General features: G+C 37.6%; 1 long non-coding RNA gene and 1 other non-coding gene across 2 annotated transcripts; both read left to right on the plus strand.

Annotated features, from left to right (window-relative positions):
- The first annotated feature begins 3,313 nt into the window (after nt 1-3,313).
- LOC140886834 (uncharacterized) lies at nt 3,314-10,757 on the plus strand. Its single transcript, XR_012151707.1, has 3 exons — nt 3,314-3,404; nt 3,517-3,624; nt 10,664-10,757. It is a non-coding gene; the product is annotated as an uncharacterized lncRNA (long non-coding RNA).
- LOC140894227 (small nucleolar RNA R71) lies at nt 4,903-5,008 on the plus strand. The gene has a single exon (XR_012153771.1). It is a non-coding gene; the product is annotated as a small nucleolar RNA R71 (small nucleolar RNA).
- Nucleotides 10,758-72,089: the final 61,332 nt, after the last annotated feature.

Consider the following 72,089-nt stretch of genomic DNA (forward strand, 5'->3'; position numbering starts at 1 on the left):
CATGCTTGATTTGTGAGAGTTTTGTTTCAGAGAATCTGATTTTTTGAATGTTCCATTTCAGATAGACTGATGAGTTTGAGTTAAGACAGGAGACAAAATAACGTGGGTTGAATTGATTTGGGAGAGTGGAAAACGATCCATCAACGTTGTGCTTTGATTTCGTCAATTAATCTTGAACACTACGATGAATCGATTATCGTTAAAAGAAAATATGAAACAAAACAGTCCTATATTTAAGAAAATCTAAGAAGGCCAAACATGAGAATTGAACCGTAAAAACTCTTGGCAGAAATACTCTTTGATGATGATTTGGGTGAGAGACAGATAACAAAAATATCAATCAATGTTTGTCTATATTTTGAGAGTGAAGAAAGAGAGTCTGAAACCATAAAAAAACGTGTAAAGAAAGGTATGAAGTGGGACGGTTTTTTACTCTCGTTGTGAGAATAGGAGGCAGATTTTGATTTTTTTTTCTCACACGGAATACATTTATTTCTCAGTAAAAAAAATAAGAAATTAATGAAAAATTAGAAAAAGTCATACCAATGCACCAATAAGTTAATATTAGGCCCACATCTTTAACATAATAGTAACAGATAGTAAGACACAATAAGAGATAATTTGGTGACTTTGTCTCAAGTTTCTTTTGATAAACTTATTTCATTATTAAAAAACAATTTAATAAAAAATACACATTTTGTTTATGTGTATAAGTTATTTTTCTTATATATTTTATGTATAAAAAATATGTAGGTATTAATATTATTAATAAGAAATTTTAAAAATAATAAGTAAATAAAAAAAATTTAAATATCGAATAATATTAATTTTAACCGTGAAATTTAATTTTAAACCATATATAAATATAACCCAAACACCACAATAAAATACTGTCCTTGAATTTCAATTTTAATTTTAATGATCCGAATGTAATTTCGGATCTCATTTTTTAAAGATCCGTTGGATAACCCATATAAAAAAAATCTTTACGACCTTGAGAGCGAAATTGGTTTAAAAGCGCAAAAAAGAAGTCAGTTCCTACTCCCTACTGCGCCAGACTCATCGACACCGACAAACCCTTTGCCGTCGATTACGAGTTGAAAAATAGAACACCGATCGAGTCTCTGCCGTTCTAATTTAAGGTTAGTTTGCGTTGTTCTTCACTTTTGTTCTAAAAAAATCTGTTTTATTTATTAGGTTTTAATAATCGAAAACGATTCTATAGGAAATCATTAGTTCCTCTTTCGTCACAAGCTCGGGTTTGATTGGTTGTTCCAAAATTAGTGTTTTATGATTGATGAATATATTACAAAACGCAGTTTTGAAAACCTTACAAGTCATATGTTCTGTACAGGAATTGTTTCATAATTTATGTAAATAAAAGTGGTTAATTATCTGTTCTTGATATTGGTTAGTCAGTATAGCCTGGATTATTTTCCTCACAATTTCTAATTTTTTTAAAAACATACATGAAATATGCACATAAACTGGTTATTTACTTCATAAATTATGACGTTTCACTTCATAATAGGTCATTGTTTCTATATACTTCACTTCGTCCACCTATTATTTATTAAGACACTCGTTAGTATTACAAATATGCCTACATGCTGAACCTTGGTGCTCATCGTTGTATTTCATTTGTTCCACTTAGTATTGATCTGTTAAATTCTGTGTTGTTAGTTAATAATAACAATATTTGTAGTCATGGATCTTAATAATTGTATTTCATTTGTTCCCTCAAAAATTCAAATTTTCTCGTGGACAAGTGTCCTTGGTAAGTTGCCGACTTCGGAGTTGTTGAAAAGAAGATGGCCCTCGTGTGCTTTGAATCCGAATTGGTGTGTTTTATGCCGGAGTGGGGGGGAAGCTCAAGATCACATGCTCATACACTGCTCTTTCACGTATGGATTGTGGTCAAGAGCGTTGGTGGAGTTGAGGCTAATGTGGGTAACACCTCGACCTACGAAGGACCTATATGCTACTGATTTGGCTCGACTGTTGGGTAAGAAGGGGAGAAAATTTTGGTCATTGGTGGTTCATGGTATTACTTGGTCGGTGTGGTTGGAGAGAAATGAAAGAATCTTCGAGGATAAAGAACAAACGGCGGAAGTGTGTTGGGAAAAGATTCAAATACGGATAGCTACGTGGAGTAGAGCGTTTAAAGATTTTCAGAACCTATCAATTTCGGATTTATTAAGGGATTGGTCGTTTATTTTCTGTTCATGTTTTAAGTTTTGATAGGATCTAGCACTACTGGCGGATGTCTTGTCCGCATTTATCTTGTAATTTCTTACATTATGATATAATATATTAAGTTTCTTATCAAAAAAAAATAATTGTATATTTTGACATAATCAATCAATTTATTTTTTTCACTTTTCTAGAAATCAACCTCATATTTCGATGATGAAGGCGATGATGATTAAAAAATGCTGGTTTTCAAATAATTTGGAACAACGAGAAGTTAAAATGCCTGAAATTAAGGACAATGAAGTGTTGATCAAGGTGTGTGCAGTTGGTGTTAATAGAGGTGACATAACTGATGTGGCTACAACTGATGGCGTCTGCCCAGGCCTTGAATGCTTCGGAATAATTGAAGCAGTTGGAAGAAATGTTAATTGTTGGAAAGTTGGAGAAATGGTAATCTCTATCTCCCCCAAGATATGTATTACAGCATTATAAATTATGTTTTTCTCCTAACTTTATTTTTACCCTAATGCTGACTGTTGGAGGAAGCTTTGTTTTTTTTAAAATAATATTATACATATATATATATTTAAACCAAGTACGACAATTTTGTGATGCATCACATAAAATTGTGAATTTCAGGTTTGTGCCATTCTTGAGGGAGGAGGGTATGCTGAACAAGTGGCTGTACCGGCAAACTTTCTTCTTCCGTTGCCTGATGATATTGATTTAGATGATGCTGCAGGCCTACCTTATGCATCATGTTTCTCACTCTTAGCTTTATTCAAATTGCATGGTCTCAATACGATCGAAACTAAAAAGATTTTGGTGAGAACCGAGACTAAAAGTTACTGAACGACGATTTAAACAAGTTATTTTAAAAAGTGATTTTGATTCCATATTTCTGTTTTGCGCGTGTTTATACCTAAATGTCGAAGTAAATGTCAGCCTTATGTTTATAATTTTTCTTGATTTTTGTCATCGAGGTAATATGTTTTGTTAAGTGATGACTTCTAGTTGTTTCGCCATTTGTATTTATTTACAATGTTGACAGTATTTTGTTTATATTTTCTTTGGTTGCAAATTATCAAAGTCATTAACTAATTTAGACTCCTATAACTATAATATTTAGATTCGCGAAGGCACTAGCGGGATTGGTGCGTTGGCAATACAATATGCAAAGTACTTGGGCTTAAAAGTAATTGCCTCCACAGGTGACATTGTTTACCGCATTATAATCTTCAGCCGATTCTCGTTTCTGCAACAATTTATACTGACGTAATTTTCTATATTATTGCATATGCTCACCCTTGATGATATCCTAAGGAAGTAGCGACAAGTTTTCAATTTGTCATCATTATGGTGCTGATTTTTGTGTCGATCACACATCAACAAACTTTGCAAGGGCCGTTATCGAGAAATCTGGGTGCGTTGGTAGGTTGCACCTATCCTTTATCCATTTTTTTTATAGGAAGCGATGTTATATTAGATGATAAACAATTATTAATTGCAAAAGGAGGACCAACAGTCCGCACATTAGACAACTATTTCTCGGTACATGTTAACAAAATATGCAACTCCAATCCCTTAATAAATTTGAAACCATTTTGCGGGTAAGGTTTCACCTATGCTTTATCCTTTTTTTTATAGGAAGTGATATTGTATTAGATTATAAAAAATTATTAATTACATAACAAAAAGAGGACCAGCAGTTCGCACACTAGACAACTATTACTCGAAACATTTTAACAAAATATGTAACTCCAATCCCTTAATAAATCTGAAACCGATAATTCCTTAAACTCAATATGCTTCCTAATCCATATCAAAGAAACCCATAACATAATCTTCTCCCAGCACGGCTCGACCACCTCTTTGCTATATCGTAAAAATTCCTGTTATTTCTCTCCAACCAAACCGACCAACAAGTGCTGTGTACCACCACAGTCCATGAATTGTACCCCTTCTTCCAAGGCCACAACCAATATCATCATTAAATAAGTCCTTTGCCCTCGGAATTGCCCAAACCACAACTTCTCCAATTCTCTAAACCAAAGACGTCTCGTGAAAGGGAGATGAACAAAAATGTGGTCCTGGTTCACCTCATTTTGCCGGAACAATATGCACAAGCTCGGGCAAAAGTACAAGTAGGCCATGGCCATCTCTTTTGAATCATGTCACAGACGGATAGCTTATCATCTATGTAGCACAGGTACTCCAAAATTTTTTTTTTGGAGTATTGGGTATGGGTATGACACACGAATAAGCGTGTCGGATATGGAAAAACCCGTGTCGATATTCAAGTTTGACTGGTCGGGTATGTTTTGGGTACGGCTTGACACGGCCCGGACACGTTTTCCGGGTATGTTTGGACTAAATTGCAAGTAATTAAAAGTTTCAAGGGTTAAATTGAAAAATATAAATTTTTTGAGTACTATTTAATAAATAGAATAAAATTTATTGGGCTTAAAAAAGCCCTAAATTAGCCAATAGCCATTCTTTCTTCTCGTTCCCCATTCTTCTGCTTCTCTTATCGCGATCATCACCACCCTCACTTCTTGAAGTTTTCTGCTCGCCGGTCGCCGCCGTCACATATCGTAGGCCTGAGCGGGATCCTTTGCAAAAATGGTCCCTCCAGCAGCAGAATCCACAGACAATCGAGTAGGTGTGTTCAGACCATTGTAGAACCACTCAATCTGCTCTCAATCTGCAAAATTGTGGTTAGGACAACGTCTAAGTAATTCTTTGTACCTTTCCCATGCTTCATACAACTGCTCAGAATCATGCTGCCGAAAAGTACTAATCTCGATCTTCAGTTGGGTGGACTTGACAGGTGGAAAATATTTTGCAAGAAACTTGACTGCCATGTCTTCCCAAGTAGTTATGCACCCCAACGGCAGAGATTGCAGCCAATTCCTTGCCTGATCCCTGAGAGAAAAAGGAAACAAACGCAGTCTAATTATATGATCAGAAACTCCATTAAATTTTACCGTGTCTGTTATCTCCTTGAATGTCCTCAAGTGTAGGTGAGGATCTGCAGTAGTGCTTCCATTAAATTGGTTCGATTGAACCATGTTGATTAACGCCGGCTTCAGTTCAAAATTGTTGGCGTTAATGGTCCCTCGAGCGATTCCAGAATAGTGAGCCTGGATGGTCGGTTTGAAGTGGTATCTGATTGGCACCACGGGAGGTTGTTGTACTTCTTCTTCAGCCATGTTCCTCAGTTCTTCTCTCCTCGCTCTTCTCAAAGCACGTGCAGTTCGTTCGATCTCCGGATCAAACAGTAGTGAATTTTCGCTTTGAGACCTTCGCATAAACTGCACTTCAAGAAAAATAGAAACAATCAGCAACTAAAAATAAAAATAAAAACTCTAAATTAAAATCTAGACTAATTGTTAACAAGACTAAATTAATTTCAAAAATTACTCCCCGGCAGCGGCGCCAAAAACTTGTTGTGAAAAATTCCTCGCAAGCGTACGAGTGTCAAGTTTTAATATAGTGAATGAATCAAGTATCGTTCCCACGGAGATTAAATTGAAAATATTCAGTACTTGTAATTATAATAGTCCCAATTTTATTTAGAAAATTTAATTTTAGAGGTTTGCAAATAAATAAAATAAAAGATGATTTTATAGCACGCACACAATTTTCAGAGATTAATAATCAGAGGAAAAATGGTTTAGAGGTTTAGATTTTATCTGGTTTCAACAACAATCATTTCTAAATAATTTAGTTTCATGAATTTCTTTCAATTAATAGCCAAGAACACTTAGATTATTCTATTTCCCTCTCTCGAGCATCAAATAGAGTGTATCAACTACAGTTCAATTCCAATATCTCTATTAAGAATTTAATTGCAGTGATCTATTTTAAAACAATGTTCTTCCTAAAACTCCATTAACGCTATATACTCTCTCGAGCTATATAATAATTAACGGTGTTAATTCTATCTGTCCTATTCAAAATCTCATCTGTCGAGTGCCGGATTCCAAATAAATATTACAAATCAATTATTGATCAAATAATTGAAACGACAATCAAAACTAGAAAGAACAATTAATCTAAGGGAATTCAATTCAATAAAATCAAAAACTCATGAAAGTGTCTACACCAGGTTCCATCCGACCTCTAGACTCTAAAAGATTAGTTCATAATAAAATTCAAATAAAACCAATTCATGTTCAAAAATCCAGACATGAATTCAGAATTAAATAAATAAAAGAAGAAATCAAATCCATCGTCGACGCCGTGTCCGGTTGATCGAGCTCCGTCTTCGTTCTTCACGTTAAAGCACAAATTTCTTCCTCCAGAAATCACGATCTGTTCTTCTCTGTGTGAATTGTCCGGCCCTGTGCGTGCGGCTTCCTTTCAATTCTGATTCCAGAATTCCTTTTATATTGTACGCGTCAAAAGGCCCAAATAAGAAAGCCCAAAGAATTTCACGTTTCTTTTCCTTTTCTTTCTTCTCTTCGCAGCTTTTCTTTTCTCTTTTGTTATTTTCTTCACTTTTTCTCCTTTTATTTCACAAATCTTCTTTTTCTTCATCTTTCATCGTCAATTTATAAATTCCCTACAATCACAAATACAACAAAACTCACGCATAAATCTGCTCGAAACAAATATTTAATAATTAAAATCATATATAAATTAAGTGTATAAAATACACTTATCAATAATTCAATACAAATGTAGTTATAGAGTTATACAATATTCGAACTAATAGAACATGCTCCATACAAGAGTTCAACTTCTAACAACAACGAGTCCTCATTTCTATCATATCAACACCTAGCCATGCGATCTCTGACTCGGTCCTGCCCCACCTGTTGCCAAGCACACACACAAAGATAAGACAACAGCCGGATAAACCGGTGAGAATAACTCCCAATATAAGAGACAAACATGCTATATCAAATAACCATCTCAAGTAATGATATAAAAAACTCACACATAATCAAATGAAAGTGCAATGAATGCATTACTTCAAATCTCTAGATTATCAAGCTCAGATAATCAAAATGCATCTCGTCTCTTCTTTTCTTCGGTTGGGATCCCGAGGATAAAATATCACAACGATCACATCGAACTCCCCTTTCGAGGCGGATTATGTATATTTCAATCCTCTAGACTTCGGAGGATTATAGAGAGTTAAATCTTGCAATTGTAGTAATTCGCCTACAAAGCCACTCAACTATAATCCCAAGAACGTCTAATTCAAAATGAAACAATCATTTGGCTCAATATGAATGCATGTGAATTCTAATACATTCAATCAATAAACTCAATTAGTTCACATAAACATGCAAGTATGTGATTTCTCGAGGACACTCGAATCAATCCGGATTCTAGTTAATCGTCCTATTCTTTCCAATATCGTCTTATACCTTCTCGTTGATTCACAGTCTTCAATCGGCTTCGATCTTTAAAACAATCCAAAGCTGCAACCTCGCAACTCCACTGGCTTCAATTCAATCTATAAAAGAAGCCACAAAGATCAATATCGACAATCCAAACTCCAATCAAACACGGTTCGATCAAATCGACGAAACGATATTCAAAACTCAAACTGATGGCATAACGGCTATATTTTGATCAACCGAAAACACAGACAACATAATATCGATCCAATAAACTCATATCAAACATCAATCATCCAATACAACTCAAATCCAACAAATCCAAAACTCAAAATCTCAAAAATCATCAATAAAATCATAACAATTCCGAACGACGTTCTATCTCCGATCCGACAGAGAATAAACACTACCAAGTAGTTCAAGAACAACGTCCCCGATTATCGTTCGATTCTATAAACTTCCAAAAAATCAAACTTCAAAGAAATAAGAGAAACTTAATTCAGAACGGAGCTCTCTCAGCCGTGATCGTTAATATAACTTCAGAAATAATTCCTATCGGACGGATTGAGTCAAAACCGAAGTTTCAGAAGCTTGAAAAGCTTTTCCCACGCCTTCAATGGAGGAACACGGCAAGGAGGAAGAAGATCGAACGATAAAAAAAAGTTAAGTCATGCTTATATATATGTTAAAGTCCAATTTTTCATTTTATCTATTATTATATAGTAAAGATTCTATTATTATATAGTAAAGATTAATACATGAATATTATGTATTATATATGCAATACAATTAATTTTTTATGTTTTTAGTTTTGATATGCTCAAAATAAATAAGACATGTTATATAAATAAAAAATACAATAATTTGAAAAATATAAATAAAATGTTAAACAAAACAAATAAGTATAATAAATAAAAACTCAAAGCACTAATATTTGACATGTATGAAATCGATAGCATAAGAAGACATCCCATTAAAGAGACTCACTGATCATATCAAACATTATCAAGCAATTAAGATAGTGGAAGCCAAAATCTATATACAAAATAAAAAATATTTACTCATACCAAAAATATAGTTTTTAATGTTTATCATTTGCAATCGTTTCACCCCTATAGCTAGATTCATTTTGTGATTTATAAAAAATTTACAAAAGAATAAATTACTGCATCCTCAGCCTTTTTTAGTATCTCAACCTGATAAGTCAATACCTGCATCTATCAAATATTTTTATTTTTTCTTCTCTGTAGTAATATATTACGCAATTAAGCTTTTAGTAAATAAATGACATTCCAGGGTTGAATTTAAATTCAAGCTATATTTTTGTTAAAAAAACTCACACAGTCACACATTATAGTAAACTACACACAAGCTTGTTTGCTGGTGGGCTTGACAGTGGCTTTGCTTGATGCAATTCATACGGTAGTTGCGGCTCTTCGTTTTTCTTCTGACATGCATTGCTTTCGTGGAAGCCAACATCTTAAAAATTCTATATGTGCAAAAATAATTTAATCAACAAACAACCTATCATAAACAATATGGTTCGTGGGTATAAATCATGCATTATGTAAAAAAATTGATGAACTTGATTCTTGAAATATAAAAAACATATGGTACCAGCAATATACATTATAAGGACAATACTCATGTCAAAAATCCGTGACTTATAACTTGTTTATGAACTCTTCCAAAGTGGGGATCATTCGGTTCATCATCATTAAGCCAATCTGCATAGATATTCAGATTTGAAAATTCAGAAACTGTCAATTTTTCACCAATATTTCACAACAATTGTAAAGAAAAACGAAAGAGCAATTAACAAATCAATAAAATTAATCCGAGTGTAATAATGATAATTGGGGGGAGGGGAAAAGAAGACACCAAAACAACAGAAGCACCGGGCGCGTATATATTCTTGCCTTATAGTTACCGGAGGGGAGACTTGCGATCGATCTTCTTTGTTTTGTGGACTTTCAGAATTGAACTATTAGATTATTTTATGGTTTTGACAAAGAGATATTTATAGTTTGGGAGACATGAGACGTGGGAAGAACAAAATGGAACGTGGAATTGACAAAAGGTCCGTTAGTTCGGAGACGTGGGGTAGTGAGTAAACATGGAAAATAAGGGCATTTTAGGTATACTCAAAAATAGACCAAGACACCAATTAGTTTTTATAAGGTGTTTAGGTTTAATAAAATAGTAAAGATATCAATTATTATACTTGCAATTAAACATGAGAATAAATGTGGTTATATTGAAGAATGGACTCCTCACACCTACCACTAATGAGATGCTTGGAAGCAGAACCATGCAAAGCCATTTCTTGAGGTATATGCGGAGGGTCAATACATAAAAATTTAATGTCATTTAAACAGTGTATGTGGAGGGTCTGTGCACCAAAACATGAAGGGAGGCATAAGAGGGTAGGAAAATGGAGGAAATAATGAGTTACAAAAAAGAGAATTCACAATGAAAGCTATATATTTATAATAATAAATATAATAGTAGATTTTACTTGAATTTGAAAACTCTATATATGTCTTGCTTGTAAAGAAAATTCATTCAAAAATTAATAATATTTAGTTTCATATTTCTTCTCTCAATAAAGTTGAGTTTTTATTACTTCTTTTTAAACTCCCATTCTGCTGTAGAAGCTTTAACTGTTTAAACAATTAGTAAATCTCTCATAAATGATGTTCCATATCGTTGATATCATTTTGTCCGTACGAGAAAGCGTAATGACTATTGTTCTCTCTATCACTTGTTGGTATAGAATGCATGATGCCTGTTGTCCTCATTATCACCTTTATCATAAAAGATTCATAACATAATTAAGTCCTATTAGTGGAGATCCAAATGGAGATTACATAGAAGGATTTCCTATCGGCCCCTTTGTTTTTCACTTTAATCATGACAAATTCATAACTTAGTTAAGTCCTAATATTGCTTCTGTGATTATGCTAACGTTTCTTATCAAAACATCATGTTAATTTATTCTAAATAGTATTTATACGATTCTATGTTGAAATTTTGAGCAGCCAATGTGTGTCAAGAATAACAAATTGTGGAGGCATTTTTTTCCACAAGCACTTACATGAAATTCACCTTTTCAGGTGTTGATTTGGTTCTTGATTACGGAGCTTCCGATCTTCAGAGAAATGTTGATTGCTGTTGTATCTCGGGTAAGGTTGTCATTGTGGATTTGCATGGAATGGAATCTGGTAGTGTAGATCTTGCTATACTACAAGAAAAGCAGGTTGAAATTAAAGGTAAAAATTATTAGCTTCATTGTAATAGTGCTTATTCTTGGCGTAGAAAGGGTTACCCCAATTTTTTTTTAGTGTACGTTTTATTATTTTTGTAGTTACTATTTTCAGTTTTCAATCTACAATCCAAGAATTTCAGTTATAAAGCTTCTGTGATTACTGAACTGAGAACCCATTTGTGGCCTGCTGTTCTTCAACAAAAAGTTGTTCCTGCAATTGAGCATCGTTTTCCAGTGATTGAATCTCAGAAAGCTCTGAACCTTTTAAGGAAAGATGATAGTGCTGGGAAAAGTATTGTGCGTATGAATTTTGGGGAGACCAGTGACCATCGTAAAATGTACTAAATGAATCACGTCTTATATCACAAATGCAAGGAAATTACACTCTGTTTTCCCCTTTTGCATCTAAACTGGGAACATCTATTTCACAGTTTTTTATGAGTTTTAATTTTAATTAATTCCATGTGCTTTTTTTACGAGGGAGAAGGGGATCGAACTTATTTTTATTTTAATGTGGGTCATGCTATACTTTGGGTTTGACCAATGATCACTTTCTGTCACATATTGGTCTTTGTAGCTGCTTGTTTTTGTTTGATTTGTGAAATTCAGATCAATTGTGCATCCAAGTGCCTTGTCTCAGTGTTTTTAGAAAGGGACCGACCGGTTCGACCGAGAACCAGTCGCTGGATCTGTTCGAAACTCCACCAAGAACCGGAAAACAGGTCTCACTGGTCAGAACCGGTCAAAACCGGTCAAAAACCAGTTGGACCGGTCAAGAACGGGGAAACCAGTTGGACCGGTTTTTCAAATTTTTTAATTTTTTTTTTAAAATTATTTATTTTTTTTAAAAAAAACTTTAAATTTGATATTTTTTTATATATATGCATGATAATTTGAAATTTGTGCTTCATTAAAAATATTATTTGAATAATTATTGATTTTTTAAAAACTAAACAATTCATTATTTGAATAATTTATAACTATAATTGATATTTTAAATATATTTATATATTTATTTAGCTTTCAAACTGTTGGAGAACGCGGCGATCAGATCAATTATGATTGATACCCGGTGCAGCGGAAGTTTAAAATTTTTGTATGGAACGATTCCATAATAGGTATCAACCTTACGATTAAATTGTGTGTGTGTAAAAATTAAATAATGATTATAAATTTTTACCTCAATCTCGAATCGAGATTTTGGACACCAACAGATTGCTCTGCTCTTGTTGTATATCCCTGGAACTGATGGACGAACTGTTCTTCAATCAGGCCCACGAACGAATATTTAATCCCTCTGATAGATTGCACTAGAAAATCTATCAGAAGTTTCTAAGAAGAGATTAACGAATTTGATCCGTTAAACCAGACTACAATTCAAAATTCACAGACTGGATTTTACCGAGCAGAGGGGAGAGGGGTCGGCCACTTCAGAGAGAAAAACAGGGTTTTTTCGAAAATTGTGACCTTGTTGTGTGTAATTTCTGTACTGCAATAACTTATTTATAATGTAGGCCACTAACAGCTTAGGGCCCATTAGTCATAAGTTCAAGCCCGACAAGCAAAGCCCGCATGTTCAAAAATTAATATAAAATTCATCGTGACTCCGATTGATAAACCGATTTCACCAATGTGCACAGAAACCATTTCTGCACCTTTTAAAGTCAAGATAAATTTTTCTGAATCCGAATTCAGTGGTTTCCAAAAATGTCCATCCCTATGTCATTTTAGGAAATTTTACTCCTCTACTCATAATTAAGAAGTCCAACTTCTTTGTTCATTAAATTTAACTCTTTAAATTTAACTATCTCAACGGGGATTAAAAATCCATTACACTGTGTGACCCTCAATGGTTCAGGGATACAGCTAGCCGTGGGCTCACAACTCCTTGTGACTTGAAACAACAATTTCCGACTTGCCCATCGAATCATGGTAAGAGCGCCTAGCAACATCGCCCCATGATTCCCTAGGTATCACTGATAGTGCCTACAAGAACCAATAGATTTTGGTTAGCGTACAGTACGGTCCCTTCATCCATATATCCCGATCGAATCAACAACCATTGGTATATCGAGAGTCGTTCGAGATTCGATAACTATGCAATGCATCTTGAAGATCAAATAGTGACATCGCATGTGCTACTAAGAAACCATTTCTTAAATCACATCATGTACTCTGGCCAGAGATTCGTCACACTAATATCTCCTCAGATCGCATAGGATATCCACACTCGCAAGTATGTGGTGAATCCTTGACAACAAAGCATCGAATCCTATATGTGTTGTAATTGTACCCAATCCCGACACCTGATGACCCCAATAGAGTCGGTAAATGATTCAAAGCACAGTACTAGCATATAGAGTCTCAATGATGTTTCATGTAGTAAGGACTAATGGTGTACAACCAAAACCGCGGACTTTATCCACTCGATAAGTGATAACCACTTGGAAAGTCCGGATAGGGTAGTTCGATCATTCATCGTATGAATATCCATTTGCATGCTTCGAACATCTCTATGTTCCTTACCAATGAAACGTGGTACTCTGCATCGCAAATGCTAGTCTCAAACTCGAGCGATCCTTATCCTTATTTTCGGACGGCTCAATCGACTAGGAACAGTTTAGAATATACAGTGACTATAAGATGTGTTTCATGATAGACATCTCCATGTTCTACCACATCTTACATACACTATAGTATATTCAAGGTCTTTATCAAAACAACAATATTATATCACAATATAACAATATGAAGAAAGATAAAGTCATTGCCATTAATAAAAGTGTAAATTATATTAAACAAAAGATTGTTTATACAAAGAGTCATCAAAGCCCTTAGCCACAAGTTGGCTCACCGGGCACCCACTCTTTCAATCTCCCACTTGCCCTATAGCCAACTAGTCATACTACGTAGACCCATTGCTTCGCGATGTTTGTCAAATAATGGTCCTGGCAAGGGCTTAGTAAGTGGATCAGCGATATTGTCTGCAGAGGCCACTCTTTCGACAGTGATGTCTCCTCTTTCCACAATCTCCCGGATGATGTGGTATTTCCTCAGTACGTGTTTGGATCTTTGATGAGACCTTGGTTCCTTTGCCTGAGCAACGGCACCCGTGTTGTCACAGTACACCGGGACTGGACCAACAACTTCAGGAATAACGCCCAACTCTTGGACGAAATTCCTCATCCAAACTGCCTCTTTAGCAGCAGCTGATGCTGCAATGTATTCAGCTTCAGTGGTGGAATCCGCTGTGGTGTCCTGCTTGGAACTCTTCCAAGAGACAGCACCGCCATTGAGCATGAACACAAATCCAGAGGTTGACTTCGAGTCATCCACGTCACTTTGGAAGCTAGAGTCGGTATAGCCTTCCAATTTTAGTTCTCTTCCTCCATATACCATGAACATATTCTTAGTCCTTCGTAAGTACTTAAGAATGTCCTTCACGGCTTTCCAATGCATTTGACCGGGATTAGCTTGATATCTGCTCGTGACACTCAGAGCAAATGCTACATCTGGTCTGGTTGATATCATCCCATACATGATACTACCTATGGCTGACGCATATGGTACATGTGTCATTTTCTCTATCTCTTCATCAGTCTTGGGACACATAGACTTGGATAGAGAAACTCCATGACACATGGGTAGATGTCCTCTCTTGGACCCATCCATTGAAAACCGTTTCAATATGGTGTCGATGTAGGTTGATTGAGTGAGTCCTATCATTCTCTTAGATCTATCTCTATATATTTGTATCCCTAGAATATAGGATGCCTCACCCAAATCCTTCATCGAGAATCTACCTGATAACCATATCTTTGTTGACTGCAACATCCCTACATCATTCCCAATGAGTAAGATGTCATCAACATAAAGTACTAAGAATGTCACAGCATCCTTAACTACTTTCTTGTACACGCATGGTTCCTCCGGATTCTTGATGAAACCAAAATCTTTTATTGTTTCATCAAATTTCTGGTTCCAACTTCTTGATGCTTGTTTTAGACCATAAATTGATCTCTGAAGCTTGCATACCTTATGCTCGCTTCCCATGGATGTGAACCCCTCAGGCTGCTTCATATAGATTTCTTCCTTAATATCTCCATTAAGAAAAGCAGTCTTCACATCCATTTGCCATATCTCATAGTCATACCATGCAGCTATGGCAATAAGGATTCTTATGGACTTGAACATTGCAACTGGTGAAAAAGTTTCATCATAGTCAACTCCTTGTCTTTGAGTATAACCTTTTGCCACCAATCGCGCCTTGTAGGTCAATACCTTACCCACAGGCGTGTCCAGCAATGGTTCCTGAGGTGTAGGATCGTTATTTTGTATTTCGGGTTCTTCTCGAATTTCTTCGAGTTCCATCATCTCGCCTTTCTTATCCAATAAGAACTCCTTCTCCAAGAAGGTGGCATTCCTTGAAACAAACACCTTTGTTTCAGCAGGATAATAGAAATAATATCCGATTGAATTCTTCGGATACCCTACAAAATAACATAAGCTGGATTGACTATCCAATTTATCTCCCACTGTCCGCTTCACGTAAGCAGGACATCCCCAAATCCTCAAGTACGAATACTTAGGAGTTTTGCCATTCCATAACTCGTATGGTGTTTTGTCCACTGCTTTAGTGTGGACGTTGTTCAACAACAATACCGCCGTTTCAAGCGCATAGCCCCAAAACGAAGGTGGAAGCTCAGTGAAGCTCATCATGGACCGAACCATGTCCAACAAAGTTCGATTACGACGCTCCGATACACCATTAAGCTGTGGTGTCATAGGAGGAGTCCACTGAGAGAGAATCCCATTCTCTTTTAGATAGTCCAAAAACTCGGTACTCAAGTATTCTCCACCTCGATCCGATCGAAGTGCTTTAATACTTTTACCTAGCTTGTTTTCTACTTCAGCCTTGAATTCTTTGAACTTTTCAAATGCTTCAGACTTATATTTCATTAAATATAAATACCCATACCTTGAATAATCATCAGTAAAGGTAATGAAGTAGGTGTGGCCATATTGAGTCCCAACTCTAAATGGACCACAAACATCTGTATGGATCAAATCCAACAGATTTTGACTACGCTCAGGTTTCCCCTTAAAAGGAGATTTAGTCATTTTTCCTTTTAGGCAGGATTCACAAGTAGGTAGAGAGTTAATATCAGACATATCAAACATGCCCTCTCCCACTAGCTTGTTCATCCTCCTTGAGGAAATATGACCTAGCCTAGCGTGCCAAAGGTTTGCCGGGTTTTGGCTATCGATTTTCCTTTTGTTTGTTGTTGCCGGTTTATCAACATAATTTATTGGAACGTCTTTTAGTTTTAAGTTGTATAGATCGTTTTCAAGTTGTCCATTTCCAATCAAACATTCATTCTTGTAAATATTGCAAATTCCATTCACAAAATTGCAAGAATAACCATCTCTATCAAGCATAGAAACAGAAATAATGTTTTTAATCAAATCCGGAACAAATAAAACATCTCTTAAAAGTAACTTAAAACCGTTCTGCAAAATTAAATAAACATCTCCCACGGCTTTTGCTTCAACTCTGGAACCATTTCCGAGCCTCAGCTGGGTCTCACCCATCCTAAGCCTGCGACTTCTTGTCATCACCTGCAAATCATTGCAAATGTGAGATCCACATCCGGTATCCAATACCCAAGAAGTAGTATTAAGTGAAACATTTATTTTAATATAGAACATACCCTTTGCAGTTCGCAACTGCTCTAGATATTCCTTGCAGTTACGCTTCCAATGACCGGGCTTCTTGCAGTAATGGCAAACATCCTTGGATTTTTCCATGTTTGAAGCCTTTGTCTTGTACTTCTTCTCGGGTTCGATTTTCTTGGGTGGGGCAGAACGTTTCTTACCCTTTGTACTTGGCCCCTTCTTAGCAGAAGAAGAGGAGCCCACCAAGAAAGCCGGTTTATCCTTCTTTAATGTGGATTCATATGTCACAAACATATTGACCATCTCTTCAAGGGAGGCCTCTATCTTGTTCATATTGAAATTTACCACAAATCCGTCAAACGAAGAAGGAAGAGACAGAAGTAGTAAGTCCACGTTGAGTTCATGCTCCAACACCAAATCAAGGGTTACCAACTTCTGTATGAGCCAAATCACTTGTACCCCATGATCACGGACCGAAGTCCCTTCACGCATGCGACACGTCATTAGCTCCTTTACAGTAGCGAACCTTTCAGCCCTCGATTGAGCCCCAAAAAGTTCCTTGAGTTGAACGTGAATTTCAGCAGCATTCACGGTGTCCTCAAATCGCCTCTGGAGTTCATCAGACATCGAGGCTTGCATATAGCATTTGGTCTTGATATCATTGTCCCACCATGTATCAAGCTTGGCTAACTCCTCCGGACTTACGTCAGCTGGTGCTTCCTTCGGAGGAGATTTTTCTAACACGTAGAGCATCTTCTCCGAAGTCAAGACAGTCTTCAACTTACGGAACCATTCCGTATAGTTTGCGCCAGTCAACTTATTTTGTTCGAGGATCGAGAAAAGTGGATTACGCGAATTCATCTTATGAAATACTGAAAAGAAACAGACAAATATCAGTGATTGTTTAAGCAATTTACTAAGACATAAAATAGGCGAAATTTATTTTATGAATCTCACTCCCACTATTTTAACGATTTCACTACCCTCTAGTGAAAACGGGAAACTGTTTTCCTTAGTGAGAACATGGAGTCCAATTGACAAACTTATGGTCCCGAATAATATCAGCCAACCATAATTTTCAAAAGGTAGAGCCCAATTGCTTCCAAAGCAACCTCCATGTTTTTACCTCATGTCCAATAAGGGCCCAATAATATGACGCCGTTTATTGTGACATGTCAAGATGACCCATCAATATTAAGTTGTGATGGACGGTCGCCATGTGGATCTCCCAATAATATGAGCCGATCCCATGGGAGTTCCACCCAACTTACAACATGTGTCGATCAAATGTACAGCTTTCCGACGAACGGGCCCCCCCAATAATATGAGCCGGACCGTATCCGCGGGTAGCATCTCAAACATTGATTGTTGATGGAAGGTAGGAACATTTAAACAAATTTAAATTTCCTTTATTTATCTTGATATCAATTTTAAATCATATTTAAAATGAGGGATTTTTTATTATAAAAATTTGTCTCATCATTTTTAAAATTTTTGTATGCTTGCCGGATTCACACAATTATGTCTAAAACATGCATACAACAATAATATCACATATTATATAGGATGATCGATTCCATATCTAATCGACCCGTGGTTGCCAATCACGAGTCTTAGTCCAATCCTATGTAATATGCAGTATGCAATGCAATCCTATTACATTTTGCTTCCAATTTACATTTCTTCTGTCTTTATTGTCTGCTGGGCCCACCTCCATCTTCAAATCTTGATCTCCCACTAAATCTAATGTATTTACAATAAATAACAATGACAAGTAGGGGATACATTTTTAAGGGGTGGGAACGGGCCATAAACCAAGCCCACTTTTATTACATATGACATTCATATTGGGCCATAAACCAGGCCCATTAATAAAACCAACAACAATAAAAACAAATGTAAATTCCTACCATACACCTACAAAATTGGTCATGGCAATCGATCATCCTTATCCAATAACATTTAATTCAAAATTAATTTATTGGATAACATGCAATGGCAATTTAAATTTAAAAGGATAAAATCATATTTTATACATAAAATCTTATTTTACATATAAAATCATATTTTATCTTTTTATCAAATAAAATCATATTTTATCTATAAAATCTAATTTTATACATAAAATCATATTTTTATCAATATATCCATAAGATCATATCTTATCATCAATTGTACCAAAAATAATTAATTTCAAAATTCAATTTAACGGATAAAATATTTAAATTTTCCAAAAATTCAAATTTATCCAAAAATCAATTTTAAAATTTTCGGACTCGAACAATTCGATCCGACGCCTCGTGGACCAATCAAAACAATTTTCGATCGGACCAAAAATAGAATTTTAACATATTAAAATTTAATTTAAAAATTAAAAATTAATTTTTCCGCGGGCCGCCCGGGACATTTCAGGGCTGCCCGCGCCCCGTAGGGCTCGGGCCGGGCAGCCCAGCTGCCCCTAGGGCAGCGCCGTGCGCTGCCCTGGGCAGTGATCACATCGCTGCCCTGCGCAGCGCCGTGCGCCGCCCTGGGCAGCGACGATCGCTGCCCCTGCCCCGGGCAGCGATCCAATCGCTGCCCGGGTTTTTGCCCGAAAAAATATTTTTATTTTTAAAATATTTATTTTGTTTCAAAAACCTAGGCCTAAAAATTTTTGTACAATCGATTAATTTAATCGCTTGATCTGAGCAACCTGGCTCTGATACCACTGTTGGAGAACGCGGCGATCAGATCAATTATGATTGATACCCGGTGCAGCGGAAGTTTAAAATTTTTGTATGGAACGATTCCATAATAGGTATCAACCTTACGATTAAATTGTGTGTGTGTAAAAATTAAATAACGATTATAAATTTTTACCTCAATCTCGAATCGAGATTTTGGACACCAACAGATTGCTCTGCTCTTGTTGTATATCCCTTGAACTGATGGACGAACTGTTCTTCAATCAGGTCCACGAACGGATATTTAATCCCTCTGATAGATTGCACTAAAAAATCTATCAGAAGTTTCTACGAAGAGATTAACGAATTTGATCCGTTAAACCAGACTGCAATTCAAAATTCACAGACTGGATTTTACCGAGCAGAGGGGAGAGGGGTCGGCCACTTCAGAGAGAAAAACAGGGTTTTTTCGAAAATTGTGACCTTGTTGTGTGTAATTTCTGTACTGCAATAACTTATTTATAATGTAGGCCACTAACAGCTTAGGGCCCATTAGTCATAAGTTCAAGCCCGACAAGCAAAGCCCGCATGTTCAGAAATTAATATAAAATTCATCGTGACTCCGATTGATAAACCGATTTCACCAATGTGCACAGAAACCATTTCTGAACCTTTTAAAGTCAAGATAAATTATTCTGAATCCGAATTCAGTGGTTTCCAAAAATGTCCATCCCTATGTCATTTTAGGAAATCTTACTCCTCTACTCATAATTAAGAAGTCCAACTTCTTTGTTCATTAAATTTAACTCTTTAAATTTAACTATCTCAACGGGGATTAAAAATCCATTACACTGTGTGACCCTCAATGGTTCAGGGATACAGCTAACCGTGGGCTCACAACTCCTTGTGACTCGGAACAACAATTTCCGACTTGCCCATCGAATCATGGTAAGAGCGCCTAGCAACATCGCCCCATGATTCCCTAGGTATCACTGATAGTGCCTACAAGAACAAATAGATTTTGGTTAGCGTACAGTACGGTCCCTTCATCCATATATCCCGATCGAATCAACAACCATTGGTATATCGAGAGTCGTTCGAGATTCGATAACTATGCAATGCATCTTGAAGATCAAATAGTGACATCGCATGTGCTACTAAGAAACCATTTCTTAAATCACATAATGTACTCTGGCCAGAGATTCGTCACACTAATATCTCCTCAGATCGCATAGGATATCCACACTCGCAAGTATGTGGTGAATCCTTGACAACAAATCATCGACTCCTATATGTGTTGTAACTGTACCCAATCCCGACACCTGATGACCCCAATAGAGTCGGTAAACGAGTCAAAGCACAGTACTAGCATATAGAGTCTCAATGATGTTTCAAGTAGTAAGGACTAATGGTGTACAACCAAAACCGCGGACTTTATCCACTCGATAAGTGATAACCACTTGGAAAGTCCGGATAGGGTAGTTCGATCATTCATCGTATGAATATCCATTTGCATGCTTCGAACATCTCTATGTTCCTTACCAATGAAACGTGGTACTCTGCATCGCAAATGCTAGTCTCAAACTCGAGCGATCCTTATCCTTATTTTCGGACGGCTCAATCGACTAGGAACAGTTTAGAATATACAGTGACTATAAGATGTGTTTCATGATAGACATCTCCATGTTCTACCACATCTTACATACACTATAGTATATTCTAGGTCTTTATCAAAACAAAAATATTATATCACAATATAACAATATGAAGAAAGATAAAGTCATTGTCATTAATAAAAGTGTAAATTATATTAAACAAAAGATTGTTTATACATTGAGTCATCAAAGCCCTTAGCCACAAGTTGGCTCACCGGGCACCCACTCTTTCACAAACTATGAGAAATATATATTTTTGTCTATTTATATATATTTTTGAGTTTTTAAAATTCAAAATACATTATTTAATATATTATATAAATTATTTTTCGTATCGACCGTCGGTTAAAATAGTCTGATCGGTTAAACTATTTTTTTAGATAAATCGATTTGATCACCGATCCGATTATGTAAACACCGCTTTGTTTATGACACAAGTTTTATAGTGATTTGTTGATGTTAATGATAGTTTTAAATGCTTCGTTAAATAAAAAAAAAGAAAATTAGGAAAAATTTACTTACTGTTGAAAATATATTATATTATATTGGAGTTGAATGTTGAAAATTGAGTTGTATAATTTTAAAAATTAGTGTGTGATGATGTAAATAATGATGTATTAATTTTTGGACTAATCTCCAAATGAGATCTATAAATAGGTCTCTCCATTTGTGTATAAAGTTACAATTGAGTTGAGAGAAAAATATTATAAAGTGTGTAGTTTGAGAATTTTGAGAGTTTGGTATTTTTTACTTTTTACCGTAAATTTTTACTTTTTCATAACATGTTATCAGCATGAAGCTCTAAAAGTCCTCCATATTTTTCCAAGATCCAAAACACAAGAAAAAGGTAACAAAAGTAAGAATATTTATTTTATTGTTTATTTATTTATTGTGTATATATTTAATATATAATATCATGTTATTATCAAAAAATAAGTTTTTAAAAAACTTGTTATAAATCCTGGGAGGATGTTAAGACGACATCCCACACTCCCGGTAAGGGATACGACAAGTATAAAAGCCTCTAAGGTTTTTTTAACAATATATAATTTCATGTTATTATATAAGAGGTTGTCTAAGACACTGACCTTATAATAATGTGATATAATATATATTTTATTGTGTATAATTAATTATGATTATCATTATATGCATCACATGATTATCACAATTTTTTATTCAACACATTATCATTTTTTTTCTTACCCCAACGGTCACAAACGATAACAAAACGACTAGTTTTTGCCCTATAAATATGTTCACTCAAACTCATTTCAATTACACCAAATTCACTCTTTCTCTCAAATTTTTCTCCTCGATTTTTCGAAGAAAATGAAGATGGCGTTTTTGAGGCTATTTTTTACAACTATTATGGTTATCATATTTACAAGTCTTATATTTATCGGTGATTATCCACCACACACTTTTTATCTATTTGTACAAATGCTTGTACTAATCGTTCTTCCATTGTTTTGTATTGTCATAATTATGAAAATTAACTAATAAAATGCATTGTTATTTTTCTAGTACCATCATGTCAAATTTGGCAAAGATTGAATTCGTTGCGCTCGATATCACTGGAAAGAATTTTATGTCATGGACTCTCGATGTAGAAATGCATCTTGAGTCATTGGGTCTAAGTGATACCATAAAAGAAAACAATATATCATCTTCACAAGAAAAGGCAAAGTCTATGATTTTCTTACGTAGAAATCTTGATGAAGGATTAAAATGTGAGTATCTCACAGAAAAAGTCCCAATGATTTTATGGAAAGGGCTGAAAGAAAGATTTGAACATATAAGAGAAGTTATACTTCCGACCGCCCGTGATGAATGGAATACGTTGAGATTCCAAGACTTTATAAAAGTCAGTGATTACAATTCTGCGATGTATCGAATAGTCTCGCAATTGAAATTTTGTGGGCATGTTATTACTGAAATGAAAATGCTTGAAAAAACATTTTCCACATTCCATGCATCGAATATAACTCTACAACAACAGTATAGAGTGCGTGGATTTTCGAGATATTCTGAACTCATAGCATGTCTTCTTGTGGCGGAAAAGAACAACGAATTGTTAGTAAGAAATCATCAATCCCGACCCACTGGATCAATGGCATTTCCAGAAGCAAATGTCGTAATTAAAAATGAAAACCAAAATCAAAGGCACAGACAAAATTTTGGTCGTGGACGAGGTCGAGGTCGAGGACGTTGGCGTGGGCGTGGACGTAGAAATGATCGCGGTCGTGGTCGCGGCCGTGGATATGAAAATAATCAAGATAGTTACTTCAATAACTCATCTCAAAAGAACGTCACGAACCACCCACCAAAAAGGCAGCATGAAAACACGAATGAAAATGAAAATCACTCAAAAAGATCTGAGTGTTTGTTATAGATGTGGCACTCCAGGACATTGGTCACATATTTGTCGAGCCCCTGAGCACCTATGTAAGCTCTATAAAGAATCGATAAAGGGGAAAGGAAAAGAGAAAAATTTTGTTGAAAACAGTGACCATTTCAGTGGTTCAACTCATTTCGATGCTGCTGATTTTTTAAATGATTTCGAGGACATTGATCAAAATATTGGTGGGACTAGAATGTAACATACTGTATTTTTTATGTATTCTTGTATTATGAAACATGTTATATTTTTCATATAATGTTATTAATTTTTTTTATTGAATATTTTCTTTTGAAGTTCAAAATGGAAAATGGTATGAGCAAAGCTAAACAAGGAAATAATCCCATGGAAGTTTGCATACCCGATAGTGGTACAACGCACACTATTCTTCGAAATAAAAGATATTTCTTGAAATTAAAACCAACAAAAATAATGGTGAATACAATATCAGGTCCTGTAGACTTGATTGAAGGTTTTGGAAAAACACATTTTTTGTTACCTAACGGTACAAATATTTTGATAAATGATGCTTTATATTCACCACAATCAAAAAGAAATTTGTTGAGTTTTAATTACATATATTCTCATGGGTATGATACTGAGACGATAACTGATGCAAATCAGAAATATATGTGTCTTACCATATATAAATTAGGAAAGAAATATGTGGTTGAAAAATTATCAATGCTCCCTACTGGATTGCATTATACACATATAAGTCCAATCAAATCAAATATGGTGGTTAATAGTTATTCAATATTAACAAATTGGCATGATCGATTGGGATATCCTGGTTCAATAATGATGCGAATAATTATTGAAAATACACATGGTCATCCATTGAAAGACCAGAAGATCTTTCAGAATAATAAGTTTCAATTTAAATCATGTTCTCTTGGAAAACTTATTATAAGACCATCACCAGCTAAAATCCAACAGAATCACCCATATTTCTTGAACGTATTCAGGGTGATATTTGTGGGCCAATTCATCCACCATGTGGACCATTTCGATACTTTATGGTATTGATCGATGCCTCTAGTAGATGGTCATATGTATGCTTATTGTCAACTCAGAATGTGACCTTTGCAAGATTGATGGCTCAAATAATAAAATTGTGGAATCAATTTCCCGATTATACAATCAAGAAAATAAGACTTGATAATGCTAGAGAATTTACTTCCCAGAATTTCAATGACTATTGTATGTCAATGGGAATTACTGTTGAACATCCTGTTGCTCATGTTCATACACAGAATGGATTAGCTGAATCATTGATTAAACGTCTACAACTGATTGCTAGACCAATGATTATGAGAACAAAACTCCCTATTTCTACATGGGGACATGCAATTTTACATGCTGCGGCATTAATTCGCATCAGACCAAGTGCATATCATAAATTCTCCCCATTGCAGCTTGCATTTGGTAAAGAACCAGACATTTCTCATTTAAGAATTTTTGGATGTATGGTATATGTGCCTATTGCACCGCCTCAACGATAAAAAATGGGTCCTCAAAGAAAGAGTGGAATTTATATCGGTTATGATAGCCCATCAATCATTCTATATCTTGAGCCACAGACAGGCGATGTGTTTACAGCACGTTTTGCTGATTGTCATTTCGATGAAAATATCTTCCCAATGTTAGGGGGAGAAAAGAAACACATCGAAAAAGAAATCACATGGTATATACCAACATTGTTACATTTGGATCCAAGAACTAAACAATGTGAGAAATATGTACAACAAATTGTACACTTGCAAAGAATAGCAAATCAAATGCCAGATGCATTTTCAGACACAAAAGGGGTAACTAAATCATATATACCTACTGTAAATGCCCCTGCTCAAATTGAAATTCCAAAGAAACAAATTGAAGACACTCATGATGTCATAAAACGCTTGAAGCGTGGAAGACCAGTCGGTTCCAAGGATAAAAATCCTAGGAAAAGAAAAGTCATAGAGAAACACGATGATCACAAAATAGAAAATGATGTTCCAGAAGAAACACCTGATGATGAAAATGTTCTGTCAGAACCACAAACTGACGAGAATCGTGAAATTTCTATCAATTATATTAATACTGGAAAAATATGAAACCGAAAATATAAAAGATATTGATGAACTATTTTCTTATAATGTGGCATGTGACATCATAAATGAGAATGAAGATCATGAACCAAAATCTTTTGGTGAATGTAAAACTCGGCATGATTGGGCAAAATGAAAAGATGCCATCCAGGTTAAATTGGATTCGCTAAATAAATGTAATATTTTTGGAGCTATAGTCCTTACACCTGAAGGTGTAAAACCTGTTGGATACAAATGGTTTTTCATTCGAAAGCGAAATGAAAAAAATAAAGTAGTGAGATATAAAGCTCGACTTGTTGCACAAGGTTTTTCTCAAAGACCTAGAATTGATTATGAAGAAACGTATTCTCCCGTTATGGATGCAATTACGTTTTGATATTTGATTAGTTTGGCAGTGTCTGAAAATTTGGAAATGTGTCTTATGGATGTTGTTACAGCTAATTTATACGGATCACTTGATAGTGATATATACATGAAAATCCCTGAAGGATTTAAGATGCCTGAAGCACAAAGTTCAAAACCCAGAGAATTTTATTCTGTGAAATTGCAAAGATTATTATATGGGTTGAAGCAGTCCGGCCGAATGTGGTATAATCGGCTAAGTGAACACTTGATGAAAAAGGGATATGTAAATGATCCAATATGCCCTTATGTTTTCATCAAGAAAACAACATCCGGATGTGTAATTATTGTTGTATATGTTGATGATTTAAACATCATTGGAACAAATAAGGAAATTCAAGAAGTTATGATATACTTGAAGGAAGAATTCGAAATGAAGGACCTTGGAAAAACCAAATATTGTCTGGGTTTGCAAATTGAACAAAAAAAATGTAGAATTTTTGTTCACCAGGCAAATTATACAGAAAAGGTCCTTAAACGTTTTAATATGGATAAATCAAATCCATTAAGTAGTCCAATGGTTGTAAGATCATTAAACATAGAAAATTATCCATTTCGTCCATGTGAAGATGATGAAGTTATTCTTGGTTCAGAAGTGCCATATTTAAGTGTCATTGGTGCCCTTATGTATCTTGCAAATTGTACTAGACCTGATATATCTTTTGCTGTTAATTTATTGCAAAAGATTCAGCTCATATCCAACAAAAAGGCACTGAAACGGAATTAAACATATATTCCGTTATCTACGAGGAACGACAGATTTGGAACTTTTGTACTCAAAAGATACCAATCAAAGTATCATTGGTTATGCCGATGCTGGATATTTATCTGATCCACATAAGGCACGTTCCCAAACAGGATATGTATTTACTCGTGGAGGCACAACAATTTCTTGGCATTCACAGAAACAAACACTCGTAACAACTTCATCAAATCACGCCGAGATTATTGCGCTACATGAAGCAAGTCGTGAATGTGTTTGGCTAAAATCAATTACACAACATATCCAAACTTCTTGTGGATTATCAGTAGACCAGAAGCCTGTGACCCTGTATGAAGATAATGCTGCATGTATTGCTCAAATGAAAGAAGGATACATCAAAAGTGATAGAACCAAACATATCCCCCCAAAGTTCTTTGCCTACACTCAAGAGCTTGAGAAGAATAAAAATATTGATATCTGTTACATTCAATCAAGTGAGAACTCATCAGATCTCTTCACAAAGGCACTTCCTACGTCAATATTCAGAAAGCATATATATAACATTGGGATGCGCAATCTACGGAATATGTGAAGAATCACTCATGTTAACATGAGGGGGAGTTTACGTGGCTGCACTCTTTTTTCCTTACTATGGTTTTTATGCCACTGGTTTTTCCTAGTAAGGTTTTTAACGAGGCAGCATCAACACGTAATAAAGACAGTCATCATATCACGATCATCATCACAAGGGGGTGTATTGAAAATATATTATATTATATTGGAGTTGAATGTTGAAAATTGAGTTGTATAATTTTGAAAATTAGTGTGTAATGATGTAGATAATGATGTATTAATTTTTGGACTAATCTCCAAATGAGATCTATAAATAGGTCTCTCCATTTGTGTATAAAATTACAATTGAGTTGAGAGAAAAATATTATAAAGTGTTTATTTTGATAATTTTGAGAGTTTGGTATTTTTACTTTTTACCGTAAATTTTTACTTTTTCATAACACTTACTAAAATAAAAATTCAATTCCTATATGAAAGAATAGTATCTTATTACATGGTTTAATATATATATTTTTATCTGTGCGACGAGACGAGTTAACTTTGTTTATATTTACAATAAAAATTAATATTCTGACATAAAATATTATGCTTTTTATGAGTGATTTAATTAGAAGATTTGTATGATAAAATTTGTTTGCGAGAATATTTCATAATATTTTTTGTGGCGAAAATATATGATGAAAAACTATAACAATCGATTTTGAACATGCATTCAGTCTAAACTCACCCCATCATAAATTTTATCATGTGTACATTAAAAACATCCAATTAAAAAGTTTTAGGTGCTGAAATTTATCATTTAAAATTCTCCTCAAAATTTCAAATTTTTAATAAAAATTTTAAACTTCTTCACCTTGCGAAATGAAATTCAAGCATTAATTTTTATTTACAAATGTTTATAAAAATTTTAAACTTCTTCACCTTGCGAAATGAAATTCAAGCATTAATTTTTATTTACCAACGTTTATGCTAAAAATATCCTAAGTTTATGTCGTAAAAAAAATACGATTCATAGTATTGTTATTTTGAGCATAAATTTACAACAATCAGTCAATTACATATATCTTTTAGAAATAATTTGTGAATACATCTTATTTAATAGTTTTTAATGGGTTTTAATTTGAATTAATTCCAGGTGCTTTGTTTACGAGGGAGAGGGATTTAGTGATCCCAAAATTACATACACTCCAAAAACTGTTAATAACACTTCACTTTATCATTATAATTGTTTTATAGGTAAGATTACCCTCTAATTACTTTCCTTATACCGGCCCAGAGCAGAGGACAGATCGGGCTAGAGCAGAGGGTGCGGGTCCAGTCCATTACATGTTGTGTGCACACAAGTGAAATCAGAATCCAAATAATGAAAGTGAACCTGATATTTATAGGAGAAGACCCCGGATTTAATGCTTACCTTCCTTATCAAGAACCCGAGAATCTCGGGATCACAATCTCGAATATCTAGGCTAAGATCTCGCCCGAATCTTGTTCAACAAAGGAAACATCAACTTACACATTTTATCTGAGCTGAACTGCCATTACCAAGACACTATATCGCTGATCTCTTTGGAGTCATATGGAGAGTGGTGAGTGAGCTATTGCTGAACCCCCGAGCTTTCCGTAAACACTGACCCTAACATCTTAACTGACTTACTGGGGTTGCTGAACCAACCTGCTAAGCTAGCTTCCTGCCGAACCTAAGTCTGAGCCAAACTCCCAAACCCCCGAGCTGAATTCCCGACCCAATATGGGAATTATGGTGAGGGAGTTTGGCCGAGCTTCCAAGACCGAGCTCCCGAGGCCGAGATGCCGAGCCGAGCTGGGAATTATGGTGAGTGAGTTTGGCCGAGCTGCCAAGACCAAGCTGCCGATCCGAGCTAGGAATTATGGTGAGTGAGTTTGGCCGAACGACCGAGCTCCCGAGCTCCCAACCCGATCCTAGTTAATTAAGGACGACCTATTATCTTAGGGTCATCGATGAGCTGAGGTGATTTCCTCCTCCAGGTATCACAAGTCCCCCATCCGAAGTTGAGTTGAGGTCAAATACTCAAAATTCGTTTTATTCTGAGATGAACCTATGCGAATGCCGAGCTGAGGTGCCCCGATGAGCCCAGCTGTCCTTTTGACAAGTAATTTTTTAACGGCAACTTTTTGAATTCCAGAGAATCTGAGCCGTACACCTGTCTAAATTCAACGGTCCGATTTGACCCAAGCTTTTCTATAAATAGCCCCTTGCTGTGAAAGTTTCATTTTCACTTTCTTCACTTCTTGCTTTTGTGAATTCTCTCTCAAATTCCTTTTCCGAGCTTCTTTGCTTACCCCTCTATTCCCCAAGTTTCCGAGCTTCCTAAGTAAGTAAACACTTTTCATGGCCACTTATTTCCGAGCTGACTCTGAAAGCTCATGCGAAATATTCTGTGAGGTGGATCAATACGATTCCCTTACGATTACTTTAGCAGGAGAGTCTTAAGGCAAGGATCCTGCTCCTGCCTCAACTTTAGCTCGGGATGATGACCAGGGAAATAGTCCTGAAATCCCCACGGTGCCATGGTTTGAGCAGTACCCTTCCGAGCTAGATGCTTCGGATGAGGACAGAATAAGAGCTCTATCCCATGCCCCCACGGATTATGAGTTCATCATTCCCGACCCTGAAAACCGAGCTAACCATCCCCCAGATGGATATTATACTTTTTATGTAGATCATTTTGAGGGATGTTCTCCCCCTCTTACCTGTTCCTGCCTCGGGCTTCTGACAGGGGGAGCTGATCACAGGAGCCCTAAGGGCCATAGGGGGAAGGTGCTTTGATGTTTCTGTCCTTCTGGCGGAGGGCTGAGGGGAGCTCAGGCAAGTCCAAAGCCCCCTCACCCCGATCTTCCGTTGTATCCGAGCCTTCCACTGCTCACCACAAGGGTTCAAAAAAACGTGCTCCCTCAAGCCCCCTTCCTGATGTGGTAGAGCTGGACTCGAGAAAATCTCACATTCCTGAGGTAGTGCCCCTACGGCAGGTCAGAGCGGAAAGGCCTCAGACTCCCGTGCTGCGCTTTCGAAGCAATTTTCTTAAGATGTACCACGATGGCCTCAGGATAGTGGGAGCCGGTCCCTCCCCCGCAGCCGGCCCAGTTCTCCGAGATATGCTCTCCCAGGCCGATGCTGAATATGTAAAGGGTCTTGGATGGGCTGAGCTCCTTACCCGCTCCAATACTGCAGCAGCTGAGATAATTCGCATTCCTTGCCCTCTTTATGGTTAGTTTAGAATGGTGCCCATATTTTCCTTTCCTAATGTTAGGCGGCAGCTCTAAATGACGTGGTGTCCCTCCGAGCTTCTATTTCCAGAAAGCAACCCCTCAAAGATTCCAGACTCTATGAAGCTCATGTGGCTGAGATAAACAAGACACTGGAGAATATGAAACTCTCCTATGAAAAGGAGATATCCAATGTAGTAACCCAGAACTCATTTTAAGATAATAATATGTTAAACATGATTAAGGGTTGGTAATTAATCAATTTTGGAGTGTTATTGGACTTCGGAAGAGAATTTGGGCTTTTGACTTTGGGCCGGATCGGAAGCTCCGAACCCAGATCGGAAGCTCCGATCCCAGCCACTTCGGAAGCTCAGCGGAAGCACGAGATCGGAAGCTTCGATCCAGGAACAGAAGTTCCGATCTCCGGCTGCCAGCTTTGCCCGATGATTCAGCCGCGAGTTTTGACAAGTGTTGATCGGGGGTGAGATCGGAGGCTCCGATCGTTGGATCGGAAGTTCCGATCCTGGCGTGTCTTGCATGCACGCAATGAGCTGGATCGGAAGCTCCGATCTCGAAATCGGAAGTTTCGATCCTGGCCGAGAATTTTGCCTATAAATAGGTCTCGTTCGATTTCATTTTGAAATACGAATTCCCGAGTTTCTTTCTTCAGTTATATAGTCTGAGATATAAACTTGAGGGCCCTATCGGTTATAATAGAGGTTCTGAAATAACCAAGGTGTGGTTATAGTCATCCAAGACTAGCGACTTAAAAGGGCTAACTACGGACGAAGGTATGGTCCGGGAATCTATTTAAGTTTTGGGAGTACTTATTAGCTTAGTTAAGGCTTATAGAATTTATGTAGTGATACGGTAAACTTTTGAATATAGGCTTGGAACCTAGGATCCTATTATACTTGAACTAGCCTAGAGGTGCGTACACATTGACTGAGATTGCTAGCGAGTATACATGTTTATATGTTGCATTTATTTGGAATTATTATATGGCATGATGTATGATTTATCGCTTTCTATACTCATATGTCATGTGCATATACACGTTGAGCCTATACCTTGTTATACTCGATAGTCTGTCACTGAGAGTACCGCGACGGCGGGGGCATTTTATGTCTTTCTACTCTGGTGTACTAGACGAGTGTGGTTGCACCCAGAGGTTTATCCGTGCGGTGGCAGCACTCATATGGCGCCGGTTCTGAGCATGACTTTTCAGATGACCCTTTACCAGTCATCATGTTGCATGCATCATATATTTACGTGTACTCATGTCTATGTACTGGGCGTTAGCGCTCACGTCCTAGTTGTTATCTTGGACACCCTATTCCATGGGGCAGGTCGCAGGATGGACGGAGCTGGTAGTTCAAGACAGGACTAGGGAGCAGGAGCCTTGAGGATTTTATTAATACAGCAGGAATAATGTTTACTATCTAAGTTTTCGATTTGGTTGTATCACTACAGTAGTAAGCCTGGATTATTTACTAAGCTGATATGTACATTATGGATTATGTTTCCGCATGTTTTTACTCTGTTAAGTATTTTGCTGTATTAAGTTTAATGCATGCTATTAGTTGCCAGTTAGTAGGTGATTCCATGCAGGGTCACTACATTTTTGGTATTAGAGCATGCTTAGATTTTGGGATTAGTACTTGGGATTTAGTCTAGTCTTGAGTAATTCTTGCGCATTTGGGATTTTAATGTGCAATTCTTTTCAGGATATGACTTACGAGAGTCATGGTAATGTTGGCCAGAGAGGTGGTCATCATCATCGTCATCACCGCCATCATGATGATCAACATCGTCATCATGAGGGTAGACATCGCTACTCTATTAATAAGTTCATGCAAGTAGGACCGAAACCTTTGGTGGAAGGCGAGAATCCTGAACAAGCTAGAAGCTGGATGTCTAAACTCGAGAGTACTTTCCGAGCTTTCGATTGCACTGAGGAGCAGAAATTGGAAGTTCTAGAATTTGTTCTAGAGGATCGAGCACGTTTTTGGTGGGATGCCAAGGCTGCTCAGGCACGTACTGAGAGAGGACAGGTGACTTGGGGGGATTTCTGTCGGGAGTTTCAGAAATAGTATTTTCCTCCGGCTGTTCGCCAAGCACGATCTATGGAGTTGCTTACTTTGAGGCAAGGATCAATGACTATTGATCAATATCAGCAACGATTTCTTGATCTGCTACCTTTCAGTCCCCATATCAATGAGAGTGATGAATCGAAGTATGATATCTTTCTACAAGGTTTGAACCAATATATCTACTCTCAGGTTGTCGTCTGTGATGACCCGGTATCTTTTGAGACTTTGGTGAACCATTGCCGTCTTGTGGAGACTAGCAACAGGCGTGCACAGTTGATGATGCCAGGACATCCTAGTGGATCTTTTGAGCCTCGAGCTCAATCTATTGTGCAATCTAGACCTACGTCTTCTTCTACTCCTACTAATTCATCTGGATCTTGTGGTTCACGAGGTATGTTTCGTTTCGGAAAGAAGAAGAAGAAGAAGGAGGAGTTTTGTAGTCATTGTGGAGGAAAGCATCCTGCATCTTCATGTCAGAGAGCTACTGGTGCTTGTTATATTTGCGGTCAGCAGGGACATCTGCGGAGAGATTGTCCTCAACGCATGGGTTCTGCTAGTGGATCGGGATCATAGGTTGGATCTCAGGCTTCTATTGTTCCACATCAGCAGCCAGCACCACAGATCTTCTGGTTATCGTCCACAGACTCAAGGGCAGGTGTTTGCTCTGTCTCAGGAGCAGGCTACAGAGGGAAGCGATCGCATGTTGGCAGGTACCTTTCTGCTATGTGGTATTCCTGCACTTGTATTAATTGATACTGGAGCATCGCATTCCTTTATTTCTAGTTGCTTTGTTAAGAGACATATATTACCTTATGTATCATTAGATATGGATTTAGTTATATCTACTCCGTTGGAGCAAGAGATAGTAACTAAGCGTCTAGTGATGGGTTGCCTTCTGGAGTTTGAGGGTAATGTGTTAATAGCTAATTTGATGATATTAGCAATGGCAGATTTTGACTGTATCTTGGGAATAGATATGCTGACTTTGTATCATGCTACTGTGGATTGTTATCAGCGTCTGGTGCAGTTTCATCCGGATGAGGGTGATAGCTGGTATTTTTATGGTGAGGGTGCGCGACCTCCGATGCCACTTGTTTCGGCTCTGAAGTCATGTCATGTCTTGGAGGCAGGTGGGGAGGGCTACCTCATCTATGTAGTTGATATGTCCACGAGTAGTACGGGTATTGATCAGTTACCAGTTGTCAGCGAGTTTCCTGATGTATTCCCTGATGAGATTCCTGGTTTTCCTCCGGTTCGAGAGGTTGAATTTGGTATTGATTTAGTACCAGGAACTACGCCTATATCCCGAGCACCTTATCGACTGGCACCGTCAGAGATGAGGGAATTGAAACAGCAGTTGCAGGATCTGCTTGATAAGGGATATATTAGTCCGAGTGTTTCTCCGTGGGGAGCACCTGTTTTGTTTGTCAAGAAGAATGATGGATCGATGCGATTGTGTATTGATTACAGGCAGTTGAATCGTGTCACCATCAAGAATAAGTATCCTTTGCCGCGAATTGATGATCTGTTCAATCAATTACAGGGTACTTCTATTTATTCTAAGATAGATCTGAGATCTGGATACCATCAGATGCGGGTAGGAGACTCATATATATCTACGACTGCTTTCAGGACCAGATACGGGCATTATGAATTTCTGTTGATGCCATTTGGTTTGATGAATGCACCGGCAGTCTTTATGAATCTGATGAATCAGATATTTCGAGAATATCTGGATAGATTTGTCATCGTCTTCATTGATGATATTCTTGTCTATTCTCATGACAAGGATGAGCATGCACAACATCTAAGGATTGTTTTACAGACGTTACGAGATAAGCAGCTGTATGCGAAATTGAGCAAGTGTGAATTTTGGCTTGATCGGGTAGTGTTTCTCGGGCATGTAATTTCTAGTGAAGGAATATCTGTTGATCCAAGTAAGATACAGGCAGTGCTGAACTGGTCTCGATCGACGACGGTTGCTGAGATTCGTAGTTTCTTGGGTCTAGCTGGATATTACCGTCGGTTCATCGAGAATTTTTCAAAGTTGGCCAGGCCTTTGACTCAGCTTACTCAGAAAGATGTTGCCTTCATATGGTCCTCGGATTGTGAGGAGTCATTTCACGAGCAGTGTGGACGTCTTACTACTGCACCTGTGCTAGCTCTACCTTCTGGATCAGGAGGTTATGTTGTCTATACTGATGCCTTTGGTCAGGGGTTAGGATGTGTTCTGAAATAGCATGGACATGTTATTGCCTATGCTTCTCGACAGTTGAAGACGCATGAGACTAACTATCCAGTGCATGATCTCGAGTTAGCCGCCATTGTATTTGCACTCAAGATTTGGAGGCATTATCTTTATGGAGAGAAATTTGAGATATTCACGGATCATAAGAGTTTGAAGTATTTATTCACTCAGGCGGAGTTGAATATGCGACAGAGACGCTGGATGGATCTTCTGAAGGATTATGATTGTGAAATCAAATATCATCCAGGTTCTGTTAATCTTACTGCTGATGCCTTGAGTCAGCAGGTGAGACTTTCTGCACTTCAGACTAGTGAAGTATCTCATATGATTCAAGAGTGCTGTTCATTGAGTTTTACGCTCAAGCACAAGAAAGGGAGGAATGGGATTCGTTTGTATACTATTCTATCTGAGCCAGCATTGTATTCTCGGATCAGAGATGCTCAGATATCTGATGTTAAGACTCAGCGATTGGCACGTCTAGCCAATGGAGTTAATACATCTGGATTCCATTTTCAGGCAGATGGTTTATTGTGCCTATCTAATCGAGTGGTTGTACCTAATGATGCGGAGCTCAGGAACGATATTCTTTCTCAAACTCACAGGAGTCGCTTATCAGTCCATCCTGGAAGCATGAAAATGTATAAGGACTTGTGAACTAGATTTTGGTAGAAAGGGATGAAGAGGAGTGTGTATCAATTTTTTTCGAGATGTTTGGTTTGTCAACAGGTCAAGGCTGAACATCGACAACCAGGTGGATTACTGCAGAATCTTAAGATTCCCGAATGGAAGTGGGAGCATGTAACTATGGACTTTGTTACCCACTTGCCTATGACATCACGTCAGTGTGATGCTATCTGGGTTGTCGTTGATCGTTTGACGAAATCAGCACACTTTATTCCTTACAACCGGGAGTATTCTTATGATCTCATGGCATGCTTATATATCCAGGAGATAGTGCGATTACATGGGATTGCAGTGAGCATAGTCAGTGATAGAGACCCGCGATTTACCTCACGTTTTTGGGGTAGTTTTCAGGAGGCGTTGGGTACCACTCTGAGTTTGAGCACTGCATATCATCCGGAGACTGACGGGCAGTCAGAACAGACGATTCATACTTTGGAGGATATGCTACGTTCTTCTGTCATGGATTTTGGCTTATCTTGGCAGGATCAATTACCTTTGATCGAATTTTCCTACAATAACAGTTATCATCGTAGTATCGATATGGCACCTTTCGAGGCATTTTACGGTCGACGGTGTCGTACTCCGTTATTCTGGGATGAAGTCGGGGAACGAAAAGTCGAGGGTCCTGAATTGGTGCAGCAGATTGTAGACAAGGTAGATTTGATCAAGCATAGGATTAAAGTTGCTCAAGATAGACAAGCCAGTTATGCTAATATTCATCGCAGGCCACTTTAGTTTGAGCCTGGTGAATATGCGTTTCTACGAGTATCACCTTTCAAGAAGGTGATGAGATTCGGCGTGAAAGGCAAGTTGTCTCCTCGTTTCATTGGGCCTTTCCAGATACTGGAGAAGATCGGAGATGTTACATATCGTTTGGCTTTACCGCCAAATCTTTCCAGTATACATAACATTTTTCATGTGTCGTTACTTCGACAGTATATAGCTGATGAATCTCATGTGATTCAGTCTTTTGATATTCAGCTAGAGCCAGATCTGTCTTTTGTTGAACGACCAATTCGTATCCTAGACAGGAAGGAGAAAGTTCTTAGGAACAAAACTATACCACTTGTGATGGTACAGTGGCAGCGCCGAGGCGTTGAAGAAGCAACTTGGGAAACAGAAAGTCGTATGCAAGCGGAATATCCTGAGTTGTTTGCTTTGTACTTTTGATTTACCATGTAAGATGTAATTACAGTTGTTGTAATAAAACATGGTTTAATGTTTCATATTGATATCTTGATTTGTCTTTAGATGTTATTTCGCGGACAAAATATCTAAAGGTGGGGAGAATGTAGTAACCCAGAACTCATTTTAAGATAATAATATGTTAAACATGATTAAGGGTTGGTAATTAATCAATTTTGGAGTGTTATTGGACTTCGGAAGAGAATTTGGGCTTTTGACTTTGGGCCGGATCGGAAGCTTCGAACACAGATCGGAAGCTCCGATCCCAGCCACTTCGGAAGCTCAGCGGAAGCACGAGATCGGAAGCTCCGATCCAGGAACGGAAGTTCCGATCTCCGGCTGCCAGCTTTGCCCGATGATTCTGCCGCGAGTTTTGACAAGTATTGATCGGGGGTGAGATCGGAAGCTCCGATCGTTGGATCGGAAGTTCCGATCCTGGCGTGTCTTGCATGCACACAATGAGCTGGATCGGAAGCTCCGATCCCGAAATCGGAAGTTCCGATCCTGGCCGGAAATTTTGCCTATAAATAGGTCTCGTTCGATTTTATTTTGAAATACGAATTCCTGAGTTTCTTTTTTCAGTTATATAGTATGAGATATACACTTGAGGGCCCTATCGATTATAATAGAGGTTCTGGAATAACCAAGGTGTGGTTATAGTTATCCGGGACTAGCGACTTCAAAGGGCTAACTACGGACGAAGGTATGGTCCGGGAATCTATTTAAGTTTTGGGAGTACTTATTAGCTTAGTTAAGACTTATAGAATTTATGTAGTGATACGGTAAACTTTTGAATATAGGCTTGGAACCTAGGATCCTATTATACTTGAACTAGCCTAGAGGTACGTACACATTGACTGAGATTGCCAGCGAGTATACATGTTTATATGTTGCATTTATTTGGCATTATTATATGGCATGATGTATGATTTATCGCTTTCTATACTTATATGTCATGTGCATATACACGTTGAGCCTATACCTTATTATTCCTGACTATAGAGCCGCTCAGCTCTATACTCGATAGTGTGTCACTGAGAGTACCGCGACGGCGGGGGCATTTTATGTCTGTCTACTCTGGTGTACTAGACGAGTGTGGTTGCACCCAGAGGTTGATCCGTGCGGTGGAAGAACTCATGTGGCGCCGGTTCTGAGCATGACTTTTCAGATGACCCTTTACCAGTCATCATGTTGCATGCATCATATATTTACGTGTACTCATGTCTATGTACTGGGCGTTAGCGCTCACGTCCTAGTTGTTATCTTGGACACCCTATTCCATGGGGCAGGTCGCAGGATGGACGGAGCTGGTAGTTCAAGACAGGACTAGGGAGCAGGAGCCTTGAGGATTTTATTAATACAGCAGGATTCGATATAGCTGTATAATGTTTACTATTTAATTTTTCGATTTGGTTGTATCACTACAGTAGTAAGCCTGGATTATTTACTAAGCTGATATGTACATTATGGATTATGTTTCCGCACGTTTTTACTCTGTTAAGTATTTTGCTGTATTAAGTTTAATGCATGCTATTAGTTGCCAGTTAGTAGATGATTCCATGCAGGGTCACTACATCCAATCTTGAGGCTCAACAGGATGAGATGCGGATGGGCTTCCAAGCTGAGAGGCTGAAGCAGCAAAATGACCTCCGAGTCTCTGAGGTGCAAAAAAAATCCCTGCAAGGAAAACTGAAGAGCTCTCAGGATCAACTTGCTCAAGCCCTTCAAGAGTTGGAACTGTCTCAAACCGAGCTGGATAAGGGAACTGAGGACTTCAAAGACAACTTTTTGAAGTCGGATGAGTTCATGGACGAGGTTGTTGTCCAAGCCTACGACTACCTAGCCAAAGGGTTTAAAGGCTGCACCCAAAAGTTCAGGGCAGGTGGTTATCCTCCCGAAGGGACCCTCGTAGACTTCTTGGACATATATGGGTTTGCTTTGTCCCTCACTGCAGCAGAGGCAGCAAAAGGAAGGTGAAGGCGAGGACGAGCAGAAACAGGGCGAGGGTGAGGGAGATAATGAGAAGTAATTTGTGTTATTGTGGATGTGAACACTATATTTTCCCTTGATTATGAATGTTTTTGTCTCATCTTTTCCACATAATTTGTCTGAGCTTATCCTATAAAATAAATTTTTGAAATTGATCTGAACTGATCTCCCTAAGGGGAGGCATAATAAACACTTAAAAGTAAACCAACGAAGGCGAGATGAGCTGAGCTCCCTGAAGGGAAGCACGGTAAAGACTTAAAAATAAACTAACACCTGCAGGTGAACTGAGCTGAGCTCCCTGAAAGGAAGCACGATAAAGACTTAAAAATAAACTAACACCCGCAGGTGAACTGAGCTGAGTTCCCTGAAGGGAAGCACGATAAAGACTTAAAAATAAACTAACACCCGCAGGTGAACTGAGCTGAGCTCCCTGAAGGGAAGCACGATAAAGACTTAGAAATAAACTAACACCCGAAGGTGAACTGAGCTGATCTCCCTGAAGGGAAGAACTATAAAGACTTAAAAATAAACTAACACCCGGAGGTGAACTGAGCTAAGTTCCTTGAAGGGAAGCACGATAAAGACTTAAAAATAAACTAACACCCGCAGGTAAACTGAGCTGAGCTCCCTGAAGGGAAGCACGATAAAGACTTAAAAATAAACTAACACCCGCAGGTGAACTGAGCCGAGCTCTAGGTAGCCGAGCTGAGCTCCAAGTAGCCTAGCTGAGCTCCATGTAGCCGAGCTAAGCTCCTAAATTCGCAAACTGAGCTCCCAATCCGAGATGTCAATTTTACCAGGGAGCCTTAGCTAAGCTCCTTAGTTCCCGACCTGAACTGATTTAAGTTCCTCGAGAGCTTGAATGAGCTCCCGAACTCCCGACCTGATCTTTCCCTGCTCCAAGTTTACCTTGCTGAGCCTGATGTGAAGTAGCCTTTCTTCTTTGTTAAGCGTACTCAACGGGATCACTATGAAGTTTACCCCTCTTGTTTAAGTATGTACTGAATGGAGCTGCAATTACTAGATGTGCTCAAGTTAAAATGAGTGTGTTTGGTTGAGTTGTCTAGGATAATGTATTGGAAAACGGTGTTCAGATCAATTAGAATTGATACCCGGTGCAGCGAAAGTTTAAAAATTTATTTTATTAATATGGAACGATTCCATATCTGGGTATCAAAACTTTACGATTAAATTTGTGTAAGTAAAACAAATAATCACTATTAAATATTTTACCTTGAAATCTCGAAGCGAGATTATGGACACCAACAAAATTTAATTTGCTCTTGTTGTATATCCCAGGAACTGATGAACGAACGTTTCTTCAATCAGGTCCACGAATAGAAAACAAAACCCTCTGATTGACTGCACTAGAAATCAATCAGAAATTTGCGTAGAGAATAAACAGATATGATCTTTTAATTCAGATTGTAATTTTTCACAAAAACACAAACCGAATTTTCTCCAAAAAGGGACAGAGGATTTCGAAAATCCCCTTGAATAATATAGGCTGAAATTCAAAAATTCCAAGACTAAAATCTCATGGAATTTTCGAACACTTCAGTATATTTATAGATAATTTCTAGACTAGATTAAGTTATAACTATATTTGGACTATAACTCCTTAGGGCCCACAATCCATAACTTAAGCCCAACAAGCCAAGCCCGTTGTTCTAAAAATTAATATAAAATTCATCGTGACTCCGATTGATAAACTAATTTCACCAATGTGCACAGAAACCATTTCTGCATCTTTTAGAGTCAAGATAATTTTTCTGAATCCGAATTCAGTGATTTCCAAAAATGCCCATCCCTATGTCATTTTAGGAAATCCCACTCCCTTTAGTTAAGAAGTCCAACTTCTCTTTCATTAAATTTAACTCTTTAAATTTAACTATCTCTACGGGGTTTTAGTAATCCATTACTTGTGTAACCCTCAATGGTTCAGGAATACAGCTAGTCGTGGGCTCACAACTCCTTGTGACTCGGAACAACAATTTTCGACTTACCCATCGAATCATGGTAAGAGCGCCTAGCAACATTGCCCCATGATTCCATAGGTATTATTGATAGTGCCTGCAAGAACCAGTAGATTTTGGTTAGCGTACAGTACAGTCCCTTCAACCAAATATCCCGATCGAATCAACAACCATTGGTGCATCGAGAGTCGTTCGAGATTCGATAACTATGCATAACATCTTGGAGATCTATTAGTGACATCGCATGTGTTACTAGGAACACCAAGTAACATAAAACACATCATGTACTCTGGCCAGAGATTCGTCACACTAATATCTCCTCAGATCGCATAGGATATCCACACTCGCAAGTATGTGGTGAATCCTTGACAACAAAGCATCGACTCCTATATGTGTCGTAACTGTACCCAATCCCGACACCTGATGACCCCAATAGAGTCGGTAAACGAGTCAAAGTACAGTAATAGCATATAGAGTTTCAATGATGTTTCAAGTAATAAGGACTAATGGTGTACAACCAAAACCGCGGACTTTATCCACTCGATAAGTGATAACCACTTGGAAAGTCCAAATAGGGTAGTTCGATCATTCATCATATGAATATCCATTTGCATGCTTTGAACATCTCTATGTTCCATACCAATGAAACGTGGTACTCGGCATCGCAAATGCTAGTCTCAATCTCGAGCGATCCTTATCCTTATTTGCGGACGGCTCAATTGACTAGGAACAGTTTAGAATATACAGTGACTATAAGATGTGTTTCATGATAGCCATCCCCATGTGCTACCACATCTTACATACACTATAGTATATTCAAGGTCTTTATCAAAACAACAATAGTATATCATAATATAACAATATGAAGAAAGATAAAGTCAATGCCATTATAAAAGTGTAAATTATATTAAACAAAAGATTGTTTTACATAGAGTCATAAAAGCCCTTAGCCATAAGTTGGCTAACCGGGCACCCACTCTTTCAATCTCCCACTTGCCCTAAAGCCAACTAGTCATACTACGTAATCCCATTGCTTCGCGATGTTTGTCAAACAATGGTCCTGGCAAAGGCTTAATAAGCGGATCAGCGATATTGTCTGTAGAGGCCACTCTCTCGACACTGATGTCTCCTCTTTCCACGATCTCCCGGATGATGTGGTATTTCCTCAGTACGTGTTTGGACTTCTGATGAGACCTTGGTTCCTTTGCCTGAGCAACGGCACCCGTGTTGTCACAGTATACCGGGACTGGACCAACAACTTCAGGAATTACACCCAACTCTTGGATGAATTTCCTTATCCAAACCGCCTCTTTAGCAGCAGCTGATGCTGCAATGTATTCTGCCTCAGTGGTGGAATCCGCTGTGGTGTCCTGCTTGGAACTCTTCCAAGAGACAGCACCGCCATTGAGCACGAATACAAATCCAGAGGTTGGTTTCGAGTCATCCACGTCACATTGGAAGCTAGAGTCGGTATAGCCTTCCAACTTCAATTCTCTCACTCCATAAACCATGAATAAATTCTTAGTCCTTCGCAAGTACTTAAGAATATCCTTCACGGCTTTCCAATGCATTTGACCGGGATTGGCTTGGTATCTGCTCGTGACGCTCAGAGCATAGGCCACATCCGGTCTGGTAGATATCATCCCATACATGATACTACCTATGGCTGCGCATATGGCACGTGTGTCATCTTCTCTATCTCTTCGTCAGTTTTGGGACACATAGACTTGGATAGAGAAACTCCATGACACATAGGTAGATGTCCTCTCTTGGACTCATCCATAGAAAACCTTTTCAATATGGTGTCGATGTAGGTTGATTGAGTGAGTCCTATCATTCTTTTAGATCTATCTCTATAGATCTGAATTCCTAGAATATAGGATGCCTCACCTAAATCCTTCATCGAGAATCTACCTGATAACCATATCTTTGTTGACTGCAACATCCCTACATCATTCCCCATGAGTAGGATGTCATCAACATAAAGTACTAAGAATGTTACCGCATTCTTAACTACTTTCTTGTACACGCATGGTTCCTCCGGGTTCTTGATAAAACCAAAATCCTTTATCGTTTCATCAAATTTCTGGTTCCAACTTCTTGATGCTTGTTTGAGACCATAGATTGATCTCTGAAGCTTGCATACCTTATGCTCGCTTCCCATGGATGTGTATCCCTCAGGCTGCATCATATAGATCTCTTCCTTAATGTTTCCATTAAGAAATGCAGTCTTTACATCCATTTGCCATATCTCATAGTCATACCATGCTGCTATGGCAATAAGGATTCTTATGGACTTGAACATTGCGACTGGTGAAAAGGTTTCATCATAGTCAACTCCTTGTCTTTGAGTATAACCTTTTGCCACCAATCGTGCCTTGTAGGTCAATACCTTTCCATCAGGCCCAAGTTTTCTCTTGTAGATCCATTTGCACCCAATTGGAACAATTCAATCGGGAGGATCTACTAAAGACCAAACTTGGTTAGAATGCATCGAGTCTATTTCCGATTGCATATCTTCAAGCCATAAATTCGAATATGCATCAGAAATTGCTTCCTTGAAGTTTCTTGGATCACATCCAATGTCGGGTTCACTTTGATCCCCTTCAAGAAGAAGAACATATCTAATAGGAGGCCTAGAAGTCCTCTCGGATCTCCTAGTAGTAGGCGTGTCTTGTGATGATTCTTGAGGTGTAGAATCGCTATTTTGTATCTCGGGTTCTTCTCGAATTTCTTCGAGTTCCATCATCTTGACTTTCTTATCCAATAAGAACTCCTTCTCCAAGAAGGTGGCATTCCTTGAAACAAACACTTTTGTTTCAGCAGGATGATAGAAATAATATCCGATTGAATTCTTCGGATACCCTACAAAATAACATAAAGTGGATCGACTATCCAATTTATCTCCCACTGTCTGCTTCACGTAAGCAGGACATCCCCAAATCCTCAAGTACGAATACTTAGGAGCTTTGCCATTCCATAACTCGTATGGTGTTTTATTTACTGCTTTAGTGTGGACGTTGTTTAACAACAATACCGCCGTTTTAACCGCGTAGCCCCAAAACGAATGTGGGAGCTCAGTGAAGCTCATCATGGATTGAACCATGTCCAACAAAGTTCGATTGCGACGCTCCAAAACACCATTAAGCTGAGGTGTCATAGGAGGAGTCCACAGAGAGAGAATCCCATTCTCTTTTAGATAGTCCAAAAACTCGGTACTTAAGTATTCTCCACCTCGATCCGATCGAAGTGCCTTAATACTTTTACCTAGTTTGTTTTCTACTTCAGCCTTGAATTCTTTGAACCTTTCAAATGCTTCAGACTTATATTTCATTAAATATAAATACCCATACCTAGAATGATCATCAGTAAAGGTAATGAAGTAGGTGTTGCCACATTTAGTACCAATCCTAAATGGACCGCAAACATCTGTATGGATCAAATCCAACAGATTTAGACTACGCTTAGGTTTCCCTTTGAAAAGAGATTTAGTCATTTTTTCCTTTAGGCAGAACTCACAAGTAGGTAGAGAGTTAATATCAGACATATCAAACATGCCCTCTCTCACTAGCTTGTTCATACTCCTTGAGGAAATATGACCTAGCCTAGCATGCCAAAGCTTTGCCGGGTTTTGACTATCGTCCTTCCTTTTAATTGTTGTTACCGGTTTATCAACATAATTAATTGGAACGTCTTTTAATTTTAAGCTATATAGATCATTTTCAAGTTGTCCATTTCCAATCAAACATTCATTCTTGTAAATATTGCAAATCCCATTTACAAAATTGCAAGAAAAACCATCTCTATCAAGCATAGAAATAGATATAATGTTTTTGACCAAATCCGGAACATATAAAACATCTCTAAAAAATAACTTAAAATTATTCTGAAAAACTAAATAAATGTCTCCTATAGCTTTGGCTTCGACTCTAGAACCATTCCCGAGCCTTAGCTGGGTCTCACCCATCCTTAGCTTATTACTTCTTGTCATCATTTGCAACTCATTGTAAATGTGAGATCTATATCTGTATCCAATACCCAAGAAGTAGTATTAAGTAAAACATTTATTTCAATGTAAAACATACCCTTTTCAGTTCTCAACTGCTCGAGGTATTCCTTGCAGTTACGTTTCCAATGACCGGGTTTCTTGCAGTAATGGCAAACTTGTTTAGACTTGTCGAATTTTGCATGTAACATTTGGCCTTGAGATCATGGTCCAACCATTTCTCTAGTTCGGCCAACCTTTCGGCAGTTACATCAGCCGAGGCTATTTTCGGAGAAGCCTTTTCTAACACTTAGAAAATCTTTTCCGAACTCAGGACAATCTTAACTTATGGAACCATCCTGTATAGATTGCGCCAGAAAGTTTGTTTTGTTCGAGAATTGAAACATGTGGATTACGAATTCAGTGTAATGAAATACTGAGATGAAACAGACAATAATCGATGATTTGTTTAATAATTTACTAAGACATAAAATATGGCGAATTTTATTTTATGAATCACACTCCCACTATTTTGACAATTTCACCACCCTCTAGTGAAAACGAGAAACATTTTCTTTAGTGGGAACATGGAGTCCAATTGACAAACTATAGTCCCGAATAATATCAACCAACCATAATTTTCAAAAGGTAGAGCCCAATTGCTTCCAAAGCAACCTCCACGTTTTTACCTCATGTCCAATAAGGGCCCAATAATATGACGCTGTTTATTGTGACATGTCAAGATAACCCATCAATATTAAGTTGTGATGGACGGTCGCCATGTGGATCCCCAATAATATGAGCCAATCCCATGGGAGTTCCACCCAACTTATAACATGTGTCGATCCAATGTACAGCTTTCCGACGAATGCCCCCCCCCCCCCCCCAATAATATGAGCCGGACCGTATCCGCGGGTAGCATCTTATACATTGATCGTTGATGGAAGGTAGGAATATTTAAACAATATTTAAATTCTCTTTTTATTAATCTTGATATCAATTTTAAATCATATTTCAAATGAGGAATTTTTAATTTTTAAAATTTGTCTCATCATGCAATTTATGTATGCTTACGGGATTCATACAATTTAGTCTAAACATGAATACATCAATAATATCATATATTATTTAAGGATGATCGATCCCATTAACTAATCGACCCGTGGTTGCCAATCACGAGTCTAAGTCCAATCCTAGGTGATATGTAAGTATGCAATGCAATCCTATTACATTGTGCTTCCAATTTACATTTCTTCGGTCTTCATTGTCTGCTGGGCCCAACATTTCTTCAAATCTTTGTCTCCCACTAAGTCTAATAAATTTACAATAAATTTCGATGACAAATATGGGATACATTTTAGGGGTGGGAATGGGCCATAAACCAGGCCCACTTTTATTACATATGACAATCATATTGGGCTATAAACCAAGCCCATTAATAAACACCAACAACAATAAGACAAATTTAAATCACCTAACATACACCTAAAACATTGGTCATGGCAATCGATCATCCTTTATCCATTAATTAATTCAATAATTAAATAATTGGATAAACATGCAAAGGCATCATAATTTAAAAGATAAAATCATATTTTATCTTTATCCATCCATAAGATCATATCTTATCATCAATTGTACCAAAATAATTAATTTTATAAAATTTAATTTAACGGATAAAATTTATAAATTTTCCAAAAATTCAAATTTATCCAAAAATCAATTTTAAAATTTTCGGACTCGAACAATTCGATCCGATGCCTCGTGAACCAATCAAAACAATTTTTGATCGGATCAAAAACTAGAATTTCAAAAATTAAAAATTTTAATTAAAAATTAAAAATAATTTTTCCGGGCCGCCCGGGACAATCCCGGGCAGCCCGCGCCCCAAAAAGGGGCCCGGGCTGGGAAGCGAAATTCGCTGCCCTGGGCAGCGACGTTCGCTGCCCATGGGCAGTCGCTGCCCTTGGGTAGCGACGCTCGCTGCCCCGGGCAGTGACGATCGCTGCCCGATTTGCCCATTAAAATTTAATTTTAAATTTTCGTTTTGTTTCAAAAACCGAGGCTTAAAAATTTTGTACAATCGATTAATTTAATCGTTTGATCTGAGCAACCTGTCTCTGATACCACTGTTGGAAAACGGTGTTCAGATCAATTAGAATTGATACCCGGTGCAGCGGAAGTTTAAAAATTTATTTTATTAATATGTAACGATTCCATATCTGGGTATCAAAACTTTACGATTAAATTTGTGTAAGTAAAACAAATAATCACTATTAAATATTTTATCTTGAAATATCGAAGCGAGATTATGGACACCAACAGAATTTAATCTGCTCTTGTTGTATATCCCAGGAACTGATGAACGAACATTTCTTCAATCAGGTCCACGAATAGAAAACAAAACCCTCTGATTGAATGCACTAGAAATCAATCAGAAATTTGCGTAGAGAATAAACAGATATGATCTGTTAATTCAGATTGTAATTTTTCACAAAAACACAACCCGAATTTTCTCCAAAAAGGGACAGAGGATTTCGAAAATCCCCTTGAATAATATAGGCTGAAATTCGAAAATTCCAAGACTAAAATCTCATGGAATTTTCGAACACTGCAGTATATTTATAGATAATTTCTAGACTAGATTAAGTTATAACTGTATTTGGACTCTAACTCCTTAGGGCCCACAATCCATAACTTAAGCCCAACAAGCCAAGCCCGTTGTTCTAAAAATTAATATAAAATTCATCATGACTCCGATTGATAAACTAATTTCACCAATGTGCACAGAAACCATTTCTGCATCTTTTAGAGTCAAGATAATTTTTCTGAATCCGAATTCAGTGATTTCCAAAAATGCCCATCCCTATGTCATTTTAGGAAATCCCACTCCCTTTAGTTAAGAAGTCCAACTTCTCTTTCATTAAATTTAACTCTTTAAATTTAACTATCTCTATGCGGTTTTAGTAATCCATTACTTGTGTGACCCTCAATGGTTCAGGAATACAGCTAGCCGTGGGCTCACAACTCCTTGTGACTCGGAACAACAATTTTCGACTTACCCATCGAATCATGGTAAGTGCGCCTAGCAACATCGCCCCATGATTCCCTAGGTATTACTGATAGTGCCTGCAAGAACCAGTAGATTTTGGTTAGCGTACAGTACAGTCCCTTCAACCAAATATCCCGATCAAATCAACAACCATTGGTGCATCGAGAGTCGTTCGAGATTCGATAACTATGCATAACATCTTGGAGATCTATTAGTGACATCGCATGTGTTACTAGGAACACCAGGTAACCTAAAACACATCATGTACTCTGGCCAGAGATTCGTCACACTAATATCTCCTCAGATCGCATAGGATATCCACACTCGCAAGTATATGGTGAATCCTTGACAACAAAGCATCGACTCCTATATGTGTCGTAACTGTACCCAATCCCGACACCTGATGACCCCAATAGAGTCGGTAAACGAGTCAAAGTACAGTACTAGCATATAGAGTCTCAATGATGTTTCAAGTAATAAGGACTAATGGTGTACAACCAAAACCGCGGACTTTATCCCCTGGATAAGTGATAACCACTTGGAAAGTCCGAATAGGGTAGTTCGATCATTCATCATATGAATATCCATTTGCATGCTTTGAACATCTCTATGTTCCATACCAATGAAACGTGGTACTCGGCATCGTAAATGCTAGTCTCAATCTCGAGCGATCCTTATCCTTATTTGCGGACGGCTCAATTGACTAGGAACAGTTTAGAATATACAGTGACTATAAGATGTGTTTCATGATAGCCATCCCCATGTGCTACCACATCTTACATACACTATAGTATATTCAAGGTCTTTATAAAAACAACAATAGTATATCATAATATAACAATATGAAGAAAGATAAAGTCAATGCCATTATAAAAGAGTAAATTATATTAAACAAAAGATTGTTTTACATAGAGTCATAAAAGCCCTTAGCCATAAGTTGGCTAACCGAGCACCCACTCTTTCATAATGCTTGAACCAAAGTTAAGGACCTAAGGGGCTTGACTAAGGTGATGAGCTGAACCAAAGCCAGGGGCCTGAGAGGCGTGACTAGGGTGATGAGCTGAACCAAAGCCAGGGCCTCAGAGGCTTGACTAAGGTGATGAGCTGAACCAAAGTCAAGGGCCTAAGAGGCGTGACTAAGGTGATGAGCTGAACCAAATTCAGGGGCCTAAGAGGTGTGACTAGGGTGATGAGCTGAACCAAAGCCACGGGCCTGAGAGGCGTGACTAAGGTGATGAGCTGAACCAAAGCCAGGGGCCTAAGAGGCGTGACTAAGGTGATGAGCTGAACCAAAGCTAGGGGCATAAGAGGCGTGACTAAGGTGATGAGCTGAACCAAAGCTGGGGCCTAAGAGGCGTGAATAACGTGATGAGATGAACCAAAGGCAGGGGCCTAAGAGGCGTGACTAAGGTGATGATCTGAATCAAAGGCAGGGGCCTAAGAGGCGTGACTAGGGTGATGAGCTGAACCAAAGGCAGGGGCCTAGGAGGCGTGACTAAGGTGATGAGCTGAACCAAAGCCAGGGGCCTAAGAGGCGTGACTAAGGTGATGAGCTGAACCAAAGCCAGAGGCCTAAGAGGCGTGACTAAGGTGATGAGATGAATCCTGTTTACATCAATATTTCTGAAAAAGTAGCTGCTTATAAATAAAAGTAGAATGTAGCTTGCACAAATTACAACTTTAAGGAAAATTGTACTTGCAACATTTAAGAATAATATTTGCGTAAATTGTAAGCACTCCAAGGTCTCTTCAACATCTTTCCCTTTGAATCTTCCAAGTAGTAAGCATCCGAACTGAGCCTCATCACCACCTTGTACGGTCCTTCCCATTTAGGATCGAGCTTCCCTAGAGACGCATCCTGAACCATTTTGAGCACCAAATCTCCTACCTGGAATCCCTTCTTGCGCACCCGACGATTATAGGACCGAGCTATCCTGCTCTTGTATGCCTCCATTCTGATGGCAGCAGCTTCTCTCTTTTCATCCACAAAGTCTAAGTCCTCCATTGTCCTTTATCCATTTTTCTTATCATAGAAAATGATCCGAGCTGACTCCTCCCCAATCTCTTCTAGTAATACTGCCTCATTTCCATATACCAAACTAAATGGAGTCTCTCCAGTCCAAATTCTCGGTGTGGTACGATATGACCATAGCACACTAGGGAGCTCTTCCACCCAATTTCCTTGGGCTTTCCCCAAGAGGGTCTTCAAATTTTGCACCAAAGACCTATTAGTAACCTCCACTTGACCATTGCTTTGGGGATAATGGACAGATGTGAAGTGTTGTTGAATTTTCATCTCTTTACACCAGTCTTGTGCCCGAGCTCCCTGAAACTGCCTTCCATTGTTCGAGATGAGCTTTCGTGGTACTCCAAATCTGCACATGATATTCTTCCATAGAAATTTCAAAACTTCCCCCTTAGTGATTCGAGCTAAGGCCTCTGCCTCTACCCATTTAGAAAAATAATCAACAACAACCAATAAGAACTTATTTTGAGCTGAGGCAGGAGGAAAAGGACTCACAATGTCGATCCCACACTGATCAAAGGGGCATGCTGCTACTATCCCTTTCATTAATGCCGCTGGCTGGTGCTGAAGTCTGCTATGTCACTGACAACTGTCACAAGAAGTTACCAAGGATAGTGCGTCTTTTAGAATAGTAGGCAAACAATATCCTGCTAAGAGCACCTTACGGGTTATGGAATAAGAACCTAAGTGATTGCCTCAACACCCCTCATGTATCTCCTTCAGGACATAATGAGCTTCCTTAGGGCCCAAACATTTGAGAAGAGGTCCCAAAAATGACCTCTTATAAAGAACCCCTTCCACCATCACAAAACGGAGACTATTCTACCTCAATCAATATGCCTTTTTGGGGTCCCTTGGAAACTCACCCTTTTCCATGTACCCTAAGAGATCTCTCCTCCAATAATTCTCTTACTGAGCCCCTGGTATGAGCTAGGTAGAGGGTTTCAATTCTACTTGCACAACCACCTCCCTGGTCTTCCAGCTGTGAAGCGAGCTAGTCATCTTGGCAAGATAATCCGCCTTCCCATTGCTTTCCCTAGGGATTTGCTCAAATACTACTTCATCAAAAAGGCCCCGAGCTTCCTCTATCATATAACTGGGACTCGGAATAAAGGTGAACTCGAGCTGCCCCAACTTTCTTAGCTACCCATAGGACGATTAACACTGCCTCATACTCTGCCTCGTTGTTGGAAGCTCGAAAATCCAACCTGACTGTCAATCTGATTTCATCTCCCCGGGGGGAAATCAAAAGCACCCCCACTCCACATCCTTCATTGTTAGAAGAGCCATCAACATATATCTTCCACAAGTCCTCCCCTTCCATATGTTTTGTTTTGGCTAAGAAATCAGCCAATGCCTGAGCTTTAATGGCTGAACATGGCTCATACTGAATGTCATACTCACCGAGCTCCGTAGTTAGGGGTGTCAAAAACCAACCCAACCCGCTAACCCGACACGATTCAACCCGAAAAATATCAGGTTCGGATTGGGGGTTTTTGGGTTCGGGTTGAATCGGGTTGACCCAAAAGCTAACCCTAAAAAATTAATCGGGTTCGGGTTGGGTTCGGGTCAACCCAAGTTGACCCGAGATGACCAAATTTTTTTTTTATTTTTTTATATATATAAAATAAAAAAGATTTGCTACATTTTCATACGTTGTATATTTGAAAAACATTTATTGTATATTGATATAATATATTTTCATGATTTAATGTTTATTTTGTACAATTTTGATTTTTAAAATTTTATTTTATTTTTTGTAGTAAGTATACTTTAAATTTTTTACAACTATACTTTTAAATTTAAATTATTTATAAACTTAGATTTTGTTATCATGTGATTAAAGTAAATATTACTATTATTATTGTGTGTTTTGAATTTTTATTTAATTATTTTTTACAAAAAATAACAAAAAAAATAATAAATTCGGGTTGGTTCGGGTTGATCGGGTTGGTTGGGTTAGCTGGGTTCGGGTTGACCATTTTCGGTTTGGTTCGGGTTCGGGTTGGGAAATGTTTAAATAATTTTTTCGTCAACCCGACCCGACCCTACCCGACCCGACCCACCTAAATTGACACCCCTATCCGTAGTCCACTTCACCAATCTCCCAGAAATATCAACCCGAGTCAATATCCTCCCAATGGGGCTATTAGTTAACACCACAATGGGGTGTGATAAGAAATAAGGCCTGAGCTTTCTAACTGTCATAACCAAGGCCAATGATAACTTTTCCACCTCCGAATACCGGAGCTCAGCACCCTTAAGGGCATGTGAGAAGAAATAGATAGGGTTTTGGGTTGTTCCCTCCTGCCGAATAAGCACTGAAATGACTGCCCCCTCTAAAGCTGATAAGTAAGTGTACAATGGTTCACCCGGAACTGCCTTAGCCAACACAGGGAGTTCAGCTAAGTAATTTTTTAGGTCATCAAATTCCTTCCCACATTCATCATCCCACTCGAATTTCTTGGCTTTTCGCAGTACCTTGAAGAAAGGTAAACTTCTATGAGCCGATCTCGATATAAATCGAGATAAGGCTGTTATCCTTCCTGCTAACCTCTGGACTTGTTGCAGATTACGAGGAGCAGACATGGATCGGATAGCATGCACCTTCTCATGATTGGCCTCTATGCCCCTCTCAATAACCATGTACCCCAAAAAATTACCTCCCCTGACTCCAAATACACACTTCTCCGGATTGAGTTTCACACGGTAAGTCCTAAAAGTTGAGAAGGTTTCCTCAAGGTCGGCCACCAGTCCCACATCATCCTGTGACTTTACTAGGATATCATCCACATAAACTTCTACATTTCTGCCAATTTGGGAGGCGAACACTCTGTCCATGAGCCTCTGATAAGTGGCCCCTATATTCTTCAATCCGAAAGGCATCACTCTGTAACAAAAAGTTCCATGAGAGGTAGTGAAACTTACTTTTTTCCTGATCTTCCTCCGCTAAAGGAATTTGGTGGTACCCTTGATATGAATCCATGAAGCATAAATAACGATGACCTGCTGTAGAGTCAACCAACTGATCAATTCGAGGCAGTGGATACCAATCTTTCGGGCACGCCTTATTCAAGTCCCTGAAATCAACACACATCCTCCACTTGCCTGAACTCTTAGGGACAAGGACCACATTCGATAACCAAGTAGGGAACTATACTTCCCTAATATGACCTGCCCTAAGGAGCTCATCCACCTCTTTCTTTATAACTTTATCCTTTTCAGGTCCAAAGTGTCTCTTCTTCTGTTATATCGGCCTCACTCCCTCTAAAATGTTGAGTCGATGAACCATAATTTCTGCACTGACCCCTGTGAGCTCTGATACAGACCAAGCAAAAAAATATTTGTTCTTCTTCAAGCAATCAACCAAGATTTGCTTCACTGATGAGTTGAGATCACAAGCTAATTTAACAATCTGAGCTCCCGGGCTTAACTCCACCTCCTCATGACCTTATTCAGACATCAGAAGCACCTTCTGTCCAAACACCCTCGGTGCCCGGCATACTGAAACCATTCCTACCTCCCTCATACTCCTCTTTTCATCCACCTTTACTTCATTCACATAGCACAGCCGAGCCGCCTTTTGATCACCCCAAACAACCCCCACTTCTTTTCCACTTGGGAACTTCAACTTCTGATGATAGATGGAAGCCACAGCTCGAAAATCGCTCAGGGATGGACGTCCCATGATTCCATTGAAAGAGGATGGTGCATCCATGTTAGAACCTAATGGGGGGGGGATTTAGGTTCTATTGGCAACTTTAGCAATTTAAAGCGATTATGCAAATACGCAAGCGGAAGACTTAAAGCAATCAAAAATAAATGCGGTAAATAAATGCGTAAAAGAAATAAAGCGATAAATGAGATAGGATATGTTTATGGAAGTTCGACGATAAATCGTCTACGTCTCCCCTTCTTGGTTAAGATCGATTAACCAAGGATTCACTAGCACTTCAACTTCTTGGCCTTGATGGCTCCAAGGATAGCCGTAAAACTTGACACGATCACCGCGCCGATACAACTCGATACTCTTGGCCTTAAGGGCTCCAAGGATAGCCTCAACACAAACACTTGGCTTCACACTCAAGTGCTTACAACGATAGCACAACACACTTGGCTTCACAGTGAAGTGTTTACAACAATAGCACAACCAACTCACAAACTATTTTTACAAACACTCTCAAATATATCACACAAATACTTTGATAGTGAGAAATTGCTTGCAAAGAAGATAAGAGATGAGTTGGGATGTCTCCAAATGAACTTGGATGGCCTCTATTTATATTTGGCAAAGATTTGAATCTGATTTGAGTGCTTGGAGCATGTGTTAAGAAGTCAAGGAGTGACAAAAAGTGTTCGGCACCGCTGCCTACTTTTTCCCAGCATTGAGCGGATTTTGTGGAAAAATCATATCTTCCAATCTAACCGTTGGATTGATCTGAAATTTGAACTAAAGATTTAAAACATCTGGATCTTCATTCTAAATGGTAAAGGTTTGATTTTAACCGTCAAACATTTCCAGTAATTTTCGGAAGTCTCTTCATCAAGTTTTCAAACTTGTTCTATGCAACAAATTTGAGAAATTCATATCTTCATATCCATCCGTTGGATTGATCTGAAATTCGGACAGAGGTTGTAAAACATCCTATAGTTGAATCTGATTGGTGGAGATTTGATTTGGATGTATCAAACAATCCCAGTTAATTTCTAAAGTTGAATCTTCATCATTTGCTTCATGTTCTGCAGAAAAAGGTACTGTGCAACCATTGTGGAAAAATCATAACTTCATATCTAGCCGTTGGATTGATATGAAATTTTGATATAAGTTTTTAAACATCCTGTTATGGATTTTGATTTGTGGAGATTTGATTTGGATGTCTCAAGCACGTTCAGTAATTTTCAGAAGTTGATTCTTCATCTTTCACTTCAAGTTCTGCAGAAATAGGTACTGCACAACTTTTGTGGAAAAATCATTACTTCATATCTAGCCGTTGGATTGCTCTCAAATTTGGACAGCACATGTAAAACTTCCTCATCACGATTATGACTAGTGAAGATCGGATTTCAATGCCTAGAAAATTCCCAGTAAATTTGGAAGTTGCTGCTCCATACTTTGGCTTCTTCTTGTCTTTTTCTTTATATCTCTTAACAATGTTTCATCCATTCAATGAGCAATACAAGACTTTATAAATACATGTATAGCTTCAAAATATCTTCCAAGAATTTAATCATCAATAAATCAAATCTGTAAAATCTCACTTTAAATGGTTAGTAACAATTAACCGAGTTTTGTAACCATCAAAACATAATATTATGAGACTTTTTAATGCATTAAAAGCATTAATCTCATAACACGAGATTTGTATGCGTTTAAGGCGTAACAATCTTCCCTTTTTTGATGATCACAAAACTTGGTTAAATAGGAGAAATAAATGTACAATATTAAATAAATAATTTAAATTTTCACAATATAATTGCATGAATAAAACTCTCCCTAAATTAAACAATTATCTAAGAAGAGAATTAAAAATTTATTTATCAAATAACCAATTTTATTCTCCATACATTTAACCGAACTAACTCTCCCCCTTAGTTAAAGTATTTAACCAAACTAATTCTCTCCCTTTTTGTGATAATCAAAAAGACTGGAAAATTAAATGAAAACATGATAATTGAATATAATTTCTAAAATGCAACACATAAATTTCACATAAAATGTGAGCTTTATAACTTTGAATAAATACAATTAATTTGTATTATCCAAAATTAAGTTCCTCGAATTTTATATTAAGCTCCCCCTTAATATGACATTAAATTTATTTATGTCCACAAGTGATTACAACTCAATCATGCCAAGTTCACCACGCAAACGAATAAAAGTATTTTCATCTAGTGGTTTTGTAAAAATATCAGCAATTTGATTTAACGTGTCAACATATTGAAGTTCAACTTCATTTCGTTCGATGTGGTCACGAATAAAATGATGACGAATGTCAATATGTTTGGTGCGCGAATGTTGAATCGGATTCTTTTTAAGACATATGGCGCTAGTGTTATCACAAAAAATAGGGATTTTTGAAAAAGAGATGCCATAGTCGAGCAATTGATGCTTCATCCAAAGAATTTGCGCACAACAACTACCAGCAGCCATATATTCGGCTTCGGTTGTTGATAACGCAACACAATTTTTCTTTTTCGAAAACCAAGAAACTACACAGTTTCCTAAAAAGAAACAAGTTCCACTAGTGCTTTTTCTGTCCACCTTATATCCACCAAAGTCGGCATCACAGTAAGCTTTTAAATCAAAGAAAGAATTTTTCGAATAACACAAGCCGAGATTTGGAGTATTTGAAAGATATTTAAAAATGCATTTTAAGGCGAACAAATGTGATTCCTTTGGACATGATTGAAATCGTGCACACAAGCAAACACTAAACATAATGTCCGGTCTACTAGCAGTAGCATAAAGTAAGGAGCCAATCATACTACGAAAGGAAGATTGATCTACAGTTTTACCATTTTCATCATTGTCGAGTCTGATTGCTGTGCTCATCGATGTGGATGATGATTTTGTGTTCTCCATCCCAAACTTCTTTAGAATCTCCTTGATGTATTTGCTTTGGTTCACAAAGAACCCATATTTGCACTGTTTGATTTTCAATCCGAGGAAATAGTTAAGTTCCCCCATCATGCTCATCTCAAAGTATTCCAACATAAGCTTGGAGAAATCTTGACAAAGAGATTCGTTAGTAGAACCAAATATTATATCATCAACATAAATTTGCACAATCAAAAGATCATTTTTGACATTCTTGGTGAATAATGTAATGTCGATCTTTCCTCTTGAAAAACCATTTGAAAGCAAGAAAGTAGACAGTTTATCATATCAAGCTCTAGGAGCTTGTTTCAATCCATACAAAGCTTTGTTTAATCTATACACATGATCAGGCAGTAAAGCATCAACAAAGCCATCAGGTTGTTCAATATAAACTTCTTCTTTCAATTCACCATTCAGGAAAGCACTCTTAACATCCATTTGAAATAACTTAAAATTTCTAGAGCAAGCAAAAGCAAGTAGCATGCGAATGGATTCTAGTCTAGCAACAGGCGCATAAGTTTCATCATAATCTATGCCTTCTTCTTGACTATATCATTTTGCTACAAGTCTAGCTTTATTTCTAGTGATAGTACCATGCTCATCAATTTTATTCCTATAAACCCATTTATTGCCAATAATAGATATATCATGCGGCCTAGGAACAAGATTCCAAACATCATTACGTTTAAACTCATTCAATTCATCTTGCATAGCAATAATCCAAGAATCATCTAATAAAGCATCATCAATGCACTTAGGTTCAACATGTGAAACAAAAGCAAGATGATTGAAAATATTATTAAGAAAAGAACGAGTGGTTACTCCCTTCGAAGGACTTCCAATGATAAGATCTATATGATGATCTTTGTGAAGCGTCCAATCCTTTGGAAGTGGTGTTTCCTCAACAGAAACATCTAAATCATTTAGACTTGATGAAGCCATCTCTTCTTCGAGTAATTCTACATCATCATTGTTAGTGCGAGAGACTATTGACATAGATTCATCAAATACAACATGCATAGATTCTTCAACAAGTAAAGTACGTTTATTAAAAACTCTAAAAGCCTTACTTGTTGTGGAATACCCAAGAAAAATACCTTTGTCGGATTTGGCATCAAATTTGCCAAGGTTGTCCTTACCGTTATTATGAATATAGCATTTGGAACCGAAAGCTCAAAAGTATGAAATGTTAGGCTTTCTCCCTCTCCATAATTCATATGGAGTTTTCTTGAGAATTGACCTTATTGATACACGATTGATAATGTAGCAGGCAGTGTTCATTGCTTCAGCCCAAAAATATTTTGGTAGAGAATGCTCACATATCATGGTCCTTGCAATCTCCACAAGTGTCCTATTTTTCTATCAACGACCCCGTTTTGTTGAGGAGTCCTAGGACAAGAAAAATTGTGACCGATGCCTTTCTCTTCACAAAAGTTTGAAAAAATCTCATTTTGAAATTCAGTTCCGTGGTCACTACGGATCTGTTTTATAGAAAGATTTTTCTCATTCTCAACTCGTTTGACAAAAGTTTTAAAATAATAAAAGACATCATTTTTGTGGGCTAAAAACAATGTCGTGTAACGTGAGAAATCATCCACAATGACAAATGCATAGAGCTTCCCTCCTAGGCTAGCGTTCCTCGAGGGACCACATAGATCTAGGTGAAGAAGTTCAAGGGGCATAGAAATAGATACAAAATTTTTGCTTTTAAAAGATTCTCCTGTATGTTTGCCAAGTTGACATGCATCACAAACAGAATCTAATTTTAAATTGAGTTTTGGCATACCAACAACTAAATCAAGTTTAAAAAGTTTTTCTATGGTACTATGACCAACATGACCTAGTCGTCTATGCCAAAGAATGTTATCATCAACATTCAAGGATACAAGACTTTTAATATTTGATAAAGATAAATTGTTTAAAGAAACCTTGTATACATTTTCATTTCTATATCCTTTGAAATTTATGGATTTGTCAGTTGTGCGTGATAGTGCAGTGTTGGGGAGTGAATTTGAATTCATAACCTCTATCGCACAATTGACTTATGCTTAGTAAGTTATGCTTAAGCCCTTTCACTAGGAGTACATCATCAATCAAGCAGGATTCAGATATACCTATTGAGCCGATTCCTTCAATTACTCCTTTGCTGTTGTCTCCAAAGGTGACAGTTCCCTTCTCCTTTGGTTTGATGGATTGGAGTAGATCTTTGTTCCCATTCATATGTCTAGAACATCCACTGTCTAGATACCATATGCTAGGAAGAACAGCTTTCCTATTTCCCTGCAAGAATTGATTTTGGTACCCTTTAGTTCTTTTGGGTCCACAGTGTTAGAAAAAAAGAGATACAAAATAGACTTCTAAGAGTTCAGTTTCTCATAGCAACATCATCGCCACTTTCTAAGAGTGCTCCTAGTAGTAGGTAGGGCTATGGCCTCTTTAAAAACCTATTTCCTTGGACAGAGCAGCGTTCATCAGGAAGACCAGTCGCAAGTCAAGGCAGTTTAAACCGGTCTATGATGAACTCCCTTAGATCATGATCTCATAATGCCAACTAATGAGTTGTTAAGTACTCTTAGGCCTCCATTTCATATAGCTCTTTTGATCATATTGAAATTTTAAAGATCTACATTTATTTCTAACATGACCAATTTTACAACAATAAGAGCATGTTGGGGGTGATCTCATTTTTGCCTTACCAATTAGGCTAGTAAAGTCAATTGATTTCTTACCATACCCTAGTCCACCCTTATCAAAACTAAATTTCTGCATGCTAAGTAAATTATTCAAATTATTATTACTAACATTGAACTTATCAAAAGATTTTTCTAAGTGAGCTATGTCATCCTTTAATCTTAGGTTTTCATGCTCTTTAGTCTCTAATTCATGTTTGAGCTTTCTATTTTCTTTTCTAAGAGATTTAGCCATATCAAACATGTTTTTATATGCATGTAGTAGTTCGTCATAGGAAGGTACCTCGTCATCGTCGTCGGAGACGATGTCATCACTTTTAGCCATGAGGCAGATGTTTGCTTCCTCCTCGTCATCGTCATTATCACTCCAAGTGGATATGAGTGCTTTGTTCTTTCCCTTGTCAACTTTCTTCTTGAGAGGACACTCATTTTCATAGTGGCCTTGTTGTTGACAGTTGTAGCAGGTAACTTCTTTGTCCGTCTTCTTTTTGAAGTTGTTTCCTCGCATAAATCTTTTGAATTTTATTGCAAAGAGTGCCATATCATCATCTTCATCTTATTTGGATTGGTTAGATAGAGCAATCTTCTTTGCCTTGATATCTTCTTTCTTTATTTCGTTCCTTGTTGAAAGTTCCAACTCATGGGTATTTAGAGTCCCATGAAGTTGATCAAGGTCATAGGAAGCGGTGTCGCCTATAGCCGTCCTCTTGGCATCCCACTCCTTGGGTAAGGCACGTAGAGCTCTCCTCCACACTTGTTTGGTTGGATATTGTTCCCCGAGTTGGGCTAGCTCATTGATAATTTGAGTAAGCCTTCGGAACATAGTATCTACATCTTCATTTGATTCCATCTCGAATGTTTCATATTTGAGTTGGAGTAGATCGATCTTCGTTTCTTTGACTTGATTAGTGCCTTCATGGCATATCTCCAACTTGTCCCATATTTCTTTAGCGGATGGGCACATTGAGATCCGGTTGTACTCATTCATATCTAAGGAACAATGAAGAATATTCATGGCTTTAGCATTTTGAGATATATGTTTCATATCCTCCTTAGAAAAGCCGTCCATTCCCTTAGGAATTTTGACACCCTCAACCTCTTTAGTAGGTATGTAGGGACCTTTCACAGTAACCTTCCAAAGGTCATAGTCTATGGATTGGATATATATGGACATACGATTTTTCCAATATCCATAGTTTATGCCATTGAAAAGAGGAGGACGATTTGTTGATTGCCCTTGAGCATAGTCGCTCGCTAGATTTGCCATAAGAACCTTTTTGAAAATATTTTGAAAAAGGTGGCTCTGATACCACTTGTTAGAACCAAATGGGGGGGGGGGATTTAGGTTCTATTGGCAACTTTAGCAATTTAAAGCGATTATGCAAATACGCAAGCAGAAGACTTAAAGCAATCAAAAATAAATGCGGTAAATAAATGCGTAAAAGAAATAAAGCGATAAATGAGATAAGATATGTTTATGGAAGTTCGACGATAAATCGTCTACGTCTCCCCTTCTTGGTTAAGATTGATTAACCAAGGATTCACTAGCACTTCAACTTCTTGGCCTTGATGGCTCCAAGGATAGCCGTAAAACTTGACACGATCACCGCGCCGATACAACTCAATACTCTTGGCCTTAAGGGCTCCAAGGATAGCCTCAACACAAACACTTGGCTTCACACTCAAGTGCTTACAACGATAGCACAACACACTTGGCTTCACACTCAAGTGTTTACAACAATAGCACAACCAACTCACAAACTATTTTTACACACTCTCAAATATATCACACAAACACTTTGATAGTGAGAAATTGCTTGCAAAGGAGAGAAGAGATGAGTTGGGATGTCTCCAAATGAACTTGGATGGCCTCTATTTATAGTTGGCAAAGATTTGAATCTGATTTGAGTGCTTGGAGCATGTGTTAAGAAGTCAAGGAGTGACAAAAAGTGTTCGGCGCTGCTGCCTATTTTTTCCCAACACTGAGCGGATTTTGTGGAAAAATCATATCTTCCAATCTAACCGTTGGATTGATCTGAAATTTGAACTGAAGCTTTAAAACATCTGGATCTTCATTCTGAACGGTGAAGATTTGATTTTAACAGATAAACATTTCCAGTAATTTTCGAAAGTCACTTCATCAAGTTTTCAAACTTGTTCTATGCAACAAATTTGAAAAATTCATATCTCCATATCCATCTGTTGGATTGATTTGAATTTTGTAAAGAGGTTGTAAAACATCCTATATTTGAATCTGATTGGTGGAGATTTGATTTAGATGTCTCAAAAAATCCCAGTTAATTTCTGAAGTTGAATCTTCATCATTTGCTTCATGTTCTGCAGAAAAAGGTACTGTGCAACCTTTGTGGAAAAATCATAACTTCATATCTAGCCGTTGGATTGATATGAAATTTTGATATAAGTTTTTAAACATCCTGTTATGGATTTTGATTGGTGGAAATTTGATTTGGATGTCTCAAGCACGTTCAGTAATTTTCAGAAGTTGATTCTTCATCCTTCACTTCAAGTTCTGCAGAAATAGGTACTGCACAACTTTTGTGGAAAAATCATAACTTCATATCTAGCCGTTGGATTGCTCTCAAATTTGGACAGCACATGTAAAACTTCCTCATCACGATTATGACTAGTGAAGATCGGATTTCAATGCCTAAAAAATTCCCAGTAAATTTGGAAGTTGCTGCTCCATACTTTGGCTTCTTCTTGTCTTTTTCTTTATATCTCTTAACAATGTTTCATCCATTCAATGAGCAATACAAGACTTTATAAATACATGTATAGCTTCAAAATAGCTTCCAAGAATTTAATCATCAATAAATCTAATCTGTAAAATCTCACTTTAAATGGTTAGTAACAATTAACCGAGTTTTGTAACCATCAAAACATAATATTATGAGACTTGTTAATGCATTAAAAACATTAATCTCATAACACGAGATTTGTATGCGTTTAAGGCGTAACAATCCACCACCATAAAGCAAACCATCTTTGTTACTCTCTTCTCTCCACTTCCCAGAGATAATGGGAGCACTATTTGTCCCAAGGGTTGTAAAGCATGAACCGTGAACCCATACAACGCCGTGGTGATCGGGTCCAACTCAAATCCTTCCAATTTCATTTGGTCAAGGGTTTCTTTGAAAATAATGTTCACTGAGCTCCCAGTGTCCACAAAAGGCGAGCCACATCATAATTAGCTATGGTCAAGGTAACCAATAAAGGATCATTATGAGGTACCACCACATCTTTTAGATCTTCCCCTCCAAAACTGATGTTCAGATCAGCAGGACAACTGAGCTAAGAATTCACCTCAAAATTTTCCAACCTGCACCTGTGAGCTTTGCGAGCCCTTCCTGAATCTCCATCCGTAGTTTCTCCTGAGATCATATGGATCATACCCTTATGAGGGTGATTTTCAATTTGTTCCACCCTCTCTCCCTGACCATTTGGAGGGGCTCTTCCTTGGTGATCAGCTTGATTTCCCCGGACCTCATTCCTCTGATTCCTCCACTGCGGAGCTCGGCCTTGGCGAGGAGGATTTTCTCTTCGATTCAGCTCAACTCTGACTCGAGGATATTCATACATAATCCTCTGAACCTCCTCACCTAGCCTCTGGCAATCATTGGTGATATGCCCAATGTCATCCTATTATAAATAAAAGTAATTAAATTATGGGTTAATTATCAATCACTCCTTAAACCAATTTACAACTTATTTATAAATCCCTACACAAATAAAACATACTTTCCACTCTCTGGAGAGAGAAATTTTTGTTTAAAAATACCCATTATACCCTTAATTATTAAAATTCTAATAAAAAAAGTGTGAAAGAATGGAAAGTAAGAACAAGACTAATCCAAATATCATTTATATAAAAATTTAAATTAAAATAAAAGAACATAAATCATATCATATACATGCTTATGTTGGTACAAGAGCAAGTGTGTGTTTAGCGAGTAAACATATACTTCCAAATCATTATTGGAAGAAATATGATAAAAGTTTAAAAGTTCGAATAGGAGATAGATCAGTTATTATGCTAGACACAATAGCAGAAAAATTAAAAATTGAAATTAAAGAAACAAAATTTATAATACCATTTATATATCAAGTAAAATCTGGAATGGATATCATAATAGGAAATAACTTTATAAGACAATATCTTCCTTTTACACAATTTGAAGATCACATAACTTTAAACAAATGATCATTAATGATTCACATTCCCAAAATACGAACAGCATTTCGTGTAGGAAATGAATGATTTACAAAGAATTTCCATAAGCGAAATACAAACCCAATAGAATTTAAAATAGAGAATATTTTAATAACTAATCTTGAAAAAGAAATCATGAACAAATTTCATGATATTTGTTCTGAAAACCCTCAGGATAAAATTAAGAAAAGAAAACAGTTTACTGCTTCAATAAAACTTAAGGACCCTAACCTCACAATCCATGAAGCACAAAGAAGATGCAACATGGATGATGTGAAAATATTTGAAAAAGAAATTCAAGAACTACTTAAATTCAAAATAATTATTCCAAGCAAGAGTCAACACTCTTCACCGGCCTTTTATGTCAGTAAAAAGGATACTGATAAAAAAAGAAGGGTAATTGATTATAGAAAAATGAATAATGCAACAATTATGGATGGATATTATATCCCGAATAAAAATGATTTATTATCTTACATAGGGGGAATGAAATATTTCTCCAGCCTAGATTGTAAATCAGGGTTCTGGCAAATTCAGCTAGATTATCAAACACAATTACTTACAGCATTTAGTTGTCCAAAAGGGCAATACCAATGGACAGTATTACATTTCGGACTCAAACAAGCACCTGATATCTTCCAAAGATACATGGATGAATCATTCAAACCATATGTAGATTATTGTTGTGTCTACATAGATGATATATTAATTTATTCAAAAACATTAGATCAACATTATAAAGACCTTATGATAGTATTAGATATTTTTCATAGAGATGGAATTATACTTTCAGAAAAGAAAGCACAATTGTTTAAAACAAAAATAAATTATCTAGAATTACAAATTGAAGATGGTAAACATTGTTTACAACAACATATACTTAAGAAAATTCATGATTTTCCTAGTGAAATCAAAGATAAAGATCAACTAAGAAGATTTCTAGGATTATTAACATATTCTGGAAATTACATTAAGAAGCTCGCAGAGATTAGAAAACCTTTACAGGTAAAACTTAAACAAGACTATAAATGGAATTGGTCAAAAGAAGACACTAATTATATAGATACAATGAAGTTGCAAGATTCTTCTCCAATGGATTATTAAGTGGATTGGAAGTCAGTCCAAACAACCAAGAAATAGAACTATTTCCCTACCAATTGAGAAATAGTATTATTCAATTCAAGAAAGCAGTCTTCAAAGACGATCTAGTATTAGCATTGAGTATTCATTCAACCCTTCCAGATTGGGATAATGACAAATTCTACCAACCAATGGTATACATCCAATGTCGAAGAAATAAAGAAAAATTCTTATTCGAAGGATCAAACGAAGAGAAATCAATCACGGATATCTCAACACTTCCAGAGATAAGAATAAAGACATTAATTGACATGATCTCAAAAACTGGAAAGATTGATGAAAACTCAAAAGTTAAAATAAATTTTGCATCCAGTAAAATTTTATTAACCACTGTGTTGGAACATGCGTTCTTTGATCACACGGATGTGACATCCGGAGCAGCGGAAGTTTAAAAAATTTTATTTTTCGATATGGAACGATTCCATATCGTGGGTATCAAATCCTAATGATTAAAATCTTACAAGTAAAAATATAAATTCACAATTAAATATTTTTACCTCTTCAAGCTAAGGATTGATTATGGACTCCAACAGAATTTAATCTGCTCTTGTTGTAAATCCCGGGAACCGATTACTTGCTCGATCAATCTCCGAAATTAGGTCCACGAATAGAAAACAGAAACCCTCTGATTGATTGCACTAGAAATCAACCAGATGTTTATCGTAGAGAATAAGCAGATTTGATCTGTCAATTCAGAAAGTGACTTTTCAGAAAAATCACAGACCAAATTTTCTCAAAAGGGAGTAGAGGATTTTTGAAAAAAAACCCCTTGAAAATATTTGTGTGTAATTAGAAAATTGCAAGAATGGAATGCCCCTAATTTTCGAACAATACACCTATATTTATAGATAATTTTTAGATTAGATTAAGTTATAATTATATTAGGACTCTAACTCCTTAGGGCCCATAATCCATAACTTAAGCCCAACAAGCCAAGCCTGTCATTATAGAAATTAATATAAAATTCATCATGACTCCGATTGATAAACTGATTTCACCAATGTGCACAGAAACCATTTCTGCATCTTTTAAAGTCAAGAAAATTTTTCTGAATCCGAATTCAGTGATTTCCAAAAATGCCCATCCATATGTCATTTTAGGAAATTCCACTCCCTTTAGTTAAGAAGTCCAACTTCTCTTTCATTAAATTTAACTCTTTAAATTTAACTATCTCAACGGGGTTTACTAATCCATTACTTATGTGACCCTCAATGGTTCAGGGATACAGCTAGCCGTGGGCTCACAACTCCTTGTGACTCGAAACAACGATTTCCGACTTTCCCAACGAATCATGGTAAGAGAGTCTAGCAACATCGCCCCATGATTCCCTAGGTATCACTGATAGTGCCTGAAAGAACCAGTAGGTTTTGGTTAGCGTACAGTATGGTCCCTTCATCCATATATCCCGATCGAATCAACAACCATTGGTACATCGAGAGTCGTTCGAGATTCGATAACTATGCAATGCATCTTGAAGATCAAATAGTGACATCGCATGTGCTACTAGGAAACCATTTCTTAAAGCACATCATGTACTCTGGCCAGAGATTTGTCACACTAATATCTCCTCAGATCGCATAGGATATCCACACTCGCAAGTATGTGGTGAATCCTTGACAACAAAGCATCGACTCCTATATGTGTCGTAACTGTACCCAATCTCGACACCTGATGACCCCAATAGAGTCGGTAAATGAGTCAAAGTACAGCACTAGCATATAGAGTCTCAATGATGTTTCAAGTAGTAAGGACTAATGGTGTACAACCAAAACCGCGGACTTATCCACTCAAATAATAATAACCACTTGGAAAGTCCTAATAGGGTAGTTCGATCATTCATCATATGAATATCTATTTGCATGCTTTGAACATCTCCATGTCCATTACCAATGAAACATGGTACTTGGCATCACAAATGCTAGTCTCAATCTCGAGCGATCCTTATCCTTATTAGCGGACGGCTCAATTGACTAAGAACTGTTTAGAATATACAGTGACTATAAGATGTGTTTCATAATAGTGATCTCTCTTTATTAACTATCTCATCTTACTTACACTATAGTATATTCAAGGTCTTTATCAAAACAACAATAGTATATCACAATATAACAATATGAAGAAAGACAAAGAAAATGCCATTAATGAATGTAAATTATATTAAACAAAGATTGTTTATACATAGAGTTATAAAAACCCTTAGCCATAAGTTGGCTAACCGGGCACCCACTCTTTCAATCTCCCACTTGCCCTAAAGCCAACTAGTCATACTACGTAATCCCATTTCTTCGCGATGTTTGTCAAACAATGGTCCTGGCAAGGGCTTAATAAGTGGATCAACGATATTGTCTGTAGAGGCCACTCTCTCGACATTGATGTCTCCTTTTTCCACAATCTCCCGGATGATGTGGTATTTTCTCAGTACGTGTTTGGATCTTTGATGAGACCTTGGTTCCTTTGCCTGAGCAATGGCACCAGTGTTGTCGCAGTACACCGAAACTGGACCAACAGCTTCAGAAATTACGCCCAACTCTTGGACAAAATTCATCATCCAAACGGCCTCTTTAGCAGCAGCTGATGCTGCAATGTATTCTGCCTCAGTGGTGGAATCCGCTGTGGTGTCCTGCTTGGAACTCTTCCAAGAGAAAGCACCGCCATTGAGCATGAATACAAATCCAGAGGTTGACTTCGAGTCATCCACGTCGCTTTGGAAGCTAGAGTCGGTATAGCCTTCCAATTTCAATTCTCTTCCTCCATAAACCATGAATATATTCTTAGTCATTCTCAAGTACTTAAGAATATCCTTCACGGCTTTCCAATGCATTTGACCGGGGTTGGCCTGATATCTGCTCATGACACTCAGAGCAAAGGCTACATCCGGTCTGGTAGATATCATCCCATACATAATACTACCTATGGCTGACGCATATGGTATGTGTGTCATTTTCTCTATCTCTTTGTCAGTCTTGGGACACATAGACTTGGATAGAGGAACTTCATGACACATAGGTAGATGTCCTCTCTTGGACTCATCAATAGTAAACCATTTCAATATGGTGTTGATGTAGGTTGCTTGAGTGAGTCCTATCATTCTCTTAGATCTATCTCTATAGATCTGTATCCCTAGAATATAGGAGGCCTCACCCAAATCCTTCATCGAGAATCTACCTGATAACCATATCTTTGTTGACTGCAACATCCCTATGTCATTCCCAATGAGTAGGATGTCATCAACATAAAGCACTAAGAACATCACCGCATCCTTAACTACTTTATTTTACACGCACGGTTCCTCCGGGTTTTTGATGAAACCAAAGTCCTTTATTGTTTCATTAAATTTCTGGTTCCAACTTCTTGATGCTTGTTTGAGACCATAAATTGATCTCTGAAGCTTGCATACCTTATGCTCGCTTCCCATGGATGTGAATCCCTTTAGCTGCATCATATAGATTTCTTCCTTAATGTTTCCATTAAAAAATACAGTCTTCACATCCATTTGCCATATCTCATAGTCATACCATGCTGCTATGGCAATAAGGATTCTTATGGACTTGAACATTGCGACTGGTGAAAAGGTTTCATCATAGTCAACTCCTTGTCTTTGAGTATAACCTTTTGCTACCAATCGTGCCTTGTAGGTTAGTCATGATTTAAAATTGATATCATGAAGTGCTTTAATACTTCTACCTTGTTTGTTTTCTACTTCAGCCTTGAATTCTTTGAACTTTTCAAATGATTCAGACCTATATTTCATTAAATATAAATACCCAAACCTAGAATAATCATCAGTAAAGGTAATGAAGTAGGTGTGACAAAATTTAGTACCGATACTAAATGGTTCGCAAACATCTGTATGGATCAAATCCAACAGATTTTGACTACGCTCATGCTTTCCTTTGAAAGGAGATTTAGTCATTTTTCCATGTAGGCAGGACTCACAAGTAGGTAGAGAGTTAATATCAGACCTATCAAACATGCCCTCTCCCACTAGCTTGTTCATCCTCCTTGAGGAAATATGACCTAGCCTAGCATGCCAAAGGTTTGCCGGGTTTTGACTATCATTTTTCCTTTTATTTGTTGTTACCGGTTTATCAACATAATTAATTGGAACGTCTTTTAATTTTAAGTTATATAGATCATTTTCAAGTTGTCCATTTCCAATCAAACATTCATTCTTGTAAATATTGCAAATCCCATTTACAAAATTACAAGAAAAACCATCTCTATCAAGCATAGAAACAGAAATAATGTTTTTAACTAAATCTGGCACAAATAAAACATCTCTCAAAAATAACTTAAAATTGTTCTGCAAAATTAAATAAACGTCTCCCACTGCTTTGGCTTCAACTCTGGAACCATTTCCGAGCCTCAGCTGGGTCTCACCCATCCTAAGCTTACGACTTCTTGTCATCACCTGCAAATCATTGCAAATGTGAGATCCACATCCGGTATCCAATACCCAAGAAGTAGTATTAAGTTAAACATTTATTTCAATGTAAAACATACCCTTTGCAGTTCGCAACTGCTCGAGGTATTCCTTGCAGTTACGTTTCCAATGACCGGGTTCCTTGTAGTGATGACAAACATCTCCAGATATGTTCACGTTTGAAGCTTTTGTCTTGCCCTTCTTCTGTGGTACAATTTTCTTGGGTGGGGCAGAATGTTTCTTACCCTTTCCACTTGGCCCCTTCTTAGATTAAGAAGAGGAGCCAACCAAGAGTACCTGTTTTTCCTTCTTTAATGTGGCCTCATAAGACACAAGTATATTGACCATCTCCTCTTCAAGGGTGGCCTCTATCTTGTTCATATTTAAGTTCACCACAAATCCATCAAACGACGAAGGAAGTGAAAGAAGCAATAAGTCCGTATTCAATTCATGCTCCAATATCAAATCGAGTGTTACCAACTTCTCAATTAGCCCAATCATGTGTACCCCATGCTCACGGACAGAATTCTCATCTCGCATGCGGCATGTCATGAGCTTTTTGACGGTGGCATACCTCTCCGACCTTGACTGAGCTCCAAAAAATTCCTTGAGGTGCATGTGTATGTCAGCAGCATTCACGACATCCTCAAATCGCCTCTGGAGTTCATCAGACATTGAAGCTTGCATATAGAATTTAGCCTTGATATCATGGTCCCACCATTGATCAAGTTTTGCCAATTCTTCCGGACTTATATTAGCCGATGCTTCCTTTGGAGGATTCTTTTCTAACACGTAGAAAATTTTCTCCGAGTTTAGAACAACTTTTAATTTACGGAACCATTCCGTATAGTTTGCGCCAGTCAATTTGTTTTGTTCGAGAATTGAGTATAGTGGATTGCGCGAATTCATTGTAATGAAATATTGAAAAGAAACAGACAATAATCAGTGATTGTTTAATTAATTTACTAAGACATAAAATATGGCGAGATTTAATTTTATGAATTTCACTCCCACTATTTTAACGATTTCATTACCCTCTAGTGAAAACGGGAAACTTTTTTCCTTAGTGGGAACATGGAGTCCAATTGACAAACTATAGTCCCGAATAATATCAGCCAACCATAATTTTCAAAAGATAGAGCCCAATTGCTTCCAAAGCAACACCATGTTTTTACCTCATGTCCAATAAGGGCCCAATAATATGACGCCATTTAATGTGACATTTTAAGATGACCCATCAATATTAAGTTGTGATGGACGGTCGCCATGTGGATCCCCAATAATATGAGCCAATCCCATGGGAGTTCCACCCAACTTAAAACATGTGTCGATCCAATGTACAACTTTCCAACGAACGGGCCCCCCCAATAATATGAGTCGGATCGTGCCCGCGGGTAGCATCTCATACATTGATCGTTGATGGAAGGTAGGAACATTTAAACAATATTTAAATTCCCTTTTGTTTATCTTGATATCAATTTTAAATCATATTTAAAATGAGGGATTTTTAATTTTGAAAATTGTCTCATCATGCAATATTTGTATGCTTGCGGGATTCATACAATTTAGTCTAAACATGCATACAACAATAATATCATATATTATTTAAAGGTGAAAGAGTAGGTGCCCGGTGAGCCAACTTGTGGCTAAGGGCTTTGACGACTCTTTGTATAAACAATCTTTTGTTTAATATAATTTACACTTTTATTAATGGCAATGACTTTATCTTTCTTCATATTGTTATATTGTGATATACTATTGTTGTTTTGATAAAGACCTTGAATATACTATAGTGTATGTAAGATGTTGTAGAACATGGAGATGTCTATCATGAAACACATCTTATAGTCACTGTGTATTCTAAACTGTTCCTAGTCGATTGAGCCGTCCGATAATAAGGATAAGGATCGCTCGAGTTTGAGACTAGCATTTGCGATGCAGAGTACCACGTTTCATTGGTAAGGAACATAGAGATGTTCGAAGCATGCAAATGGATATTCATACGATGAATGATCGAACTACCCTATCCGGACTTTCCAAGTGGTTATCACTTATCGAGTGGATAAAGTCCGCGGTTTTGGTTGTACACCATTAGTCCTTACTACTTGAAACATCATTGAGACTCTATATGCTAGTACTGTGCTTTGACTCGTTTACCGACTCTATTGGGGTCATCAGGTGTCGGGATTGGGTACAGTTACAACACATATAGGAGTCGATGCTTTGTTGTCAAGGATTCACCACATACTTGCGAGTGTGGATATCCTATGCGATCTGAGGAGATATTAGTGTGACGAATCTCTTTGCAGAGTACATGATGTGTTTTAAGAAATGGTTTCTTAGTAGCACATGCGATGTCACTATTTGATCTTCAAGATGTATTGCATAGTTATCGAATCTCGAACGACTCTCGATTTACCAAATGGTTGTTGATTCGATCGGGATATATGGATGAAGGGACCGTACTGTACGCTAACCAAAATCTATTGGTTCTTGCAGGCACTATCAGTGATACCTAGGGAATCATGAGGCGATGTTGCTAGGCGCTCTTACCATGATTCGATGGGCAAGTCGGAAATTGTTGTTCCGAGTCACAAGGAGTTGTGAGCCCATGGCTAGCTGTATCCCTGAACCATTGAGGGTCACACAGAGTAATGGATTTTTAATCCCCGTTGAGATAGTTAAATTTAAAGATTTAAATTTAATGAACAAAGAAGTTGGACTTCTTATTTATGAGTAGAGGAGTAAGATTTCCTAAAATGACATAGGGATGGGCATTTTTGGAAACAACTGAATTCGGATTCAGAAAAATTTATCTTGACTTTAAAAGGTGCAGAAATGGTTTCTGTGCACATTGGTGAAATCGGTTTATCAATCTGAGTCACGATGAATTTTATATTAATTTCTGAACATGCGGGCTTTGCTTGTCGGGCTTGAACTTATGACTAATAGGCCCTAAGCTATTAGTGGCCTACATTATAAATAAGTTATTGCAGTACAGAAATTAGACACAACAGGTCACAAAATTTTCGAAAAACCCTAGTATTTTTCCTCTGAAGTGGCCGCCCCCTTTTCCCCTCTGCTCGGTAAAATCCAGTCTGTGAATTTTGAATTAAAGTCTGGTTTAACGGATCAAATTCGTTAATCTCTTCGTAGAAACTTCTGATAGATTTTCTTGTGCAATCTATCAGAGGGATTAAATATCCGTTCGTGGACCTGATTGAAGAACAGTTCGTCCATCAGTTCCAGGGATATACAACAAGAGCAGAGCAATCTGTTGGTGTCCAAAATCTCGATTCGAGATTGAAGGTAAAAATTTATCATTGTTATTTAAGTTTTACACACACAATTTAATCGTAAGGTTTTGATACCCACTATGGAATCGTTCCATATAAAATTTTTAAACTTCCGCTGCACCGGATATCAATCCTGATTGATCTGATCGCCGCGTTCTCCAACAAAAGGATGATTGATCCCAATCACTAATCGACCCGTGGTTGCCAATCATGAGTCTAAGTCCAATCCTAGGTGATATGCAAGTATGC

Source organism: Henckelia pumila, chromosome 3 (assembly GCF_033568475.1).
Source record: "Henckelia pumila isolate YLH828 chromosome 3, ASM3356847v2, whole genome shotgun sequence".
Lineage (NCBI taxonomy): Eukaryota > Viridiplantae > Streptophyta > Magnoliopsida > Lamiales > Gesneriaceae > Henckelia > Henckelia pumila.